At 39.8% G+C, this 72,089-nt stretch overlaps 2 protein-coding genes, 2 non-coding genes and 1 pseudogene across 5 annotated transcripts; 1 reads left to right on the forward strand and 4 right to left on the reverse strand.

Moving 5' to 3' along the window:
- The first annotated feature begins 6,635 nt into the window (after positions 1-6,635).
- On the forward strand, positions 6,636-6,742 carry LOC120268098. Its single transcript, XR_005538767.1, has one exon. It is a non-coding gene; the product is annotated as a small nucleolar RNA R71 (small nucleolar RNA).
- A 9,688-nt stretch (positions 6,743-16,430) lies between these two features.
- LOC120268104 lies at positions 16,431-16,537 on the reverse strand. Its single transcript, XR_005538774.1, has one exon. It is a non-coding gene; the product is annotated as a small nucleolar RNA R71 (small nucleolar RNA).
- Positions 16,538-35,781: 19,244 nt separating this feature from the next.
- On the reverse strand, positions 35,782-38,819 carry LOC120267758 (protein STICHEL-like 3). Of its 2 annotated transcripts, none has more exons than XM_039275433.1 (6): positions 37,755-38,819; positions 37,467-37,668; positions 37,210-37,395; positions 36,868-37,035; positions 36,094-36,769; positions 35,782-36,015 (listed from the first exon to the last, which is right to left on the reverse strand). In XM_039275433.1, exons 1-6 carry the CDS (start codon positions 38,733-38,735, stop codon positions 35,931-35,933), a joined length of 2,298 nt encoding a protein of 765 aa, XP_039131367.1. In that variant the 5' UTR covers positions 38,736-38,819; the 3' UTR covers positions 35,782-35,930. The 2 variants fall into 2 exon arrangements, with proteins under 2 accessions (XP_039131367.1, XP_039131366.1); XM_039275432.1 differs by having other exon boundaries at positions 36,868-37,119.
- Positions 38,820-63,554: 24,735 nt separating this feature from the next.
- On the reverse strand, positions 63,555-66,885 carry LOC120267326. The gene is given in 3 exon segments (XM_039274982.1): positions 63,555-63,676; positions 63,820-65,212; positions 65,215-66,885. Coding segments are annotated over 3 exon segments (3,186 nt in total).
- Positions 66,886-70,221: 3,336 nt separating this feature from the next.
- LOC120267327 overlaps positions 70,222-72,089 on the reverse strand; it is a 3,379-nt pseudogene continuing 1,511 nt past the window's right edge.

The raw sequence follows: 72,089 nt of genomic DNA on the forward strand, positions 1-72,089 counted from the left end.
TATCACACACGGTCTCAAAACTTAAGGTCAACCGTGACTAACCCTACACTATACCTCAATGGAAAAATCTCTCAGTCTCGACACCTCATACTGTAGTAGGTTGCTTTAGGCTCTAGGAATTCCAAGTGATAAACCCTATTCCCTAAAATAGATCTAACCCTTTCGTGCATGCGAAAGACACCTAGTTATAATTAAGCCTAGATACTAAGGATTACATCAACACTTCACTCCGTTGCTTGCGCAACTAAGGCCCAGCGGAGTTGTCTCTTAGCACTTCACTCTATCATGACCGCAAAAAACTCTTGGAATGTGGAGGTAGGATAAGTCACACCAGACGGGAAAGGGAATGCTCTGCTACCTCTTGACTCACCATCTCAACCCTCTCTAATCTAGCATTATCTAACCCTCATGGTGTGTCACTCATCCACAAGGATTACAAAAATGGATTCTCAACCCTAGTATCACTCTAAGGGAAAATTAACTCAATAAGCATTCAATATTGGAACTCAATTAAAACATCAATTAAATGAAATATAATAAAAGGTCCACGAAACAACATCATCCTAGGGTTTACAAGTCCAAGTATCCACTAGGGGTTTAGCTCTCGATGGAGCAAAATACAATCAAAAATAAATTCAAAAGAAAAAATATGCAATCCTTGAATAAAATTCCCTTGATATTCATGTCGATGGTCTTGCGGAGGGGTCACGTCTTCTCCAAAGGTCCCCTCGTCAGGCCTAGGGCACACCTCTCTAAATCGGTGCTGATGAAAGCTCCCTCAATAACTCTCTTCCGAAGGAAATGCGATGTTGAAGGCCGTAAATCCAAACAAAAACCTAGACAAAGCCTCTCCAAACCCTAGCCGCGGGATCCTCAAAAGGTGGAGAAAAGATAGCTAAAAGATGGAAAAAAAGATCCCCCCAATTGGGCTGAAATCGCGACTTAAATAAGGCTGAAATCGGGCATCCACAGGGGTGTGTGGAATTTCCACACGCCCGTGTGAATCTCAAGGAAATCGATTTTCTGCGGCCTGTGACAATAACTGCTACAGTAAATTACTACGATGATTTGCTGCATTACCTGCTATAGTACTCAGCCAAAATACTCCCGAATCCACACTCTTCATCTAGGCAACATAAATGGGCACACATTTGCGCTATAGATTGCATTGCATCTTCAAATAAAAACACATTTAACGATAATCTTCTTAGCTTTGCACAAGTTGGAACACATGAATGTGACTACCTTTGTGCCCCTCCAATTTGCATATTTCCTTGAACATAACGGAGGTTGGCACACACTCAGATGTCTTTGAGCATAACTTGTGTTTTCACGTTTGTTCACTCCAAGATTTCATCAACTAAGTGCACTCGCAATCTACTTTGGCTTCTTTCTTCTATATTTGTCTCAACAACCCTACATGCACAAAAGAACACAAATACACATATATTAGTGATAAAATCTAAGAAAAGTAATGCTCAGGGTAAGAATAGAATACTTTGTATCACTAATACACAAGCACTTATCAAACTCCCCCACAGTTAAGCTTTTGCTTGTCTTCAAGCAAAAATAAAACATTGAAGTATAGAATAAGGAAATATTGAAAGTGCTTGGCCTTATATTCACCAAAGAATGCAAGGGAAGCATTCTACATGTAAGGGGAATTTCAACACTAAATATGAAAACTCAATGCTCTAGGTAAAACCTCGAATAAAAAAGGACAACAAACCCGAAATCGTGTGAGTGTGTGTAGACTCACTCAAGTCGACCAAACATATACTCCTCAAAGTTCTAAGCATAGGGGACTTATTTATGTACAAGACAAAAGCAAATAGACGGTGGTAGCTTCACACATCTTCTAAGGTAGCCCTTTCCGAAGCGGCCGCTAAGGTGGCTTGAACACTTTCGAGGTGGTAGTTTTTTCTACCGGGGTAGTAACTTTCACTCATCCCATGAGATAGCTCTTTCTCTCATTAGGGCATAACTAGTATCCGACTTGTGAGAGTAGCTTCATACTTCATAGGTGGTAGCTTTTTTCACCCCAAATGCACAACTAAAACAAACTTTTTTTCCCAGAAATTAACATAAGAAACAAAACTAACTAAGGGGATTCAGTAAAGCTCAACAAAAAACAAATAAAACTCGAGTATATCAAGATAAAGCAATGAAATATAACTCGAGACAATAAAAAGAAGAGATAAACTCAATAGGAAGATCCTTTTTCAGCAGTACAAGTCCAAAATACAATATGGAAAATGAAATATGAAAAATAAGAAGAAAGAAAAATAAAGACGCATTAAGCATCGGTACCGTGCTCGGGCTCCACTGCTGCTGGTGTTGAAGTAGTCAGTGCTGGTGGATCAAATGGTGCTGACTATGCCTTAGGAGTCCTCGGTCGTATAACGAATAGGGATGTCGTATCTCGCTCGAGAATCTGCTGTAAAATGTCGAGACACACCATGACTATCGTGTGGTTTACAGCCTGTGTAACGTGAACCTCAGCAATCTTAGTCTGGAGCACCCCTACAGTACTGTTGAGGCTCTCAAAATGATCATAAGCTCGAGAAGGAGAAAAAATGCGCACTGGAGGTGGCTCTTGTGCTCTAGGAGGCTCCTCTGTCTCATCTGCTCAGGTTGGGGCTCATGTGCTGGCTGGGAGCCCTCTGCAATGTTACCTCCTCCCTTGGCTATCTCGGGGGTAGGTGTACTCAGTACATGCATTGCCGGGCAATACCTGCATAACATCCCCATCTGTCTCATCGACTTTATACCCAGGGGCAGGTACGATTGTTTTCTCAGCCCCTCTAATAGCGTCCCATAGACCCATCCCCATGATGAGTTTGGTAATATAGGGACTAAAGAAAATCACTCCCACTCTCTCGTACTGCCCCTGGTGGAGCAAGTACTCCGCTAGGATATGCCCCAGATGAATCAGCTCACTCTGCACCATGGAGAACAGATATAATAGCTCATGTCTGCTCAGTACCCTTGTGTTGTCACCATGCCCGTTCACCGATCGGCTGAGAACGGCGTGGATATATCTGTATGCTGGCCGAGAAAAGCAGGTAGCCTTGGACACTCTCGGCTCATACTGGCCCTGACCATAGAGTGTCCTATATGCTCTATGAGGTGTCAAGCTACCCAGATAATCGGTCGGTAGCTGATCGTACTCTTCAATGTCTGTAAACATTTCATCATACAACCCAAGTATGACCGAAAATTGCGTGACGCTCATACTATAGTGATGTCCAAACGCTCTGAACTGAATCACATCCACACTATCAAAACTGGAATATGATCTGTCAAACTCAAATGACGCAAGTACTTCCAGTGTCATCATACGAATAGCTGGCTCATGAATAGTCAACAACCTCCTCCAGCTATCCACCGAGACGATCTCCTCCACCTCATCTGCCATGTCATCGGTAAGCTGAACCTCTCTCAAAGCACCTATGTCTGGAAAACGTGTTTATCCAAATTTTAGCTTTGCCAACATCTCAAAATGAGCCTGATGAGGGCTCGCGTGGACACTTGCCGGCTTGCTTCTTTGTCCTAGGGGACATACCTACAAGCATTGAAAAGAAATCGATCAAATTCATTCAAAATAACAATACTGTAGAAAATCCACAGGGTCATGTGGAAATTCCACACGCCCGTGTGGATTCACGGGGCTTGAAACCCGTATGGTTACTATGCAGTACGCTCCAAAATACATCATAAATTCATTTGAAAATGTTTCTAAAACATACATTCATCATTTAAACATAAAAACGAAGCAAATTCAATATATTTAATTGAATAAAATCAAGTATGGTGAAGAAAAGAGAGAATGAGGGTTTTCAGACAAGATAAAGACGAAAACCTTGAAATCGGCCAGAAAACTCGAGTGAAATCTCTCTACAATGACGGTGCGAAGTTGGGAGAATACGAGAGAGTGTTCTTTTGGTGTGGAGAAGTGTAAAAATGAAAAGGCCCATAAGATTTATAAAGAGAAATCGTGGCCTTTTGAATTCTGTATATCCACAAGGGCATGTGGAAAGTACCCACGCCCTTGTGACTCCACAAAGGAGCTTCATAGGGGCAGACACATGCCCTTGTGTGCTTTCGGGATGGCATTCTTTGCCTCTGAACGCATACACATGGGTGTGTGAAAATTCCCCATGCCTGTCTGCCCGACCCACAATGGCATCCACAGGCCCCTGTGTTTTCTCTGACCACACGAGAATTTCTTCTAAGTGTTCCACACAGGCGTGTGGAAATTCCACATGGCTGTGGGTCTTCACAAGGCCCTTCAGAGAGGCCTTCACATGCCCCTATGTCTTCTTGGGATAGAGCTCTGAACTTATGCAGAGAAATACATGCCCGTGTGGAAATTCCACACTGGCGTATGACCGTCATAAGGCCGTTCATAGGGGCAACCACACGCCCCTGTGTCCTCTCAGAATGAGCTCTGAACGAAAACACACACCCATGTGGAAATTCCACATGGCTATGTGTCTTCTCTGGATGACTTAGAAAAATTTACAGACTTTGCAGAAAATTTCTGAACATTTACATCTATTCAAAGCTTGCCCATATTATGCAAATATAACCAAAGAATTATGAAAAACATTCTCAAACGACTAAGAAAACTTCACAACAGACAATTAAGAACATGATAACACTAACAATCCACAAGAAAATCACATCAATAGCATGTAAAAGATCAAGACACCAACACGCATACTCTTATTCATGCAAACACTAACTAATACCTAGAAAACAGTAAAGACTTGGGTTGCCTCCCAAGAAGCACTTGTTTAACGTCACTTAGCTTGACGTACCTGACCTTACCTTAGGGGGGCTCATAGATGAAGGTTTCCTCTTACCCATAATTTGAAAGCATGATGAATATAGTCTTTTGAAGGTAGAGGGGGAGTTATCAAGTTTGTTACTACAAAAGGGTTCGTCACCATTACTCCGTTCTTGTTCATTCCCATTAGCCTTGCGGCGTTTCTTGTGACGTCTCCTTGCACGCTTCATCTTTCGGAGCATCTTCTTCATGATCCCCAGGGTAGGTTGCACCTTGTCCTCTAGACCAAGCATCAAGACTTCTTCATTCTCCACTTCTTGGTCTAGTACCCCTTCATATGGGTCTAAACGCATCATATCCTGCACATATTCATCTGTTAGTTCATCGATAGTGTCAAGAAAGTAAAGAGTACCATCAAAGTCTAGAGAATGTCTTATGGCCTCCCAAGTATCAGCGGGACATCGACATCCTCATTAACATCCAACACTACAAAGTCCACAGGAAATATGTACTTGTCAACTTTTACAAGTACATCTTTGATGATGCCTCTCAGATGTCTCACCATTCAGTTCGCCAGTTGTAATGTCATCCGAGTGAGCCTAGGCTCTCCCAAGCCTAGCTTTTGGAAGAATGTATAAGGCATGATGTTGATGCTAGCCCCTGAGTCCGCCAATGCCTTCTCTTCACATATATTATCAATGTTGTACGTAATGATGAAGCTTCTAGGGTCCTTTTTCTTGTTCGGCATATTTTTTTGTAACACCGCCAAACATGAAGCATCTAGAATCACAGATGCACACTCCTCCAACTTCCTCTTGTTGGTTAAGAGGTCCTTAAGAAACTTTCAATAGCGAGGCATTTGAGACAATACCTCCACAAATGGGATATTGATGTGCAACTGCTTGAATAGACACAAGAACTTCTTGTATTGCTCATCATTTTGGTTGTTCTTCAACCTTAAAGGATAAGAAATTCTTGGCTTGTAGGGTGGTGATGCCACCTCTTTTCCTTTTGTTCTCTCCTTAACCTCCATGACCTTGGTTGCTTCAACATTGGTCTTCTCACTTGAAAGCCTATCCTCAACCTCACGACCACTTCTCAACCTGATCGCCTTCATATGTTCACATGGACTAGTTTCAGTGTTACTAGGCAAGCTTCCTTGAGATCTCTCTGATAATGACTTCACAATTTACCCCACCTAATTCTCCAAATTGTGTAATGATGTGGTGTGGTTGCAAAATGTGGCTTCAACCGATTTAAATCTTGTATCCAACGATTGAATAAACTTGGTTAAAGCCTTCTCTAGATCTGTCATCCGGTTTTCCAACCCTAAAACTCGGTTCTCCATATTCGGGGCTTGTTGATGTTGGAAAATGCTTGGTGCCATTGTCTTCTATTGCCCTTGATTACTCCATGAAAGATTCGGGTGGCTCCTCTAACCCGGATTGTAGGTGTTGCTATATAGATTGCCTTGGTTTCTCATTGCATTACCCACAAAGTCCACTTGTTCTACCGAGGATGTACCACCAATAGAAATTTGGCAATCAGATGGAGCATGTCCTCCCCCACACCCTACGCAATTAGTCACGGCGACCACTCTATTAGAAGTTAGAGTGTCTAACTTCTTGCCAATAAAGTAACTGCGTCAATCTCATGAAGTCCGGCTACTTTCTTTCTGTCTCTTGTATTTGATAGATAACTATTCATAGTCATTTCTTCAATGATAAGCCAGGCTTCTTCCAGGGTATTGTTCCCTAAGGTACCTCCTGCTGCAGCATTAAGTAACTATCTTATGCTCGGGTTCAACACTTTATAGAAAGTCTGAATGATCATACACTCGGGGAACCCATGTTGAGGACATTTCCACAGAAGCTCGTTGAACCTATCAAATGTCTCAAATAGAGACTCCAATTCCATTTGCACAAAAGAGGATATTTTATTCCTAAGCTTTGCAAATATTTCGGGAGGAAAATATCGGGCAAGAAAAGCTTCTACCATCTCCTCCCATGTAGTGATCGATGCTTTAGGTAATGAATGTAGCCATTGCTTCACTCTCCCTTTCAAGGAAAATGGGATGGCCCTCAACTTGATAGCATCATCCGTAACACTATTAATCTTGAGCATGTCGCACACTTCCAAGAAGTTCTCTATGTGTTTGTTTAAATCATCATCGGGCAAACTATTAAACTGTGCCAACTGCTGTAATATCTGGATGAATGCTGCCTTGAGCTCAATATTCTGAGCTGTGATCGGTGGCTACACAATGCTAGATTATGTGCTAGGAACTGCGGGTTTGGCATAATCGGACAGTGTCCTCTGCTGCTCATTCTGTTTTGCCATATCTGACCCTTCACCTTCTACCTCAGCTTGATTTGTTTGTTCTTGCACAGGTTCTTTACCCCTTCTACGAAGTGTTCGTTCAAGTTCAGGATCACCTTCAGCCAATATCGAAGGGTTCCCTCGGGTCATAACCTGGAGCTGCAACCAAAGAAAGAAAAAACAAATTAGAAAGATGGAAAAATAAGAAAGTGTGAAATAGAATAAATGGTAAATAGCTAAAATAGGAAAGTGAAAAGTGCTTCTGAAACACCTATTCCATAGCAACATTGCCAAAAACTTGACAACGCCCTTTTGTGTGTGTACCACAAGTGCACGGGGTTATCGAAGTAATAATACCCTGGTGAGTTGGTAGTCGAATCCATAGGGAATAGTGATTAGAAACACAAAGATTGCTATTTAATTAGAACGAGGATGAATTAATAGTGATGTGAACAAGAATAAATGCAAATGGAAATAAGAAAAGAAGGAGGCGCAAATAAAAGCTAGGAGACACAATCGACGATAAATGGGGCACACGGACATTGCTCACCCTAAGACTGTTATTTCAAGTGCAAGGCCAATCATTATGTTTCCTAACTAATGTCTAATGAGTCGTGGAGATCCTTAAACACACGGTCACAAAACTTAATGTCAACCGTGACTAATACCACACTATGCCCCGGTGGAGAAATCTCTCATTCTCAACACCTCACACCGTGCTAGGTTGCTTTATGCTATAGGGATTCCAAGCGATAAACCCTATTCCCTAAAATAATTCTAACCCTTTGGTCCAGGCGAAAGACCCCTAGTCATAATTAAACCTAGATACTAAGGATTACTTCAACGCTTCACTCCGTTGCTTGTGCAACTAAGCCCCAGTGGAGTTTGTCTTTTAGCACTTCACTCTATTGTGACCGCAAAGATCTCTTGGAACATGGAGGTAGGATAAATTACACCGGAAGGAAAAAGGGACGCTCCACTTCCTCTCGACTCACCCTCTCAACCCTCTCCAATCTAGCATTGTTTAAACCTCATGGTGTGTCACTCATCCACAATTATTACTAAAATGGATTCTCAATCCTAGTGTCACTCTAAGGGAAAATCAACTCAACAAGCATTAAAGATTTTAACTCAATTAAAGTATCAATTAAAGGAAGCATAATAAAAGGTCAGAGAAACAACATCATCCTAGGGTTTACAAGTCCAAGTACCCACTAAGAGTTTCGCTCTCCATGGAGCAAAATACAATCAATAATGAAATCAAAAGTAAAAATATGCAATCCATGAATAATACCCCCTTGGTGTTCATGTCGATAGTCTTGTGGAGTGGACGCGTCTTCTCCAAAGGTCCTCTCGTCAAGCCTAGGGCACACCTCACCGGATCGGTGCTGACGAAAGCTCCCCCAATAACTCTCTTCAGAAGGAAACGCGATATCGAAGGCCGTAGACCCCTCCAAAAACCTAGCCAAACCCTCTCCAAACCCCAGTTGCGGGTGCCTCGAAAGGTGGAGAAAAGATAGCCAAAAGATGCAAAAAGAGATCCCCCAATCAGGTTGAAATCACGACCTAAATAGGGCTAGAATCGGGCATCAACACGGCATGTGGAATTTTCACACGCCCGTGTGAATCTCCAAGAAATCAATTTTCTATGGCTTGTGAACAATAATTGCTATAGTAAATTGCTACAGTGATTTGTTATACTACATACTACAATCTCCACCCAAAATACTCCCGAATCCACACTCTTCATCGAGGCAACTTAAACGGGCACACGTCTACACTGTAGATTACATTGCATCTTTAAATAAAAGCACATTTGACGATAATCTTGCTAACTTTGCACAAGTCGGAACACATGAGTGTGAGTGCCTTTGTGCCCCTCCAATTTGCATATTTCATTGAACATAACGGAGGTTGGAACACACTCACATGTGTTTGAGCACAACTTGTGTCTTCACGTTTGTTCACTCTAAGATTTCATCAACTAAGTGCACTCGCAATCTACTTTGGCTTCTTTCTTCTATATTTGTCTTCACAACCCTACATGCACAAAAGAACACAAATACAAATGTATTAGTGATAAAATCTGAGAAAAGTAATGCTCACCGTAAGAAAAGAATACTTTGTATTACTAATACACAAGCACTTATCAACTATCGATACAGACTACGAGGGGGTTTTACTTATGGATTGCATGCTTTTATATTCGATTTCATTATTGATTGTATGTTGCTCCATGGAGAGCTAAACCACTAGTGGGTGCTTGGACTTGTAAACCTTATGATGATTTTTGTTTCATTGATCTTTTACTATGTTTCTTTAATTGATGTTTTAATTGAGTTCCAACCTTGAATGTTTGTTGAATCGATTTTCCATTAGAGTGACACTAGGGTTGAGAATCTATCTTGGTAATCTTTGTGGGTGAGTGACACACCATGAGGGTTAGTAAAAGCAAGGTTGGAGAGGGTAGAGATGGTGAGTCGAAAGGTAGCGGAACATCCCATTTTCCTTTTGATGTGATTTATCCTACCTCCATGTTCGAAGAGTTATTTGTGGTCATGATAGAGTGAAGTGCTAAGAGATAAACTCCGTTGGTGCTTAGTTGTGCAAGCAACAGAGTGAAGCATTGAAGTAATCCTTAGTGCTAGGGCTTAATTGTGACTAGGGGTATTTCGCCTAGACTAAAGGATTAGATATATATTAGGGAATAGGGTTTATCACTTGGAATCCCTAGAGCTTCTTGCAACCCCACACAGTGTGAGGCGTCAAGAGTATTCCTTTCCACCCGGGCATGGAATAGGGTTCGTCACAGTTGACGTTAGGTTTGGGACTGTGTGTTTAAGGATTTTCAAGACTAATTAAACATCAGTTAGGAGACATAGTGAGTGGTCTTGCACTTGAAACAATAGTCCTAGGGAGAGCAATGTCTGGGTGCCCCATCTTCTATCGATTGGCTCTCCTATCATTTCATTACGTCTCTTTCTTATTTCCTTTATTCTTATTTGCATTGATATTGTTCACATCACTCTTGAACCATCTTCACTATAGTTAAATAGAAATTCTTGTGTTTCTGAGCACTATTCCCTGTTGATATGACTTCCCACTCACTAGGGTACTTTATTACTTTGACAACCCGTGCACTTACGGTATACACACGCAAGGTGTGTGTCAAGTTTTTGGCGCCGTTGCAGGGGAATAGGCATTTCGGAAGCATTTTGTACCTTGCTATTTTAGCTATTCATTATTTTTCTATTTCACACTTTCTTATTTTTCCATCGTTTTGATTTGTTTTTCTTTCTTTCGTTGTAGCTCCAGGTTATGACCCAAGGAAACCTTTCGACATTGGTTGAAGGTGATTTGGACATTGGAAGAAGAATTCATAGAAGGGGAAAAGAACTTGTGCAAGAATAGTCTAATCAAGCTGAAATAGAAGTTGAAGGGTCTGATAATATTGCAAAACAGAATGAGCAGCAGAGGACACTCTCATATTATGCTAGATCCCCAGTTCTTAATGCGCAACCCATCATTGTGCAGTCACTGATTACAGCTCAGAATTTTTTGCTTAAGCTAGGCTTCATCCAGATGTTACAGTAGTCAGCACAATTCAAAGGTTTGGTCGATGAGGATCCAAACGATCATATTAAGAACTTCTTGGAATTGTGTGATATGCTCAAGATTAATGGTGTTACAGATAATACCATCAAGTTGAGGACCTTCCCTTTTTCCTTGAAAGGAAGAGCAAAGAAATGGCTACACTCATTACCTAGAGCATCGATCACCACATGGGAAGAGATGGTAGACGCTTTTCTTGCCCGATATTTCCCTCCCGGAAAATCTACAAAGCTTAGGAATGAGATACATTTTTTGTGGAAGCGGAATTGGAGTCTCTTTTTGAGACAAGTGATAGGTTCAAGGAGCTCCTGCAGAAATGTTCTCAACATGGGTTCCCCGAGCGGATGATCATTCAGACTTTCTATAATGGGTTGAACCTAAGCATAAAGCATTTACTTGATGCTACAGCAGGAGGTACCTTAGGAAGCAATAACCTTGAAGAAGCCTGACATCTCATTGATGAAATGGCTATGAATAGTTATCGGTAGAACACACGGGATAGAAAGAAGGTAGCCCGCTTTATGAGATCGATGCAGTCACATCATTGGCGGCCCAAGTTAAATCATTGAGTAAGAAGTTTACACTCTAACTTCTCCTAGAGTGGTCGCCGTGATGAGTTGTACCTGGTGTGGGGGTGGACATACACCGTCTGATTACCCTATTTCGATTGGTGGTATCACTTCCATGGAACAGGTTGATTTTGTAGGTAATGCAATGAGAGGACAAGGAAATCCATATAGCAAGACCTACAATCCGGGGTGGAGGAACCACCCAAACCTTTCTTGGAGTAATCAAGGGCAATAGAAGACTATGGCACCACCGGGTTTCCAACAACAAAAACAAGCCCCAAAACTGGAGAATAGAGTTTTAGGGTTGGAAAACCAGATACCTGACTTAGAGAAGGCTTTAACCATGTTCATTTCATTATCGGATACAAGATTTCAATCAGTTGAACCCACACTTCGCAACCACACCACTTCATTGCATAACTTGGAGAACCAAGTGGGCTAAATTGCAAAGTCACTTTTGAAAGACATCAAGGGAGTTTGCCTAGCAACACAAAGACATACCTAAGAGAACATGTGAAGGCGATCACTTTGAGAAGTGGTTGTGAAGTTGAGAGTAGACTCCTAGTGAGAAGACCAATGTTGAGTCACTAGGGGTCGTGGAGGTTTGATAAATGCTTGAGTAGACATATTTTTATATATGTTTTACATGCATTGAGCATCATTTTTATGATAGTTTATGTCTCATATTATGTATTTGGTGTTCTTTTATGCATATAGGTTGTGAATGCCTCGAAGAGTAAATAGGAGGCAAAGGTAGGCTATAAAGACACATTGTTGGGAGTTCTTGTTCAATTCAAGAACCAAGACACAAGAGGAGTCCATCAACATAGAGATGTGTGCCAACTTCCAAGAGGATTCAAGTCAATTCACTAGTTAGAAGGGCACAAAAGCAGCCACATCTTCATGTTCCTTCTCTTTGTGAAGATTGCAAGACCTCTCAAACCTACGTCGATGAAGAAAAGTCTTATAGCCTACCACATGGACGTGTGCCTGGACATGTAGCTTCAAAAGAAGAGCGTTTGGACTGCGTTTTATGAAAAGTACTGTCGAGTATACGTGTAAAGTTTTTGGTGCTGTTGCTGGGTGTCGAATATGCGTGTAAACTGCAAGTGCACGAGTGTCAAAGTAATAAAATACCGGGTGAGTTGGGTAGTCAAATCCACAGGGAACAGGCTACTACTACTACCTTCTTCTCTGCTTTCTAGCGTAATGATAAATAGGATAATGTGGTGATCTAATGTGCGAAGAAAAGAATACCGGAGATGCATATGCAAGGATAAAATAGAGGAAGATCTTAATCAATAAAGATGAGGTAATCGGGCAATGATCCCCTTAGGATGTAACATGAAGTTCAAGACTTGCTAAATGCTTCCAAGCTGAGTTTAATGAGTCGAGGTAATCCAAGAACAACCGGTCCTTGCATCCAAGCCACCGGTACTAGACCCCTATAATGTCCCGGTGGAGAAATCGCTCAATCTCAACACCTCACACCTCATATGACCGCAATACGCTATAGGGACACCTGAGAGTGAAACTGATTCCTAAAGATAGATCCAACCCTAATTCCTGATGAAGGATCCCTAACCCCCTACAAGGTCCCGGTGGAGAAATCTCTCAATCTCACGCCTCACACCAAATATAGTTGCATAGAGTCTAGGGAATACAGAGATAGGAAACACTCATTCAGAAGGGAAGGGGACACTCCATTATCTCATGACTCACCCTCTCAACCCTCTTTAACCTTGAAGTTCTAACTCTAATATAGACCTCTCTCATCAAAGTAACAAATCATGCATACACAATCAACCACAAGATCAAATAAGACATGCAAGCAATGGGAACACAAGATTAAAACTCAAATCAACTCGGATTAACTAGAAACATAAAGCAAATCAATATAAAAGAATAGATCCTAGGGTTTACATGCCCAAATACCTACTAGGGTTTAACCCTCCATGGGGCAAGTTACAAAACAATGATTAATACAATGAAAAGCAACAAAAACCATAGAGAAAACCCCCTTGAATTCATGATGATTGGCCTTGATGGGTAGTTTAACAACATGTTGAAGGATTCCTCTCTGAAGCTAGGTCGCCGGTGACTTCCCAAGTGCTATGACGGCGAAGGAAACTATCAAAGTTGGTGAAGAACATCCTCCCAATCGGCAAAGACCTCCTCTCCAAATCATAGCCGTCTTACCTCTCAAGAGCAGCACAAAAGATGAGAAAGAATTTGGCAAAACGGCTATTTATGGGCCTTAGACCACGTCTGTCACGTGCTCCTATGCGCCCATGTGGATTTTCCACATGCCCACATGGGCTGCAGGAATTTCCACGCGGGCGTGTGGAATTTCCACGCGGGCGCATGAACAATATTTTTGCTACAATACTGCTACAGTATAATTGCTGAAGTACTTTGCTACATTACTTTTCATAAAACATGATGCAAACACTCTTCTCTTGAGGCCACATGTCCGGGCACACGTCCATGTGGTAAGCTATAAGACTTTTCTTCATCGACGTATCTTTAAGAGGTCTTGCAATCTTCACAAAGAGAAGTGAAAAGTGCTTGTGTGATAAGAATGCAAAGTGTTCTTTCCTTATGATGAGCATTACTTTTATCGGGTTTAACACTAATATGTGTGTATCTATATTACTTTCATGCATATATGGTTGTGAAACCGAATCTTAGAGAAAGAAGCCAATGTAGATCGTTAGTGCACCATTTAGAGGAAATCTTGAGAAGGTTCAAATGCGAAAACATAAGTCGGGTTCAAGATGCTAGAATGTGTGCCAACCTCCTTGTATTCAAGCTAGCATAATGATTTGGAGGGGAACAAAGGCAGTCACATTCTAAGTATTGTGGCTTGTGCATGTGTAACAAGATCTCCACCAACGCAGCCGTTCATTGAAAAGCAAAGCGATCTACGACGTAAACGTGTGCCCATTTATGTTACCTCGATGAAAGTATGGTTTCGGGAGTGTTTCGGAACGGTACTGTAGCAGGGCACTGTAACAACTATGTAGCAAAATATTGTAGCAGGTACTGTTCACAGCCGGCTGAAGAAGGAGTTGTCCAGAGAAGCCACACGGGCATATGGAAATTCCACACGCCTGTGTGTTAATTCCACATGCCTGTGTGTTAATTCCACACGGGCCGTGTGAAATATTCACAAGGGCGTGTTGATTCCTGATTCAAGCCCTTTAAAAGCCGATTCAGGCCCGATTTCAGCATTCTTTTCTCCATCTTTTCCCCAACTTGAGAGAGGGCTACGGCTAAGGTTTTGAGAGGTATTGGCTAGGGATTGGGAGAGGTTCTACGGCTCTGACATCGCGTTTCATTTGGAAGATAGTTAGTGGGAGAGCTTTCGTCAGCACTGATCCGGTGAGCTGTATCCTAGGCCTGACAAAGGGACCTTTGGACGAGTAGAGGACTCTCCACAAGACCATCGTCACGACTATCGAGGGGGTTTTCTATGGATTCATTACTTTTACATTCAATTTCATTGATTGTAATTAGCTCCATGGAGAGCTAAACCCTCTAGTGGGTACTTGGATTGTGAACCCTAGGTTGTATTCGTTTCATTGAATCTTGTTATTATGCTTTCATTAATTGATGTTTTTATTGAGTTCCAATCTTGAATGCATTGATTGTATGAATACTCCCTTAGAGTGACACTAGGGTTGAGAGTTCTTGTTGGTAACCCTTATGAGTGAGTGACACACCACGAGAGTTAGACAAAGCTAGATTAGAGAGGGTTGAGAGGGTGAGCGGAGAGGCAATGGAGCGTCCCCTTTCCCCTCCAGTGTGATTTATTCTACCTCCAATTCCTCGAGTTCTTTGCAGTTATAGTAGAGTGAATGGGCTAAGGGATGACCTTCCGCTGGGGCTTAGTTGCCAGTGCAATGGAGTGAAACGTTGAAGTGATTTTAGCATATAGGGCTTAATTGTGGCTAGGGACCTTCCGCCTGGTCCAAAGGGTTAGGTCTACATATAGGAAGAGGATTTATCACTTGGAATCCCTAGAACTCATTGCAATTCTATATGAGTGTGAGGTTGAGAGATTGTTCAATTTCTCCTCCGGGACATGTATAGGGTTAGGCATGGTTGACCTTAGATTTGGGACCATGTGTTAAAGAATCTCCACGACTCATTAATACATTATTTAGGAAGCATAATAGAGTGTTTTTGCACTTGAAACGATTGTCCTAAGCGGATCAATATCCGAGTACCCCATTTATATCGATTGCCTTACCTCTCCTTTAGTTGTGCTATCTCTCTTGTCTCTTTTACTTTTGTTTACATTACATCTTACCACACAAATCACTATTTATATTTCGGTTAGTTAAGAAAAAACTTAAGTATTTTTACTCCCTATTCCCTGTGGATACGATACCCACTCACCTGGGATTTTATTACTTCGACAAACCCGTGCACTTGCGGGACATATGCAAGGGGTGTTGTTAAGTTTTTGGCACCATTGTTGGGGAATAGGCGTTTAGAGATACTTTGCACTTTGTTTTCTTAGCTATTCATTTATTCATTCTATTTCACATCTTTTTTTTTTATCATCGTTCTAATTTGTTTTCTTTCTTTTTGTACAACTCTAGGTTCATGACCCGAGGGAAACCCTCAATATTGATTGAAGGAGATCTTGAGCTCGAACGTACACTTTAAAAAAAAAAGGGAAAGAACCTATGCAAGAACAACCTAATCTAGCTGATTTCGAAGTTGAAGGATCAGATAATATGGCGGAACAAAATGAGCAACAAAGGGCATTATCTGATTATGTCAGACCTTCAGTATTGGGGACATAATCGAGTATTGTGCATCCCCCGATTATAGCTCAGAACTTAGAGTTAAAGCCGGCATTCATCCACATGTTGCAGGAATCCGCACAGTTCAATGGTTTGGCCGATGAGGATCCAAACAGTCATATAGAGAAATTTCTTGAGGTGTGTGATATACTCAAGATAAACTGGGTGACGGATGATGCCATCAAGTTGAGAGACTTTCCATTTTCCTTAAAGGGGAGAGCGAAGCAGTGGCTACACTCATTACCTAGAGCATCAATTACCACATGGGAGAAGATGGTAGAAACTTTTCTTGCCCGTTATTTCCCTCTCGGAAAATCTGCAAAGCTTAGGAATGAGATCTTGTACTTTGTACAGTCAGAATTGGAGTCTCTATTTGAGACATGGGGAAAATTCAAGGAGCTCCTGAGAAAGTGCCCGTAACACGGATTCCCGGAGTGGATGATTGTTCAGACCTCTTACAACGGATAGAATCCGAGCACAAGGCAACTCTTGGATGCGGCAGTAGGAGGTACCTTAGGTAGCAAGGCCGCTGGTGAGGCCCATCAACTAATTGAAGAAATGGGGTTAAATAGCAACTAATGGAATGCTAGTTAGAGGAAGAAGGTGGCTGTGCTTCATGAGATAGATGCAGTAACTTCATTGCCGTCTCAAGTGGAATCATTGAGTAAGAAGTTAGATGTTCTAATTTCGAATAGAGTGGCAGCCGTGACTACTTGCACCAGGTGTGGTGGAGGTCATGTTCCCTCCGATTGCCCGATCTCCATTGGTGATGCATCTTTAGTTGAGAATGTTGATTTTGTGGGTAATGCGATGAGGAATCAAGGGAATCCATATAGCAACACCTACAATCCGGGTTGGAAGAATCATCCCAATTTCTCGTGGACTAACCAAGTTCCACAAAAGGCCAGGGGGCCACCGGTTTCCAACAACAACAAGCCCCAAATATGGAGATCCGAGTTTCCGGTTTGGAGACCCGAATGACCAATTTGAAGAAGGCCTTGACTAGATTTGTGCAATCATCGGATACAAGGTTTCAATCAGTTGAGGCTACACTTCGCAACCACACCGCTTCTTTGCACAACCTTGAGAATCAAGTGGGGCAAATTGCGAAGTCTCTATCGGAGAGATCACAAGGAAGCTTGCCAAGCAATACCGAGACCAATCCTACAGAGCATGTAAAGGCGATCATTTTGAGAAGTGGTCGTGAGGTTGAAGGTAGGTTTCTGAGTGAGAAGCCCAATGAACACGCACCGGAGGTCATAGAGGTTGAAGAGGGAGCAAGCAAGGAGAAGGAGGTGGCACCCCTACCTTTCATGCCAAGAATCCCTTATCCCTCTAGATTGAAGAATGACCAAGGGGATGAACAATATAAGCAGTTCCTGAGTTTGTTCAAGCAACTCCACATCAACATTCTGTTTGTTGAGGCATTGTCTCAAATACCTAAGTATGAAAAATTCTTAAAGGACTTGTTAACTAATAAGAGGAAGTTAGAAGAGTGTGCTTCAGTGATCTTAGATGCTTCTTGCTCGGCGGTTTTGCAAAAGAACATGCCAAACAAGAGGAAAGACCTAGGAAACTTCATTATTCCGTGCAACATTGGCAATTTAGTTGAAGAAATGGTATTGGTAGACTCAGGGGCCAGTATTAACAGCATGTCATACACCTTATTTCAGAAGCTAGGCTTGGGCAAGCATAGGCCCACTCGGATGACTTTGCAATTGGCGGACCGAACGGTGAGACATCCTAGGGGTATCATCAAAGATGTGCTCATCAACGTGGACAAGTACATATTTCCTATAGATTTTGTGGTGCTAGACGTCGATGATGATGCGGATGTACCCTTAATACTTGGGAGACCATTCTTGCAGACTTCCAAGGCATTGATTGCCATGGATGGCAAGGAGCTAACTTTGAGAGTTGGAGACGACAAGCTCACATACCACCTTGCTTAAGCCATGTGGCATTCTCTTGATTTCGATGATACTTTGTATTTTATAGACACTACTGATGAGATTGTTGATGAATATATACAAGAAATGTTCAGTCCGGACCCGTACGAGGGTTTATTCGACCAAGAGGAAACAAATGAAGAAATAATGATGCTTGGCTCGAAGGAAGAAGTATCGTCTACTCCGGGGATCCTGAAGAAGGTGTTTCGGAAGATGAAGAGGGCGATGAGATGCCACAGGAAACACTCCAAGGCTGTTGGAGATGTGCGTGAACTGAACAAGTTGGATGAACCATTTCTAGGTGGTCCCAAGCCCGATAACTCTCCCTCTACCTTCAAGAGACTTTGCTCGTCATGCTTTCAAGCCATGGGTAAGAGGGCAACCTTCATCTATGAACCCCCGTGAGGTAAGACAAGGTACATCAAGCTTAGTGACGTAAAACAAGCACTTCTTGGCAGGCAACCCAAGTGTTTATTGTTTTTCTTAGTTGTTAGTTTAGTTTTTGTATGAATAAATTGTTGAGTGTTGGTGTCTTGATTTTTAGATGCTTCTGCTGTGCATTATATTGTGGATTTTAATGTCATCGTGTGTTTCCATGAGGATTTGGCGAAGTTTAAGTCACTTGAGCTTGTTTTTAATGTTTTATGCTGGTGTATTTGCATAAAAAGGTAAGGCTCTGAATGTGTAAACATGTTCAGGAAATTTTTGCAGAGCCTGCAGAGTTTTCTAAGTTATCCAGAGGAAACGCACGGGCATGTGGAATTTCCACACGCCCGTGGAGTTGTATTACGAGCTCATCCAAAGAAGGCACAAGGGCGTAGACACGCCCCTGTGAGCGACCTTGTGATGGTGCACGCCCGTGTGTAGTTTCTGCACGGCCGTGCGTCTTCCTGCAGAGACTTGGCAAATTATCCCGAGAGCACACAGGGCCGTGGACTCGCCCCTGTGAGCGATCCTGTGAAAAACTCACGAGCGTTGGAATTTTCTGCACACCCGTGCGAATCTCTTCAGATAAGCTTTCTCCATCCATAGAAGACACAGGGGCGTGGGGTTGCCCCAGTGAATTTCCACACGGGCGTGAGAAACACTTAGCAATTCTTCTCGGTTGGACAGAGAAGCCACAGAGGCGTGCCGCTGCCCTTGTGGGTCGGGCGCACGGGCGTGGATAATTTCTGCACGCCCGTGCAGATGTACAGAGCACCAAGAGGCACGAGTCCTTTTAAAAGGATCATCGTTTCTTCTCATCATCTGTAAGCACACTCACACTTTCTCCTGATTTCGTATTTGCCAATTTGGAGGGATTTTTACTTGGTGTTCCGGCCAATTAAAAGTTTTTTCATCTCACCTCGTCGGTAAGCCCTTATCTTTGTTTTTCTTCTTCAAATCCTGAGTTTAATCGATGAAACCGGTCAATCATGATTCGTTTCTACAATTAGAATGATTATACATGTTTAGAATGAAGTTAGAAAGAATTTAAAAGTGTATTGTTGGATTTTTGTGGCGCGGCGGTGCGTTTGTTCACGCCATGTGGATCCACACGAGCGTGCGGAAATTCCACATGATCGTGCGAATTTCTGCAGCATTACTTAATTAACTTGTTTGATCGAGTTTCTTTCAAATTTTGCAGGTAATGGCACCTCGGCCAAAAAAGCAAGCTGATAAACGGCCACGTGAGCCATCTCCTGAGCCCGAGAGCATGAGTTTTACCATTCCCGAGCATCAGGTGAGGTTTGAGCAGCTGACTAGTCTCAGACTTGGTCAGACCACAGATTTCCCGATATGAGCACACTCAGGGAGATTCAGTCAGTAGAGGATATGGCAGACGAGATTCCCTTGTGTCCTTCCAACTAGTAAATTGACTTGAATCCTCTTGGAAGTTGACACACATCTCCACGTTCATGGACTCCTCTTGTGTCTTGGTCCTTGAATTGAACAAGAACTCCCAACAATGTGTCTTTATAGCCTATCTTTGCTTCCTTTCTACTCTTCAAGGCATTCACAACCTATATGCATAAAAGAGCACCAAATACATAATATGAGACATAAACCATGGTAAAAATGATGCTCAATGCATGTAAAACATATATAAAAATATGTATACTCAAGCACTTATCAAGGTTAAACAAAGATCCAAAGAGAAGGAGGTGGCACCCTCACCTTACAAGCCAAGAATCGTTTACGCTTCAAGATTGAATAACGATCAAAATGATGTGCAATACAAAAAGTTTTTGGGTCTATTCAAGCAACTGCATATCAACATCCTATTTGTGGAGGTGTTGTCTCAAATGCTCGCTATGCAAAGTTTCTGAAGGACCTCTTGACCAATAAGAGGAAGTTGGAGGAGAGTGCATCTGTGATTCTAGATGCTTTGTGTTCGGCGGTGTTGCAAAAGAATATGTCAAACAAGAGAAAAGACCCTAGAAGCTTCATTATTCCATGCAACATTGGCAATTTTGGTGAAGAAAAGGCATTGGCAGATCCAGGGGCTAGCATCAACATCATGCCTTATACTTTAATTCAGAAGCTAGGCTTGGGAGAGCCTAGGAACACTCGGATCACACTCCAATTGGCTAACCAAACAGTTAGACATCCGAGGGGCATCATTGAAGACTTACTTGTGAGGATGCCGGGGTCCCATTGATACTTGTGGGGCCGTTCTTGCACACTTCCAAGGCTCTTATTGACATGGACGGTAGGGAGTTAACACTTAGAGTTGGTGATGAGTTAATTGATGAATATGTGCCGAAAATGATGTGTCCTCAGGACCCATATGAGGGGTTGCTAAATGACAGGACTCCCCGCAAGTCCACGGAGTTGTCGAAGTAATAAATCCCAGGTGAGTGGGGTATTGTATCCACAGGGAAAAGGGAATAAAAATACTTAATTTGCTTCTTAACTATATGAAAGATAAATAGTGATATGTGTGACAAGATTCAATTCTCAAAAGTAAAACAACCCGAAAGAGAGCAAAAGTAAAGGAGAAGGTAAGACAATCGATAAAGATGGGGTACCCAGGTATTGATCTGCCTAGGAAAATCGTTTTAAGTGTAAGAACTCTCTATTATGCCTCCTAACTAATGCAATGGTGAGTCAGGGACATCCTTTAATGCATGGCCCCGAATCTAGGGTTAACCAAGCCTAATCCTCTATATGTCCCGGAGGAGAGGTTGAACAACCTCTCAACCTCGCACTCGTAAGAAGAATTGCATTAAGCTCTGGGGATTCCAAATGATAAATCTTTTCCTAATTGTAGACCTAACCTTTGGTCCAAAAGAAAGGTCCCTAACCATAATTAAGCCCTAGATGCTAAAATCACCTCAACGCTTCACTCCGTCACATTCACAACTAAGCCCCAGCGGAGGATCATCCCTTAGCTCATTCACTCTATCATGCCCACAAAGAACTCGAGGAATGGAGGTAGAACTTATCACACCAGAGGGGAAAGGGGACGCTCCTGTACCTCTCGACTCACCCTCTCAACCCTCTCCAATCAAGCTTTGTCTAACTCTCTTGGTGTGTCACTCACTCACAAGGGTTACCACATGAACTCTAAACCCTAGTGTCACTCTAAGGGAGTATTCTAACAATCAAACATTCAAGATTGGAACTCACAATAACATCAATTAATTGAAAGCATAATAAAAAGATTCAATGAAACTAATACATCCTATGGTTCACAAATACCCAAGTATCCACTAGGGGTTTAGCTCTCCATGGAGCACAATACAAACAATAATGTAATCAAATGTAAAAGAAAACAATCCATAGGAAAACCCCCTCGATAGTCATGGCGATGGTCTTGTGGAAAGTCCTCTACTCGTCGCAAGATCCCCTTGTCCGGTATAAGATATGCCTCGCCGAATCAATCCGACGGAGGCTCCCTTACCAACCTTCTTCCAAAGAGATGATGATGTTAGAGCCATAGAACCTATCCAAATCCCTTGCCAATACCTCTCAAAACCCTAGCCGCAACCCTCTCTCAAGTTGGGGAAAAGATGGAGAAAAGAATGTTGAAATCGACCTTAAATAGGGATGGAATCGGGATTCCACACGCCCCTGTGGATATTCCACACGGGCCTGTGGAATTAACGCACGGGCTTATGGAATTTCCACACGCCTGTGTGGCTTCTCTGTTTTGCTCCTTCTTCGGCTGGCTGTGAACAATACTCTGCTACAGTGAATTGCTACAGTACCTACTAAAGTAACGGCCCGAAATACTCTTGAATCCATGCTTCCATCGAGGTAACATAAACGGCCACACGTTCACATCGTAGATCATCTTGGTTCTTCAATAAACGGTCACGTTGGTGGAGATCTTGCTAAATATGCACAAGCCGGAATACTAGGATGTAACTGCCTTCGTGCCCCTCCGAATCATTGCCTTAGCTCGAATACAAGGAGGTTGGCACACATCCTAGCATTCTAAACCTGACTTATGTCTCCGCGTTTGGGCCTTCTCATGATCTCCTCCAAATAATGCGTAAAACAATCTACAATGGCTTCTTTCACAAATAATCGACCTCACAACCCAACCTGCATAAAAGTACATAAATACATACATATTAGCGCTAAAACCTGACAAAAGTAATGCTCATCATAAGGAAAGAACGCTTTACATTCTTATCGCACAAGCACTTATCACTAAATCAAGAGATGGAGAATGATGAAGTTTTGACACTTGGTCTATAGGACAAGGTGCAACCTACCCTGGGGATCATGAAGAGGATGATCCAAAAGATGAAGCTAGCAAGACAACGTCGCAAGAAGCGCACCAAGGCTAAGGGTGATCTACAAGCACAGAGTAAGGGTGACAAACCCTTGTGTGGTAACAAGCTTGACAACTCTCCTTCTATCTTGAAAAGATTATGTTCATCATGCTTTCAGGTTGTAGGTAAGAGGGAAACCTTCATTCATGAGCCCCCATGAGCTAAGAAGAGGTACGCCAAGCTTAATGACGTTAAACAAGCGCTTCTTGGGAGGTGACACGCCCGAATATGCGTGTGTGTACCGCAAGTGCACGGGTGTCGAAGTAATAAATACCCGGTGAGTCGGGTAGTCGAATCCACAGGGAACAGGGCTACTAGTACTAACTTCTTCTCTGCTATCTAGCCTAATGATAATGGGATAGTGTGGTGATCTAATGTGCAAAGAGATGAACACCGGAGACGAATATGCAAGGGTAAAATGGAAGGAGAATCTCAATCAGTAAAAGTGGAGTATTCGGGCAATGCTCCCCCTAGGATTCAGGTATTAGGTATCGAATAAGTAAAGTGTTTCTGTGATGAGTAAGTTAAGTCGTGGAAATCCAAACATAATCGGGTCTATCTCTAGATCACCGATACTAGTCCCCTACGAGGTCCCGGTGGAGAAATCGCTCAATCTCAACACCTCACACCACATATGACCGCAAAGCACTCTAGGGATTCCAAACTGTGTATCCAATTCCTAAAGATTGATCCAACCCTAATTCCCGGCGAAGGATCCTAACCCCCTACAAGGTCCCGGCGGAGAAATCGAGCAATCTCACGCCTCCCACCAAATATGGTTGCATAGAGCTTAGGGAATGGAGATAGAATACACCAATCGGAGGGGAAAGGGGACACTTCACTATCTCATGACTCACCCTCTCAACCCTCTTCAATCTTCAGGTTCTAACCCTAATGGAGATCTCTCTCTCACCAAGGCAACAAATCATGCAAACCAAATAACCATAAGATCAATAAGGCAAGCAAGCATTAAACAATCAAGAATGAAACTTAATCAAACTCAGATTAAATAGAAACACAAAGCAAATTCACAAAAGATGAGAATCCTAGGGTTCACAAGCCCAAATACCCTCTAGGGTTTTAGCCCTCCATGGAGCAACATACAAAACACACCATCAATGAATGAAAGTACATTAAAACCATAGAAATAAACCCCCTTATGTATGAACTGATGGCCTTGATGGAGAGCTTCGACGTCTTGAAGGACCCACTCCGAAGGTAGGTTCACCGGTGGCTTCCTTGATGCTATGACGGAGGAGGAATCGATCAAAGTTGGTGACGAAGCGCCTCCAAAGCCGCAAAGACCTCCTCTCCAAACCCTAGCCGTCTCACCCCTCAAGAGCCGCACAAAAGATGAGAAAGAATAGGGCAAAACGGCTATTTATAGGCCTTAGATCGCGTCTGTCACGAGCCCTCACGCGCCCGTGTGGATTTTCCACGCGCCCGCGTGGGCTGCAAGAATTTCCACGCGGGCGTGCGGAATTTCCACGCGGGCGCGCGAACAGTAATTCTGCTACAGTACTGCTACAACGAAATGACTACAGTACTTTTCACAAAAACGCTATCCGAACACTCTTCTCTTAAGGCCACATGTCCGGGCACACGTCCATGTGGTAGGCTATAAAACTTTTCTTCATCGACGTATCTTTGAGAGGTCTTGCAATCTTCACAAAGAGAAGGAATATGAAGATGTGGCTGTCTTTGTGCCCTTCCAAATGGTGAATTGACTTGAATCTTCTTGGAAGTTGGCACACATCTCCACGTTTATGAACTGCTCTCGTGTCTTGGTCCTTGAATTGAACAAGAACTCCCAACATTGTGTCTTTATAGCCTATCTTTGCTTCCTTTTTACTCTTCAAGGCATTCACAACCTATATGCATAAAAGAACACCAAATACACAATATGAGACATAAACCACAGTAAAAATGATGCTCAATGCATGTAAAACATATATAAAAATATGTCTACTCAAGCACTTATCAGGAGGCAACCCAAGTCTTCACTGTTTTTCTAGCTCTTACTTTTAGTATTGCATGAATAAGAGCTTAAGTGTTGGTGTCTTAATTTTTACATGCTTTTTGATGTGCTTTACTTGTGTATTATTGGTGTTTTAGTGTGCTTAATTGTGATTGGTGAAGTTTATAGGTCGTTTGAGCATGTTTTCCATGATTCACTGGTCAGTTCTTCATGGTTTATGCAGTCTCTGATTTGTATGATTGCACAAAAATTGGTCTGTAGAGTCTGTAATTTTTTCTAAGTCATCTAAAGAAGACACACGCCCATGTGTAATTTTTATAGCGGCATGTGGATCTCTACAAAGTTCTCAGACTCCATCCTAAGATGACACAAGAGTGTGGATATGCTAATCTGGATGGCACACAGACGTGGGTAATTTCCACATACCTGTGTGAAACTCTACAGAGACTTCTCCTCCATCCTGAGAAGACACAGGGATGTACGAGTGCCCTTGTGAGTACCCCTGTGAACATCAACACGCATGTATGGAATTTCGAAAGGGGTGTATGAAACACTTAGTTGATATTTCGAGAGGACAGAGAAGCCACAGAGGCGTGTGGCTGCCCCTGTGAGTCTTGCACACAGGCATGGGTAAATTCCACGTGCCCGTGTGGATGCATTCAGAAACAACTTTAGCTCTCCCGAGAGCATACAAGGGCATGTGTCTACCCCTGTGGAGACACACGAGCGTGCGTAATTTCCACATGCCTGTGTGGATGTACAGAACTCAAAATGCTGCGATTTTTCCTTATAAATCTCTTGTGCCTTTTCATTTTCACACATCTCCACACTCAAGGAATGCCATCTCTTGCTTTCCCGACTTTCTTACCATCAACTTATAGAGTTCTAGGGTTGTTTCTGGCAGTATTCAAGGTTTTCTAGTTTCATTTCGTGGGTAAGCCCTTTTTCTCTTTTCTTCCACCAGTCTTGATTTATCTTGTTTAAATTGGTGAATGTTCTTCGCTTTCATGATTAGATGGTTGGTGTATGCTTTAAGAGTAATTTTCAATCGAATTTGTGATGTATTTTTGGAATTTTGCAACTTTGCCCTGCGGCTTTCTTGCCCCGAAGATCAACACGGACTTGTGGAATTTCCACACGACCGTGTTGATTTCTGAAGTATTTATTTGTAAGTTTGTTTTAATTGATTTCCTTTTCAATTCTTGCAAATATGGCACCCAAGACCAAGAAAGTGGCTGGAAAGCATCCATGTGAATCTTCTCATGAACCAGAGCAGCTAGAGTTTGCAATACCAGAACACCAGGTTCGATTCAAGCGTCTATTGAAGCTCAAGTTTGGGCAGTCACATTTCCTGGATTTGAGTGCACTCAGAGAGATTCAGTAAGGAGATGAGGTGGCTAAGGAGGTTGAGGAGATCCTCTCAGTCAGTAGCTGGCGCAGATTATTGTCGATCCGAGATCCAGCTATTTGTATGCTCACTTTGGAGGTGCTCTTTTCATTCGAGTTCGATCGCTCATACAGTTGTTTCTTGAGCATCGATAATATATAGTTCAGAGCATTTCGACAGCATTATAGCATGAGCATCTCCCAGTTTTTAGTTCTTTTGAGCTTATATGATGAGGCATTCACCGACAATGAGGAGTATGCACAACTGCCGACAGATTACGCTGGTAGCTTGACACCTAAGTGTGTACAGAGAATTTTATGGTCAGGGACAGTACGAACTGGGAGTTTCTAAGGCGACATGCCTCTCCCGGCTTACTTACCGCTACATCCACGCCATTCTTAGCCGATTAGTGAATGGCCGTGGTAAAAGTAGAGGGGTACTGAGCTGGCAGGAGTTATTGTATTTGTATTCCATGGTATAGAGTGAGCCAATCCACTTGGAACATATTTTAGTAGAGTACCTACGACATCAGGGTCAGTATACTAAGATCAGAGTCATCTTCTCAAGCCCGTACATCATAAGACTCATTGTGTGGATGGGTCTCTTGGACGCCATTCGAGGGGCCAAGAAGATCATAGTGCTGTTTTCTCTCGGTTTGTAGGCTATGAGGCTTATGGGGATAAACCAGAGGTACGGGCCTGGAGTTTATGTGATGATCATGCCCCCACGTGAGAAAGCCGAGGGGGAGGGTGATGCAACTAAGGGGTCTCAGCCTGCGCAGGAGCCACATCCTGAGCAGATGCATACCAAGATACCCACTGTATCATAGGAGCCATCACCAGTTTAGAAGTTTTCTCTATCTCGTGCCTATGATCATTTGAGAGGCTCGAGAGTGCGATTGGAGTGCTGCAGATAGAGATAGCTGAGGTTCACTCGACACAAGGTGCGAACCACATAGAGATGATGCAGCGTCTTGATATCTTACAATAGATTCTTGAGCGAGATGCGACTTCTCCCTTTGTGATGAGACCCCGTACTCCTCAGGCGTCCCCAGCACTACCATCACTACCAGAGGCACCATCATCATCAATAGCAGCAGCAGCAGCAGAAATACTAGCGCCAGACATCACACTTGAGGCGTCTTTTACTACTTTACTAGTTTTCGTATTTTATTTTTGCATTTCATTTTGGACTTGTATTACTCAGAAAGGATCTTCCTTCTGAATTTATCTTTTATTTTCAATTGTTTCCAATTATATTTCATTTCCATATCTTTATATACTCGAGTTATTTTGTTTTTGTTGAGCTTTACTAAACCCCTTTTGTATTCCTCCAGATGGTCTTGTGAGTATGGAAACTGAGGAATAGTCATGGGCACGATCAATGTGATATTCATATGGCTGTGTGTGCTCCATAACTCATTGGAACTTAACTCTCAATAAATATAGCTCCATCAAACGTACGACTAGGAGTTCAGAGGAGTATTGTTTTAATTGCCCACCTTTACATATATTTTGATTGCTTTAATCTTTATTGTGCTTGTAAGTGTACATTGAGGGCAATGCTCATCTTAAGTGTGTGTGTGTGTGTGGGAGGGGAGGGAGGGAGGTGGAGGGGAGTTCACATTACACATGTTCTATACTTATGCTTTCATTGTTCATGCTTATGTAGCCAATGGCGGGTTCACATTAGTTGCAATGGTTGTATTCTTAGGTGTAGGAGAATTTTTAACATTGAATGCTTTCATGCTCTAGTTTTACTTGAATTTTTATGAAATTTTGCCCGATTGACACTTGTTGCACTACTCGCTCATTAAATCTTGTGGAAACCAAAGTTCCATGTTTAAGGGATTGTTTTTAGGTTGTTTCTTACTCTTGTTATAATGGTTGAAAAAAAAGTTATGTTTACTTTGTTTGTGAATTGGGGGTGGAAAGAGCTACCACCTATGAAGTATGAAGCTACTCTCATAAGTCGGACACTAGTTATGCCCTAATGAAATAAAGAACTATCTCATGGGATGAGTGAAAGCTACCACCTTGATAGAAAGAGTTACCACACCAAAAGTGGGAAAGCCACCTTAGCGGCAGCTTAGGAGAGGGCTACCTTAGAGGATGTGTGAAGCTACTACCTTCTTTTTCTTTTCTTTTTGTAGATAAATAAGTCCCTTTCACTTAGAGCTTTGAGGAGTAAACATTGGGTTGACTTTAGTGAGTTTACATACACTTACACGATTTCGGGTTGTTGCCCTTTTTGATTCAAGTTTTTAGCTAGAGCATTGATTCTTCATATTCGGTGTTGAAATTTTTCCTTATTTATGGAATGCTTTCCTTGCATGCTTTTGGTGAACCTAAGGCCAAACACTTTCAATTTTCCTTCTTATATGCTTCAATGTTTTACTTTTGCTTGATGGCAAGCAAAAGCATAAGTGTTGAGGAAGGGGGGTTTGATAAGTGCTTGTGTATTAGTAATATGAAGTATTATTTTCTTACATTGAGTATTACTTTTCTCAAATTTTATCGTTATGCATGTGTATTTATGTTCTTTTGTGCATTTACGACTGTTGAGACAATTGTGGAAGAAATGAACCAAAAATAGATCGTGGATGCATTTGTTGATGAAGTCTTGGAGTGAACAAATGTGAAGACGCAAGTTGTGCTCAAAGACATGTGAGTGTGTGCCAACCTCCATTGTGCTCGCTGCAAACACACAAATCGGAGGGGCACAAAGGTAGTCACACTCATGTGTTCCGACTTGTGCAATGCTAGCAAGATCTTTGTCAATGTGATTCCATTGAAGATGCAACGCGATCTACCGTATGGATGTGTGCCCATTCATGTGGCCTTGATGAAAAGAGTGGAATTGGGAGCATTTTAAAGAAGAAAAGAATGTATGAAAATCCACACGGCCATGTGAAAAATTCACACGTCGTGTGGATGCCCGATTCCAACCCTATAAAAGCCGAGATTTCAGGATTCTCTTGAGATTTTTTTCCCATCATTTTCCTATCTTGGGAGGCGCTCGCGGCTAGGTCCTGGAGAGGCTTTGTCTAGGTTTTTTGAGTGGTTCTACGGTCTTCAACACCGCCTTCTTTTGGAGGATAGTTATTGGGGGGTGGGCTTTCGTTGGCATCGATTCAGCGAGGTGTGCCCAAGGTTTGACGAGTGAACCTTTATAGAAGACGAGATTACTCTACAAGACCATCGATATGAACTACGAGGGGTTTTACTTGTGGATTGCATGTGTTTACATTCGATTTCATTGTTGACTGTATCTTGCTCCACGAAGAGCTAAACCCCTAGTGGGTGCTTGGACTTGTAAACCCTAGGATGATTTTGTTTCATTGATCTTTTACTATGTCTCTTTAATTAATGTTTTAATTGAGTTCCAACTTTAAATTCTTCCTGAATCTATTTTTCCTTAGAGTGACACTAGGGTTGAGAATCTATCTTGGTAATCTTTGTGGATGAGTGACACACCATGAGCATTAGACAAAGCAAGGTTGAAGAGGGTAGAGAGGGTGAGTCGAGAGGTAGTGGAACATCCCCTTTCCCTTCCGATGTGATTTATCCTACCTCCATGTTCCAAGAGTTCTTTGCGGTCATGATAGAATAAAGTTCTAAGAGACAATTTCCGCTGGAACTTAGTTGTGACTAGGGGTCTTTCGCCTGTACCAAAATAATAGATCTATATTAGGAAATAGGATTTATCACTTGGAGTCCCTAGAGCTTCTTGCAACCCCACACAATGTGAGGCGTCGAGAATATTCCTTTCCGCCGAGGCATAGTGTAGGGTTAGTCATGGTTGACCTTAGGTTTGGGACCATGTGTTTAAGGATTTTCACGACTCATTAAACATCAGTTAGGAAACATAGTGAGTGGTCTTGCACTTAAAACAGTAGTCCTATGAAGAGCAATGTTCGGGTTCCCCACCTTCTATAAATTGCCTTTCCTATCATTTCATTGCGTCTCTTTTTTATTTACTTTATTCTTATTTGCATTGATATTGTTCACACCACTCTTGAACCACCTTCACTATAGTTAAATAGCAATTCTTGTGTTTCAGAGCACTATTTCCTATGGATACGACTACCCACTCACCAAGGTACTTTATTACTTCGACAACCCATGCACTTGCGGTACACACACGCAAGGGGTGTGTCAGATGGCTAAACCACAAGGTCACCCGATGCCAGTGAACCTTGGGGTAAGCTTGCTTGTTTGGATGCTTTGATTACTTTAATGCATTTGATTAGTTTTTGGTTTAAGCCTTGTGTTATTTAATGTATCGAATTACATGAGAACTTTGTGTTCGATTTCTAGGTTATACTTGGTTGTGTGACCATCGCCCTTGTACTAGACTCAATTGGCTTAATAGAAATTCATGTATGAAAACGCCATGACCATCGGGTATTTATGCCCCTCCAACGATTAGGGCTGAACCTAGGTATTGTGATTGACCCTATTTAGAGATTTCTCTAAGCGTAATGCAACAGTAGGAGAAGTTGGTCGGAAAAAATTCTAAGCTAATACTTATACGTGATTAGGGGTTAATCACTGCGACCATCAAGGTTAACCTACTTTAGGTTGTCTCTTGGCACAAAACCGTCATTGCTTTGTAATCCAAACATCCTTCTAGTTTTATTAGCCCCAAGGGGATCCACATCCATGGCCATCTCCTCACATGAAAATCCTCTCTTTCACCCTGTCATGTAAACACCTTCTTTTAGTTCTTTTTTATATTATTACTTCGACAAACCCGTGCACTTGCGGGATATATGCAAGGGGACCTTGTCAGGATCTCTGAGTAACAAATATCTTGAAAAAGCAAAACAATTATTCGAAGACATGGCAAACAATGAATCACACTGAAGTTCAAGAGTGAGACCATCAAGGGTGGCTGGGCTACATGAGATAGACTCAGACACCGGATTAGCAGCGAAAATAGATGTGCTTATATGGAAGTTAGATCTACACGTGAGGAATGGTCAGGATGCCAGCTTGAATTCCAGGGCCGTTTTGTTTTACGAAACTTCTGGAGGTAGGCATGGAGCATCCCAGTGCCCAATTGTAAGCTCAAAAGTAGCTTCTATGGAACATGTTGACTATATCGGAGGAGGTTAGAGGAATCAAAACAACCCGTATAGCAGCACTTACAACCAGGGGTGGAGGAACCATCCTAACTTCCCTTGGAGTCTGGGTCAGTAATAGACACCTCCCCTACAATAGAACTGCCAATAACAGTCTTAACAGCTATAACCTAATAGGAAGATCTCCATAGAAGATGTTTTGGCCAAGTATATGACTAGTAACAATGTGCGAATGGATGAGTTGGTGTGACCCTATGAAATATTCAAGTATCAATCAAGAACTTGGAAAATCAAGTTAGACAGTTCGCAAGAGCTAGTACTGAAAGACCTCAAGAAAGCCTCTCTAGCAATATTGAAGCAAACCCAAGGGAGCAACTGACACACTCCTTGCATGTGTATACCGCAAGTGCACTGGTTGTCGAAGTAATAAAGTACCTTGGTCAGTGGGTAGTCGTATCCACAAGGAATTGACACACCCTTGTGTATGTACCGTAAGTGCACGGGTTGTGAAAGTAATAATTACCCTGGTGAGTGGGTAGTCGTGTCCACAGGAAATTGACACACCCTTGCGTGTGTACGGCAAGTACACGAGTTGTCGAAGTAATAATTACCCTGGTGAGTAGGTAGTCGTATCCACAGGGAATAGTGATCAGAAACACTAGAATTACTATTTAACTGTGATGATGATGATTCGAAGGTGATGTAAGCAATACCAATGTGAAAAGAATAAAAAAGAATAAGAAAGAAAGACACAATAAAATGAGAGGAAAGCACTCGATAGAAAGTGGGGCACCCGGACATTGCTCACCCTAGGACTATTGCTTCAAGTGAAAAGCTAATCATTATGTCTCCCAACTGATGTCTAACGAGTCTTGGAAATCATTAAACACACGGTCCCAAACCTAAGGTCAACAATCACTAACCCTACATTATGCCCCGGCGGAGAAATCGCTCAGTCTCAACACCTCACACTGTGCAAGGTTGCTTAAAACTCTACGGATTCCAAGTGATAAACCCTATTCCCTAATCTAGATCTAACCCTTTGGTCCATGTGAAAGAACCCTAGTCAGAATTAAGCCCCAGCACTAAGGATTACTTCAACGCTTCACTTTGTTTCTTGCGCAACTAAGCCCCAGCGGAGTTCCTTTCTTAGCACTTCACTCTATTGTGACCGCAAAGAACTCTTGAAACACGGAGGTAGGATAAATCACACCGGAAGGAAAAGGGGACATTCAGCTACCTCTCGACTCACCCTCTCGACCTTCTCCAACCTAGCTTTGTCTAATCCTAATGGAGTGTCACTCGCTCACAAGGATTACCAATGTAGACTTTCAACCCTAGTGTCACTCTAGGGGAAAGTCTATTCAACAAGCATTCAAGATTTGAACTCAATTAAAACAACAATTAAGTAAACATAATAAAAGGTCAATGAAACAAAGACATCCTAGGGTTTACAACTCCAAGAACCCACTAGGGGTTTAGCTTTCCAAAGAGCACAATACAATTAATAATGAAATCAAATGTAAAAACATGCAATCCATAAGTAAAACCCCCTCGTATTCTGTATCGACAGTCTTGTGGAGTAGTCTCATTTTCTTCAAGGGTTCCCTCGTCAAGCTTGGGGCACACCTCACCGAATCGATGCCGATGAAAGCTCCCCTAATAACTATCTTCCGAAGGAACGCGGTGTTAAAAGCCGTAGAACAGGCTACATTGATTTGCTACAGTAGACTGCTATAGTACTCCGCCAAAATTTTTCAAAATCCACATTTTTCATGAAGGCCACATGAACGGGCACTCATCCATGCGGTGGATTGCATTGCGTCTTCAATAAACATCACATTGATGAAGGTCTCGCTAGTGTTGCACAAGTCCGAACACATAAGCGTGACTGCCTTTGTGCCCCTCTAATTTGCATGTTCACTCAAGCATAACCGAGGTTGGCACACACTCACATATCTTTGAGCACAACCTAGGGGGAGCATTGTCCGGGTACCTCATCTTTATTGATTGAGATATCCTTTACTTGTTTTCTTTCCCGTTTGCTTGCTTATTAATTCTCTTGCAATTAGTTCATTTTATCACATCCATTGATTTCGACTAGATAACTAAGAATTGGTTAATACTAATACTTCTGTTCCCTGTGGATTCGACTACCTATTCACCGGGGTAATTATTACTTTGACACCCGTGCACTTGCGGTTTACACGCATATTCGGACATGTGTCACCTGAGATCAAGCATTTATCATGTATTATATTTTTATTAGCATTAGTTGCATGAGGACATGCAAATGCTTAAGTGTGGGGATATTTGATAAGTGCTAAACTGGTCATATTTTCTATATCATTTACACTCCATCTAGCATGAGATTTGTACTTGTTTAGCATCTCATTAGGACAAAATTTCATTCTTTTGTTCATAATAACTTTTATTTCTGTTTTAGGAAGAAAAAAACGAATTTGATGATGTTTTGAAGCAAACTGAAGCAAGTTGCTGAATCAAGGTTGCACCACGGTTCACAATGGGTGTTATGTTAACACACAACGGCCGTTGTCTACACTCACCACTACCGTGATCAAGCCATGGCAGCATGAGCTAACTGGAAGCAACATAGAAGCCATCATCGAAGAAGATCGCACATGATAGGCATCTTCAAAGATCATCATCAGAGAAGTTTGAGTGACACACATCATCGGACAACCTTGGAATCCTCAAATCCCTATCTTCCGAGAACAATTGGAGGGAGTTAGTCCAGGAATACATTAAAAGCTTATCTATTCTTTATTTGGTCTTGTGGTATTCTTGTGCTTTGATGCTTTACTTGTTATAATCCATAATAACCTAATTCGAGGGGAATTGTATGTCTAGGTCCCTCGGTTATTATTTTATGAATCTTGATTGATTAATGTAAATTATTCTAGTTTTCGTAATCATTGCATGTTCTTAATTGATTATTACATGTTGATGTGGATGAGGAGGATATGCCCCCATATTGATGACACCCATGCTATGATAGATCTATGCATGTTCTAAGAGGTTAGGTATAGCTAGGTTTCCAAATTAGGGATTGATCATTCCTTAGGCTTAGGGTCTGATTGGTCTCTTCTTGTGGAATTCCCGTACTTAAGGCAATTATAGGAGGCTGAGGTGGAAGAGATTCCATCTTAAGTTCCTAGTTATTTAGACCTAGTCGCCATGAATTATTGAGGCTTGTAGGCCTTTGAATTCCCCCGGTTCAAACCTAAAATACGATTCACATTTAACACCTATCATAATTAATAATCAAGATGATTATAGTATATACTCCCCACTCCTTCTAAGTGTGCTTAACGTAGTATCCAATTGTATTATTTAATAGTGTTGTAAAAGTAAACCTAGGAAAGAGTGTAAATGATTAGACTATTGATTAAGTGAATAGGAGCCTCTCACCGTTCTTAAGGAAATACGACCCTTATGCTCATCCACGAGGTATTACTTGACGACCCGTATGCTTGCGGTATAACGGACCCGTCGCTTTACCACACAGGTTTGTATCTTCCTGCAAATAGACAATGGTGAGCCTACCAATCTTTGCTTTTTTAAATCAAGGCAATGTTATGATACAAATTTGTTGGAAGTATTGGTGGTCACAACTACCTCAAGGAGAAAATAGGAAGCGGAAGAAACTCAATATATATAAGTACTTTTTAATAATTCTTCACCTCTTACAAAATATAGCCAACTTGACCCTTAATATATGCTTCTAAAAAACTCTTACCTATTCTTAACTCTTTAATCCTAAAACCCTTCACATTCAATAACCCCAAAACCTCTTCATTTTTGTAACCCCAAAACCTCTTCATATTATTTCTAACATTTAGGTTATAAAAATGAAGAGTTTGGTGTTATTTAATATGAAGGGTTTTAGGAGTAAAGAGTTAAAGGATGTTAAGAGTTTTGTTAGAGCTTATATAAACGGCTAATTTTGTTGTGTTTTGTAGGAGATGAAAAATAAACAAAAAATATTTCAATATATTTTACTTGAGATCGTTGTGCCCACCATAACTTCCAACAGGAAAAACATCTATATATTTCATAGGGATTGGGATTGGTTTTGTATCCATGTTGTTATTGGCGAAAGAGACCACATAAAACTAATATGAAAACTTCGCATGGTCATGGATATTGATTTCCTTGAGTTTGAATTTGCTATCTTTATGTTCAGAAGTAAAAGTTCGGTTTTAAATGTTCTAGTATTACTGTTAACATTTATGAGATCATGTGTCTCCTTGTTAAATGAAATTTCGTGCATGCATCTTCGTAGAACCAAGTTTATCTCTAATGCAAATTTATTTTTGATTGGAACCGGCAATGACAATCCTTCAATTAAAAAATGGTATGGAGGGAATAAGTTTCATTGTTATTCTTCTGACTACTTGGCCACAGTACCTGTTTCCCACATTAGTGTTACCTGCATGCAGTAAACAATTTTACATTCTGAGTACCAAACGCTGAGAAGGTTGTAATTACATTGCCATATCATGTTCACAAATACTATTACTGAAAATTTAATTACAAAAGAAAAAAATGTATGACCACATTATTTTTAAATGTATCCTTCACCACACAACTAGGAAACATCTTACTACTAGCAATTTCGAAAGCCATTCCATTTATTTCTTGGTAATTGGTTTCTTTTTCCCTGTTTTTTCATTAGGACAAAATATGTCAGTGCAACTCCAAGAACCATACAGTCCCCTGTGCAAAAGAGAAGCATTGCATTAGTCCATGGTGTGTCTTTTGAATCTACAAATATATGCTATGATTATCACTCACCCGTATGTTTTATTGTTGCTATTCTGTCTTGAATTTGAAAAATAATTTCTTCCCTGCTGTTGTCTATCTATTTGTGCTTCTTCAAACAACAAATCCTGACTGTAAGGTTCAATGCTTGCATCTGCATGAGGAATTGATGTTATTGAAAGGAACGTGTGCTTGTTCTCAATTGCATCTCCTATGGGACAGTTATCACGAGTTTGATTTCTTCCATTGCGGTTATCATCATCCATGAAGCTACTGCTTGTGTCAGGAAATGGTTGTATGCGGCTTCTGTGAATCATGTGACCAATTTCTCTTCTTTGATAATGATCAGAAGCAAACATTTGCAAATTAGTCTGCTTTCTTGTTGGAGCAAATTTACCGCTCGGCATAGGATTGGCATTGTGGCTCACACTTCTCTTCAGTATGAGACCTTTATGGTCCACGCTTCTTCTAGATGTATTGGATATAGAAAGCACCGATGCATTATTTTGTAAGGAATGGCTGGATTGTAAGACTTGCTTTCCTTCATTTGTGGCTGAGTTTCTAGCCACAAATTCAAGCTGCGAAGGTTCATGTGTTATATTCACTGAAGTTGGACATCCAAGAGCATCTTTCAGAGCATTTGAGATGAGTTCTTCAGACATATCAGTGGCAACTGGTTTCATAATAACCAGATGTACAATGGCGTTGACTGTCAGGTTCATAAGCAAAGAACTTCCAGTTAAAAAAAGAAAATTTGCATAAAGAAATTATATCAGCTATAAAATATGAAGAGAAATGTATAATAACCTCTTGAAAGAGTCAAAGATATAAGCTTTGCTTGACTGTGCAAGAATTCTCCCAAGTCTTTGTTGTCGATCCTTTCCAGTATATCATGCCATACTTCCTCCATATTAATATGTTTTATTTTTGTATGCAGGTCTAGCGCATGTGAGCTACGTTTCTCTGAGGTTGGGTCTGTGGAACCATCAACATGATTGAAATAAGGAGTCGTACTGACAGATGTTGGCTCAAATCTGCTTCTCGGTGCAGAATTCGTATCTGCACCGGTGAATAAAATTTGTCTAAAAGAGGAAATTTTAATGGAATGCGTAAATTTGTTTTGCAGAATTCTATTTAGGTGAGATGTACCTGCTGGATTTGTGAATTCAGTTAACACAGTATCAGGAGCAATGCCGTTTGACCTACCCTCTGATGCAATCTGCAACAAAGCAGCACTAACCCATGTAGTGTGGTCATGTGAATTGGAAAAGAGTTGCTTCTCTGTTTCAACGAGTGTTCTCAAAGTGTTGCACAGTTTCTTCAGTTGTCTATTCCCTGGAATGCATTCCTTTTAAAGTAAAATCTTAACAGAAGTATATTGATGCATGGCTAAATTTACAACTTACTGATCTGAGAATGGTCTTGCATAGAAGAGGAAGAATTTCCAGCAAGAGTTTCTGTGACAAGAGATGCTAATTGCGATACAACAGTCCTTGGTTCGATTCCGCATGCAATCAACTCTCCTGTGCGTCTCATCGCTTCAATTATATCTCCGGACAAAGTCGCCTCAAGTAATTGTGTTAGTTTGTCATGTGGTGCCAGACCCAGCTACAGCAGAAAGATTTGAATAAATGCTGTAAACTTAAAAAAACATATGCAAACGCAAACATAATGTGTGAGCAAAGTTTACCCACAATCTGCTGGACCATGGAAGCAGTGATTCTTTGGCCTAAGAGTGCCAACTGATCAAGTAAGTTTTCGGCTTCTCTTAGATTGCCATTGGCCTTTCTGGCGATAAGTGTCAGAGCATCATTCTTGATCTCAATGCCCTCCTGTGCAACGATCTTTGCAAGTTTCAGTGAGATATCCGAGTCTGTGAGCTTTTGGAAGTTGAATTTCTGACAACGAGATGAAATACCTCTGGGAACAAGACTGGCATCCTCAGTGATCATAATGAAAACCATCATCCCATGTCCCTTCTCTTCAATATCCTGAAGCTCAACCCATGAATCTTCGGACAGAGAATGACACTCATCTATGACAAACACTTTGTAGCCGGAGATTGTTTCCGTAAAAGAGGTGCTTTGGAGCAGTGTCCTTATCTTCTCAAAACCAGAATTTCTCTTCCCAGAGCATAGTTCTGCAGTGTACAAACTCCGATAGCACCCATCACAGACAGAGCAGGGTTTTGAATATGATGTGGAATTACAATTCAGAGCCATGCTGAAAATCTTGGCAGTTGACGTCTTGCCCGAGCCTCCTGGGCCATAAAAGAGATACATAGTTGAAATTCTCTTCATTTGTGCGGCATTTGCCAATGCCTTAATGATCATGCCATGCCCAATGATATCTGCAAACACTTTGGGCTGATATGCATGGCTCAATCCTCCTCCATTACCTCCTACTTGCTGCTGCTGCTGCTGCTGCTCCAGTGACTTTTCTTTAAGCTGTGACCTTGTGATTTCGTGCGCTTGAATGCCAGCATCATTCTGTATTTGAACTGCATTTGTATCATCCACATGGCAACTGCAGTTTGGATATTGAAGATCTGTTTGAGAACAAAAGGTGTAATTGTGAGATCTTTGGTCTTTATTGAATGTGGTGGGGCATTTTCTTGTTGAGACACTGCTGGATCTTCGAAATTGCATGTCTGTGCTCTGCTCCTCGTGTTGCATAGTTTTTCAGGGAAGATGGTCAGAGTGGTCGTGGTGGTTTTGGTGGTTGTTTGTTGCTCAATGCTCTCAGGAGAGCTGCGGTAGATGAGGTACATCACTAATCAATGACTAATTGCATGTTCAATATAATTGTTTATTTGATAACGCATCCACGAGTGGGTAAGAGAAAAAAATATGTAATAAAACCAATATTCGATAATAAATGTCGTAATCATACGATGCTCATCTTCACTAAAATGAAAAATAGATATATTAAAATAACTTGACAGGCAAAATGAACGAGTTCTGTAATTTTTCTATCTTCCATTCATTTTCAGTTCCAGTCACCTCCTCATCTCCTAATTCCTTTCATTCTACCAATGAATTATTTAGAATAATTTGCAAATCTGAATCGGCTAATTATTCTCTAATAGCATCTGATCCTGTCGAGATTTCTCGATTTCGTAATGTCTCGAAGCTTTGAGTAATAAAAAAAAGTGGGATGCTAAGTGATTTTGCAAAATCAAGGACAAATATTAAACTTTAGCTGGAAAATTATCAATTTAACATTCCCTTCCAAAGTTGATTTTATGATAGTCATAAAATTAAATGGAAAGACGAACTTATGAGTATGTATGTACTTCAATGATCAAAAAACAGTTCTTTGGCAAGGACCATAATGCATTTTCATATTAAGTTTACATATCATTGTTACACTTCCACCTATATTTAACTATAACAACATAAGGTTTTAATAAATAATTATAGAATTAAATGTGAAAGCCTCATTGTATCATGGTGCGAGAGAGTCAAGCTGAAATACATGCTGACGGGGTCTTTTGCAGGCCGGTCTTTATATAAACATCATCCAGAAAGCTTATTTTTTTATCTTTTTCTTCAATATATCTTGGCCGGCCTTGTTCACTATTTTTCAATTGAAGGAATCATCACTGCCATTTGTTACCATTTTATAGCATAATAAACAATTATTGAGTCGGTGACATCAAGTTGATAGATCAGTATATATTAATCTTAGTATATAATATTGATATAGATGTTGATAAGTGCTAACCGGGTGATGGTCAAGTTGATAATGATTGAAAATAATTTTAGTTATTAGTGTACCTCACTATCATGGATCCGCTGTGAGCAATTATGCAAGGGCGAACTTACCATTGCATCATGTCCAAATAGTGTTAGTTTATAAGGCAAGAATATTAGTTATGACTCAGAAGTGTCCATGCTTACACTGCGAGTTTGTTCTTTATATTTTTTTTCTTTGAAAATATATTGAAAATGTTTTCTATTTGTTAATAGATTAAATATTTTTTTCATAAATAAATTGTTTGATTTTAGTTTTTTTTTAAACATTCAATTTGTTAATAATTTCTATTATATAGAGTACATAATAATAAGTTGGAATAAAAATATCAAAGTTGGAATAAGAATATAGAGTACATAAATTAGGAATTTTTTTATATGAATAAATTACAACAGAATTTGTTTTCTATTATGATTGCATATTGCTCTAAGGAGGGAATATTTGTAGTTAACTTGGTATCTTGAGTTTCAGTTACTGCAATAGTTGAGTTGTGAGATCTTCTGAAGCTATTTATGCATATCTTTTTTCCCTAATTCTGTAATCTTGGATTCTCTCATTTAGTTTATACTTTTCTTTAAGTTAGACAGAACTACATTCGAATCTACAAGCTATTTTTTTGCAATCTCAGAATTTGTAGTGTTTATATCAACGTTGAGAGTTTCTTGAGCATCTTGGAGAATTGTATGTAGGTATATTCCTTGTGTTTCAATTCTTATTTGCTATATCTTTTCAGCCTGTAGTAGAATAATTTATTAATCTTAGTTGGTTTATGATAAGAATTTCAAGCGAAGATGTTATTTGATAATCAATACGAATCATTATGTTATAATAACTTATCCATAGAGTAATTTATTGTTAGATTCTCTTGTAAATAATAATAACATTGAAAATTTTGTTTTGCATTTTATTTTATATTTATTCATAAATCTGCAAGTATTATAGGTGTATTAAACATTTGGGAATTTAAATACATATCATAGTTAATATTATTTTTTATTCATACAAAATCACAACACTTACCTCTAGTTACTCATCAGTTTTCTTTTGTACTTCAATTTCATAGCTCAAAGATTTAGTGAATGTAATTTCATTTGCTTTCTTTTGTATTTCAATTTGATAGCTCAATGATTTAGTGATTGGGGTTTCATTATATCTGAATAAAAAACATGTCAAAATTCATGCATTATCCATCATTTTTATTTGAGAATTTAACATGTGAATTATAATGCAATGAATGTTATTAGGAAGGAGATAGCTAAAGCGAAACGTTTTGACATATAAGTTGCAAACAAAAGTTGATGAGGATTAAAGTGGATGTTCGATTAACTTCCCGCAATAGATGTTATTAGGAAGGAGATAGCTGAAGCGAAACGTTTTGACATATAAGTTGCAAACAAAAGTTGATGAGGATTAATGTGGATGTTAGATTGACTTCCTGCAAGTGCATGGGGTCATCAAATAGTACCTTGTGTGTCACACAGGGGTTGTATTCCATGGGACTAAGAAGCTACCCTTACTTCCTTTTTACTTTTTGTTTAACATACAACTTCTAGTGCAAGTGTTCTAAGCTATGAAAAAGATTAAAAAGAATTAAAGTGGAGTGTCTACACGCCGGGGTGAATGAGTGAAAACCCTAGGGAAGAAGATGGTCACAGAAGCGGATCCCCTTGGGGCTACTAAAGCTAGAAGGATGCTAGAGTTACAAGACAATGGTGGTTTGGTACAAGAGACTCCTAAAATAGGGTAATCCCGAATCCCTCAGTGATTAACCCCTAATCCCATACGAGTATTAGTTCGGAATCTCTTCCGACCAAATTATCCTATGATTGCATTAAGGCTAGGGAAATCTCTAATTAGGGTCAAACACAATATCTAGGTTCATCCCTAATTGTTGGAGGGGTACAAATTACCCGAATCCCTCGGCGTATTCATACAAGGATCCCTTTCAAGCTAAGTGAATATAATACAAGGGCACATGCCGCTCATCCATGACCAACCTAAAAATTGAACCATAGAGTTCTCACGCAATCTAATACATCAATGAACCCAAAGCTTGAACCACAAACTAAACCAAATGCATTCAAAGTACTCAAAGCATCCAAACAAGCAAGTTCACCCAAAGGTTCACCGGCATCCGGTGACCTTGGGGTTTAGCCGTCAATACAACCAAATATTACAATCAAAGTCATAGAAACAACTAAAATAAGCATAACGAACACTCCCTCGAACACTAGAAACAAATGGGGAGTCGGAAAGCATGGAAAGCTTCCATGGACAAAATAATGGGAGATACTTCCCTCATTATCTTCAAGCTTCCTCAAGTAAGATTGAAGAAGGATATTGCCAAAATGTGCATCTCCACTCGATTTCCACCTCAAAAAGTTTTCAATTATGATCCTCCACCTTGGACTTAGCCTTGGATGGTTGGAGAGACAAGTTGACGGATGGTTATGTGATGTATAAATTATGCAAATATATAATAAGCATGCAAGTATGTACTTAATACTACAATTGGTCCATGATACCGCAAGTGTACGAGTTGTCAAGTAATACCTCGTGGGTGAGCACGAGAGTCGTATTTTTCAAGGAACGGCGAGAGGATCCTATTATTTCCTTTTCACATAATCAATAGCCTAATGGTTTACGCTCTTTCTTTAGTTTACTTGTACAACACTATTAAACAATACAATTGGAGACGTCGTTAGGCTCACTTAGAAAGAGTTGGGAGTATTTACTATACTCATATTGATTATTAATTATGATAGGCGTTAAGTGTCAATTGTGTTCTAAGGTCTAACTGTGGAAACTCAAAGACCTACTAGTCCCAATAAGCCATGGTGACTAAGTCTTAATCACTAGGAACTTAAGATTGAATCTCTTTGACCCCAGCATCCTATGTTTGCCTTAAGTGTGGGATCCCTAAATTTAGAGAAAACTAAGGTATTTATAATGATCGGTTCCGCTACGGTCTCACCATAGGCGTTGTGATACCCGTGGTGAGTAAGTTGTTGCTTGGCCTCCAAGTCGTGTCCTGGCATGGTTTTTGGGCATTATGTGTCTTGACAATGGTCGTGATGGTCTTCACAATCGCTGTTGTGAACCCATTGTGGCTTTTGTGTTGCTTCTGGTGGTTCCATGCTGCCACAGCTTGATCACAGCAATGTTAAGTATAGACAAATGGTGTGGTATGTTTCTATAATGGGTGTTGTGAGTCGTGGTGCAGCCTTGATTCAGCAACTTGCTTCATTTTAGCTTAAAACACCCCCAAATTAGCTTCTTTTTCCCTAAAAAAAGAAATAAGAGTCATTGTGAACAAAAGAATGAAATTTCATCCTAATAAGGTGATAAACAAGTAAAATTTCATGCTAAATGCATTGTAAATTATATAGAAAATATGGTCATTTTATCACTTATCACAAGTGTAGAAGAAACCTCCCCCATAAAATGCCTTAAAAACCCTTTTAAAATTTTCTCAGGTTTTCTTCATGGCCTACCTTGCCAGCACAAGGATGCCCACAAGGCCTTCAAGAATTTTGCGGGCATTCTACCACAGGATTTTTGCTAGCACAAGGATGCCCACTACAGTATTTCTGCGGTAGTACTGGTACGAAAACCTCCAACTATCTTGCGGGCATTCTCATGGCCGCATGGTTGCTCGCAAGGAGAACCTGAGGCTTTACCATTTCTTCATTCCTCTATGCCACAGTACTTGCTACAATGTTGCTATAGTGCCCAGAGCTCTACATTGCCCAGGCTTTATCATTTCTTCCTAAATTGCATTATCAAGCTCATCTTGGTTTCTTGGAGGCATGTAACATGAATGGAACCAATTAAACCACACATAGGGCATTGATTCATCAATATATACATGAATAGTGCTAAACTTATACGTATAAAATATCTACATTTAGGTGCTTATCAAACATCCGCACACCTAAGCGTTTTCTTGTCCTCAAGCAAACAAACATGAAGGATAGGGACAAGATGATAAACAGCTAAATGTATGCCCTAAAGCTAAAAAGTGAAGAACTCCACAAGAACAAGCGAAATGAAATCAAGATAGTGAGTTGTAATGCAAGAAACCAAGTAAAGATGGTCCCTTTTGTCACGCCCCATCCCGTGGGTCCCACACATGACAACTCAGGGAAGGTCAAACACCTACCTCGATCCCAGATCGTTGTAAGGCTAACCTGTTCCCTGTACAAAACTACTATAATAACAAGAAACGTTTTAACAATACAACATACACAAATATTCCTCCACATGCACATCCATTTAATACAAGATATGATACATAGATAATCATAACATGAAGTTCATAATGACAATGATAACAAAAACTCCAAATAGATAGTGTACCTCTCATACACAACATGGATCCGATTGACATATAAAAATATTCAAAGAAGGAAGATACACATTAGGGTTTGATAACATCCTAGTGGATCCCTGATATTATATGTCAAGGAAACAAGGTAACATACACGACTCAAAATGAAAATGCAAGCACAACTCTTCCCAAGCACTTCACACTCTACCCTAATGTTGTGCTATCACCTGGGAGGGAAAAGAAAGGGGGTGAGTAACTAGGTTACTCAGTGAGGGGCTAAACATGGAACTATATCTCATACATCATGAAATAAAAATACAATGTCAAAAATGTGTTTCGATCCTCAAAATATCTAATATATTTTAAATAGCAAGTATGATATGAGAAGTTATGTTTGCATGGATGAAATACTTGATAAAGCCCTTTAAATCATCATGATATCCATACAAGTATGAAATCCAAATTCATACATTTGTTTAATAACTCATAGTTCAAAATGTTTAAAAATAAATAAATCAACAATTAAAACAATCGATAGTATTACAAATAGCCTCGAAAACTCTCCCTCGATAACCGTGGCCTCAGTTAGATCAGGAGCCACCAAGATATGCGTATCTTGGCATTGGCCGTTGGAGAGCTCATATCTATCGTAGGTGAATCAAGCTTGCAATTAAAAAGAATACCCCATCCCCACACCTAGAGACATACATTGCCCTCAATGTACATTAAGCAGTAGTACATGGTGAAAAATAACAAATTAATACAAGGAGATGGTGTAAGGAAACTTCCCCATTTTCGGTAAAAATTGTGCAGTACATGGATGAACATGGGGTAAGTTTCATTCTTAAGGGTTAGTGAGAGTGAAGCTCCTTTCATAATAATGCTGCAAAGATCAAGAAGCCAATCACAACTCAAAACTCATAAATGGGGAGAAGCACAAGAAAGAGTACTACAATAACAAAGTTTGTCAAGAACTAAACCCTTTCTAACTACAAAGTACAGAATAACAAGTATGACCACAAAATACAACAAAACAACTGGAATACTAACAAAAACAAGAAACTCATGCATGTTAGAGAATCAAAAGAAGTGCTATGTGTTGGGAGGAAAAGGCGGTGCCATGGATGTGGTGGCTGCAGAAGTGGTGCTACCGGATGAAGAAGACCCTCGTATGAACGATAGGACCTAGGCCATGTCCCTAGACATCTACTGTAGTATCGGGAAGAACTCCTGCTATCCTTTGTAGAGGGACTTTATATCTCGCTTCATCTCCTGAAAACGCTACTCAACTACCTTGGGAGTGTCATCTAACTCAGACTGTCTCCTCTGAGGGATTAGTATCATGTTCTCCCAAAGCCTATGGTCGGGCAAGAACATATGTACCATCTCATTTCTCCACTATCCCGTTGGAAACCAAAGTCAACATCCCAAGTGGGGAAGTGTCACCAACAACACATGCATGCTTGGAGTGTGATCAATCAATCTCATACATCGAACCAGACGTGTAATGTAAGGTCCGATAAAAATAGCCCTAAGGAGTATTAATTGTCCCTAATGTCAGAACAAGCTAGCAAAAGGATGTCCTAAGTGAATTGGGTAGCACTCAAAGATGGTGTATAACATCAAGAGATCAGAGCGCGACACAACTCCTGTTGAATCAAGTCTACCCCCAATGCTCCTAGTCAGGAGGGCATGAATGTAATGATGAGCGGGGTTGGACATTTGGGATGTCTTCTTTTTCCTTAACCCTATGATGGTATCCTAATATGTAGCAAGTGATATGTGTGATGGGAAATCCACTAACAGATAGTGAAATTTGGGTATTTGTGTGTGTCGAATAAACAGCCAATTGTGTATGAGTTATGTTGTGCTTCTTCCCAAATGCTTGAAATGATAGTGTTCCTCTTTGCTGAACAAAGTTGGAGTGCTTGACTACCTTTATTGTTCTTAGGACTTCGAGAGTGAGCTCACGATAAGTAGGTTCATCAATGGAGAAGATCTTGTCCCATCCATCATGTGAGATGTACTCTAAAATGACACTGGCCAAACCCAATGCTTCTAAGTTATTCCGATCAATTTTCCAGGTGATGCCAAAGGGTTTATGCACCAACAAATCATATCTTGTCTTGTGTGATTTTTGCTTGAAGCATGGTTCACCAATGGTAGGTGTATCATCCTTCCTTGCTATCTTTGAAACAGTGCATTTGGTCGGTATTCCTATAAGACAAGATACACAAAATTAAACCATAACTAAAAATAACAAGGGTTTAGTATTCTAAGGATGTCAAGCAACTCAAAAGAAGTTAGAGACTCCCAAAAACAATTTTGCAAGAGTTCCCTTGTAAATGGAACTTTAAAATTTTTACAAAGTTTGATAAAACCTAAAAATACAACACCAAACTAAAACCATTCAATTATCCACAAGATTTGCACTGCAAAGGCATGAAAAAGAAAGAAATGAAGAAGAAAAGTGCAAACCTAGAGTTAGGGCTTTGTGAGAGTGCCCTTGTGAAAACTTGGTGAAAATGATGGTGAAACTTCAAATAAACCACAAGAATGGGTTGCTTGAAGTAGGAGAGGAGTTTAGAGCAAGAAAAATGAAAGAAAATGGTGAGAAAATAAAGAGAAAAGGTGTAGAAATGAGAGAGATCAAGGGAGAAGAAGGTGAATAGTGTAGAGAGAAAAGGTTGCAACCCCAAATATGGGGCTACCCACGGCTTATGAGCAAGCTTGCTAGTGCATGCTTACCCGCTAGCTCTCTCAGACAAGGCTTCCCAGCAAGCTTGTGGGTGCAATCTTGCTTGCAAGCTCTCTAGGGAAGGGCTTCCAGGAGCCCTTGCAGGCGCAACCTAGCCCGAAAGGGCTCTTAGGAAAGGCTCATGGCCATCTTTGCGAGCGCAAGGATATCCGCAAGGCCTGGAAAACCTTGATTTTGCACGTACTTCTTCCTGCAACCTCAATGAAAATCAACGTACAACATCCTCAACACCAAATTATGCATAGATTTACATTTGAGTTGCACCAAATCAATGAATAAACACCAAGAACTCAAGTCACACATGAATTAAACAATAAGCATGATCACAACCAAACTATACCACATAACAACAAACACAAAGAATACAAAGACTAAAATATGACGAATTGAAAAACTTGGGTTGCCTCCCAAGAAGAGCTTGTTTAACATCATTAGCTTGACATACCTTCACTTACCGTCATGCTGGGTCAAATGGAAGAGAGTTACCTCTAATATTCTTGGACATGTTGTAGCATGGAAAATTCATTGAGAGGTATGGGAAAACACAAAATTCACCACGATAATCAAAGTATAATCAATATACCGTTTTTGGTCATGATAGTGTAATGTTAATGTCTTTCTTATGTTTTTTATTCACTTTGCACCACATTTTCTTCAAGCCCTTCTTCTTCTTGGCACCACGTAACTCACTTGTTGCACCGGCGGAGGAGTAGATACTTTTTCTTTGTCTTCTTTGCTATCCAACTCCTCTAGGTAGTTGTTTAATGGGTTTATGGCCAATACTTCCTGCACACAATCAGAGATAACCATGTCAGTCTCATAAGTGAAGTAAAAGGGGTCATCATGATCCAAAGTATGCTTCATGGTGTGAGGAAGTGTAAAGACCACTTACTCCTCTCCCAATCTCAATGTCATTTTGCCCCAAGAAGGGGGAAAATGACATTGAAAGTTTTCCCCAAGAAGCAGGAAGACAAGCATTCTCAAAAAAGTGTTTAACAGCTTCAAATAGCTGATAGCCAAGCATGTTATAGTAAAAAAAAAAAAAGGTGAAACTCAACATTTAGCCCATCAGGTCCAGGGCTTTTGCCCTTAGGCATTCCATTAAAGGTTTGATAGACCTCCTGAATAGTCACTAGTCTAACTAGAAAAAAACCCTATCCTAGAGAAAGTTTCCATTTAGCCCATCAGATCACCATTATTCAGCCATAACATTTTAGCTCGCTGAGCCCACTGAATAAAATTTTGTCTGAGCAAGGCAGCATACTTGTTATATAAGGCTCTAAGATTCATCTAAATAAAAGGGAAGTGTTTAGAATAATCTAGGATTTCCAACTCCCTAATATCATGCTCTGTAGTAACATTATCTACATCAAGAGAAGCCATACATTTTGTTCTCCAATTTATAATATGATGTTTAGTGCTGGAGACACATTTAGTAAAATGTTGCATAGGTTGAGCATTCAGTGGGAATGACTTCCAAGCCTTCGCAACCGCGTTGTAGCAACCAGGGTAGTCAAACAAGTATTTATCAAATCTTAAATTTTACTTTTATGGAAAACTAGAAATGAGCATTAAGATAAACCATGGCATGGTCTGAATGGGTGCAAGATAAATGCCTATTGACAACATAATTGAACAAAGAAATCCAATTGGGATTAGCAAGGAACCTATATAACCTAGCCCAATGCCTAACCAAGCCTTTTGACCATTGCACCAAGTATAATCTGGTCCCAAATAGCCAAGTCAGTAAGATGATTATGCAAAATAAATTTGTTAAAATGCATTGACTTATGAGCATAATGAGTAAAACTTCATCCCCTATGCTAAGAATCAATGGTTATAGCATTAAAGTCTCCTGCTAGGATCCAGAGGAGATTTAAGTCAGTAAAACGAGAGAGATTAAGCCAAACAACTTTTTGAACATGCAAGGATTGAGAATTATAGACAATAGAAATAATCCAATGCTTAGGCTTGATACAAGAAATAACTAAGTGGAAAGAGAACTTGCACGTTGACACTAGAGTGACTAAGCCAATTGTTTTGGCCCAAAGAATGATTATACCACCCAATCACCCATGTGTTGGGGCAGTGGCCCACTCAAAAAGTTTAGCAAACTTATGACAGGATTTTCACACCCGATCAAGGTCAGCTCTGGTTTCAACTAAGCATAAAATATGCGGCTTTAGATCCATCAAATGTTTCTTAATTCGATCGACCTTACCGGGGTTCAGAAGGCCCCTACAATTCCAACGGAGTATTTCTAAAGAATTTGAAGAAATATTCATAACTAATAGATTAAAAAAAGAAAGGAATTACCAGAGGTCCAATTTAGGTCGCACATGCGCTGCACCTTACCTTCTTAGAGGAAGTAACATCCCCTAGTTGCTCTCTCCTCGCCAAAGCCTCCAATTTAATTTTATTTTGGTATTGTTCAAGAGTCATGTCTTCATTATGTTAGTGTAAGCCCTAGCCCCAATACATTGTATGAAGTTTTATTATTTGGATAATTATTATGAGCCATCATTTTATCTATTATTATTTCTGTGCATAGTTAATAAGATAAAACATCCCTGAATATTGGTTCTGCTCAAATTATCACATTCATGATTTGGATAGTAAAACCTTCGATCCTAAACTAGAACAATATTCTAAATGTCCCTAGTCAATTATTTCCATGAGAACGAAAATAAATTAAGACTAGTATGTCTTTTGTGAGATGGCCTTGTTTTACGGATCATAGGATATAAGATATCAATCAAAGAACATAGATACATGTTAGGGAACAGTGTACCTGGATCGATCCGCTATTGAGAACACTACATGGTTGTAAAGTCATAAGTGTTTTTCTCAAGCAATGCTTGTACTCAAATCCTTCGACCTGAAATTACTATAGATCTCAGATGAATCCTTACATGCTTTGACTTATGTCTAATGTCATTCGTAACTCAGTGGCAAGTACGTGTATGTTTGGGCATGTCACAGTTCATGCTGAGAGACATGAGTGAAGTGAAGGGATTGCCCCTCTCTGTAGAGAGAGTGAATATCAATGGCCACTTGATTAGTGAGACTAAGTAGTGCATGGCCACGCCCACGGGAAATGATAAGAGTTATCATTTGTGAGACCTAGTCAGTTCACTAAGAGATCAAGAAATTAATTAGCATTAAAATGAGGATGACTCGCTCCATGCTTTATGCTAATTAAGATATTCAGTTGTAAAGGATCGTATAAGGTTGTGATAGGTTCCGTTAATTCTCAAAATTGACCTTCATTTGATATTGGGCAATTTTATTGTCTTGCTAGGGAATAATTATGATTTATGAGTGTGAAAGTTGTTTAAGCTCATTGCCAATGTTAAATGCACTCACAGGATCGTAGACTAAGAATGCCCGGATCAAGGTTCAATATTTGTTACTTATTGGACCACTTGATTAGGGTTTTGGTGAAAACCCTAATTAGGTGGACCGAATAGGTTATTCAGGGTGGATCTTATTAAGTGTTGATTCAATCTAATAGATTTGGTTGATTAAAATGGTTTAATTATCAAGTAAAGAAGAGATTCCTAATTTGATTAGGAGTGAAGAGTTTTATCATAAATTAGGGTTTTGGGGTTCCAATATAAATAGATGGTCTAACCCTAATGTGAGGAAGAGGAAAAAATAGAGTGATTGAGAGATAGCCTCTTAAGAAACCGTAGCCATCATCCACCCCTCTTCTTCTTTGGCTGCCACCGCTAGTCCCCCCGCCGCCAAGCCTATAGCCTCTTTTTCTCTTCTCTATAGATCGGATCTCAAGACAAAGAGAAAATTGTTTTTCTTTTGAATCTTGTTGATCGATCTCGGGTGCTTACTATTTGAACCAAGAAACAAGTGTTGTTTCTCGAGGTACTAGCATACCTACTTGATTCCTAGAGGCATTTATGTGTAAGTGATTATAGAGCGGAGTCATGATTCACAGTCCCTTTTCTCGATTTTGGGAAAACAAGGGTATGTTCAGAATCATCATCAAAAGAAAGGTAAGAAAACTTTTAATCTTAGTTCTAGCATGCAATAGGGTTTTATTATATTTACTTGCCATTAAATTTTGCTATCCGCTGCGTATCAACATGTATATTTTTGCATGATAATTCCCTTATTTGTTGATAAGATCCTAACATGTTATCATCTAGCTGGTCATCTAGTTCATCTTCTTGGTCTGATTCTTCTACCATTGGATCCTCATCTGGTGGATCAGATGAATGCTGACGGGGTTCAAGTGCTTTGACAACATGGTTCACCACTTCTTCATGAGATTGTAGGTCCATCAGGTTTGCTCTATGATTGTCCAAACACCTGATATTGTTAGGATACAATGAGGACATGAGAGCAAGTGGTGCAATCTCTCCAATGGGTGCCTCAACTATAGCCTTATCTCTACCAATGATTTTCCCTTTGCCTTGCCGGCCTTCTACAATTGTCCCATCAAAAGGACAAGGGGAAATCACAAAGATCATGGCTTTGGGATACAAAGAGGTTGAGTTTTCCCAAGTGATGATGGTGTAATAGTCGAACGCAAAGATCTAGAAGAATATCCTAAGATAAGTTCCCTTATCTCATTTACCTCGGGATGATCAACATCTTGTTCAAACTTAATATCAACCGCTCGATGTCCTACATGCACAAATCCTCCACGTAGAGAACGAGAAACTCCTTCTCTTGCCACGTGCAGGATCCTTTCCATGGCTAAAAGACGTGTGTCAATTCCTAGGACTGCAGCCAACTTTTGGTGAGGGTTTGCAGGATTCTGACCTTCCCTTCCCCATCGACCCCTTCCATAATTGCAACCACAATTTGGTTTATCTAGAAAGCTAAGTGAGATTTAAATTTTAGAGGAGTTCATCCAGATCTTCAGTTGATCATCTCAAAAGCCTTTAATCATGTATTCGAGTATAACAAGATTTTCATTTACCCAAAAAGGAGATTCTTGCTTAATTTTACTAGCCTCAATTATCTTGGACTGTGTTTATTCTCTAATGGTGCATGGCTGGAGGATTCCTCTCAGGGGAGAGCTTGGTTTATAGTCTCTGATTCTAAATTTAAAATCCTCTGTCTAGGTTGTTAATAAGTGCTTGAGTAGCCATATTTTTATATATGTTTTACATGCATTGAGCATCATTTTTATCATGGTTTATGTCTTATATTGTGTATTTGGTGTTCTTTTATGCATATAGGTTGTGAATGCCTTAAAGAGTAAAAATGAAGCAAAGATAGGCTATAAAGACACAATGTTGGGAGTTTTTATTCAATTCAAGGACCAAGACACGAGAGGAGTTCATTAACGTGGAGATGTGTGCCAACTTCAAAGAGGATTCAAGTCAATTCACTAGTTAGAAGGGCACAAAGGCAGCCACATCTTCATGTTCCTTCTTTTTGTGAAGATTGCAAGACCTTTCAAAGATGCGTCGATGAAGAAAAGTCTTATAGCCTACCACATGGACGTGTGCCCGGACATATGGCCTTAAGAGAAGAGTGTTTGGACCGCGTTTTGTGAAAAACATTGTAGCAAAGTACTGTAGTAATTGTAGCAAAATTACTGTTTACGCGCCCGCGTTGAAATTCCACACACCCACTTGGAAATTCCTGCAGCCCACATGGGCACGTGGGGGCATATGATAGGCGCGGTTTTGGGTTTTAAATAGGCCATTTTCCCTATTCTTTGGGGACCTTTTGCGAGGCTTTTGGCGAGCACTTTAATGGCATGGCGGCTAGAGTTTTGGAGGAGGTCTTTGGCGATATTGGGGGCATCCATCACCAACTTTGATCGATCTTCTCTCTGTCATAGCATAGAGGGAGCCTTCGGTGACCTAGCTTCGAAGAAGGATTCTTCAAGACGTTGGGCAACCCATCAAGGCCATCATCACGAATTTAAGGGGGTTTTTCTTCATGGTTTTCATTGCTTTTCATTGTATTCACCATTGTTTTGTAACTTGCTCCATGGAGGGCTAAACCCTAGTAGGTATTTGGGCATGTGAACCCTAGGATCTATGTTTTTGTAATGATTTGCTTTATATTTCTATTAAATCTGAGTTGATTTGAGTTTTAATCTTGTATTCCCATTGCTTGCGTGTTTTATTAATCCTTGTGGTTGATTGGATTTGCATAATTTGTTACTTTGATGAGAGAGAGGTCTCCATTACAGTTAGAACTTCAAGGTTAAAGAGGGTTGAGAGGGTGAGTCATGAGATAGTAGAGTGCCCTTTTCCCTTCTGATTGAGTGTTTCCTATCTTCGTATTCCCTATCCCTATGCAATCATATTTGGTGTGAGGCATGAGATTGAGAGATTTCTCCGCCGGGACCTTGTAGGGGGTTAGGGATCCTTCGCCGGGAATTAGAGTTGGATCTATCTTTAAGAATCGATTTCACTCTTAGGTGTCCCTAGAGCGTATTGTGGTCATATGGGGTGTGAGGTGTTGAGATTGAGCGATTTCTCTGCCGGGACCTTGTAGGGGACTAGTATCTGTGGCTTGGAGGCAAGGGCCGGTTGTTCTTGGATTACCTCGACTCATTAGACTCGGTTTAGAAGCATTTAGTGAATCTTGAGCTTCATGTTAGATCCTAGGGGGAGTATTGTCAGGGTACCTCATCTTTATTGATTGAGATCTCCTTTACTTGTTTTCTTGCCCGTTTGCTTGCTTATTAATTCTCTTGCAATTAGTTCATTTCATCACATCCATTGATTTCAACTAGATAACAAAGAATTGGTTAATACTAATACTTCCGTTCCCTGTGGATTCGGCTACCCACTCACCAGGGTAATTATTACTTTGACACCCGTGCACTTGCGGTTTACACGCATATTTGGACACGTCAGCTGTTGATGCAATTCTCAATCACATCCTCTACACCAACAACACACAATACCACTCAAAGAGAAATTTCATTAAAACTCACACACCAAGTACAATTAGAAGGAGATTTGAGGCGCAGCTTGGAAATCTCTCAAAGAAAGTACAACGAGGAGATCAAAGGTAAACCTGAAAATCTATCAAAATGGAACATAACCTTCAAAATATATAACAAGACATAGGGAAAATTAAGAACACAATCATACTAAAGATTAAAAGAAAAAAATCAAATATCAGAGGTTGTTCACCAAGAGATCCTTGGATCTAGAGCTGGGAATAAAGTAAAGTAGTGAAAAGACAAGGAGAAGAGTAGAAATTTTCTTTTCTCAGTTCCTGTGCTTCTTTCTTGTCTTCTGTAAATATAAACCATCAAGCCAATTTTTTAATAGAATCCCACAGACGAAACTACCCTTGGACCTTCCTTCTAACAACAGTAACTACTAGGGTAACTTACATAATTCGTCTTCCTTTTCCAGCATTCATTTAGATATTCAAATTGAAATCTCCTTCTAACTTCTCTTCAACTCTTCAGCACTTCTCTTAATTTCTACTGATAATATATGTAAGATTGCAATATTATTTCCCTCTTCGAATAATCCTTACCCTCAAGGATTTGTTGAACAAAATTCTTGGAATTTCTTCTGAAGAACATCATAGAATTCCCAAGAGCCTTCTTCGGGAGAAGAATCAGACCAATGTACTAAGACCTTGGCCTTTGCACTCCTTCAGCTTCATTAAAAAAATTCTGGCCAATTTGGGGTTACTTCTCGATCACCAAGTTTTTTCTTCAATTGTGATATATGAAAGACATCATGGATTTTTTTTCCTGTCGGTAGTTCCAGACGATAAACAACATGGCCTATCCTTTCCACAACTGTATAAGGGCCAAAAAAACCTCACAAATAATTTCTGATTAGTTTTTTGAGCTATTGTCATCTGTCTATAAGGTTTCAGCTTGATATAAACTGAATCTCCCACATTGAATTCCCTGTCCATCTTTCTCTTATCTGCCAATTGCTTCATCCAGTTTCTTGCCTTATGTAAATTCTTCTTGAGTGACTTTAATATATTTTCCCTTGATAACAGGCTCCTATCTAGGAGCTCAATTTGAGTGTTGGCAGATCTGTATGGTAAATGCATTGGAGGACCATTGCCATACACTATCTCATATGGAGAAGCCTTGATCGTTGAGTGATAACTACTATTATAAGACCATTCTGCAAATAGCAACCACTTAATCCACTCCTTGGGTCTTTCTCCTATCATACATCTTAAATATTGCTCTAAACAAAGGTTAACAACCTCAATTTGTCCATTAGATTGAGGGTGATAGGATCCAGAGTAGTTAAGTTTAACCCCGTAAAGCTTGAATATCTCCTTCCAAAAATTACTCAAGAATATGGAGTCTCTATCACTAACAATAGATTTGGGCAACCCATGCAGTCTATAGGTCTGATCAAGGAAGACTTGGGCAACTAAAAGGGCTGTATAAGGGTGTGATAAAGCTATGAAGTGTGCATGCTTACTCATTCAATTAACCACCACAAGTATTGCATCTTTTCCTTGAGATTTGTGTAGCCCTGTGATAAAATCTACACTGATCTATTCCCAAATTCCCTCTAGCATTGGTAATGGTTGAAGAAGACCAGCTAGTGCTACATTCTCTGATTTATTTTTCTGACACACTTCACATTGCTGCACATCATTGCTTTAGTCCCTTCCAGAAAATATGATTGCCAATCCTTTTTTGTGTAACTTCAACTCCTGAGTGGACCCCATCGAAACTCTCATGAAACTCTTGTAAAATTAATTGTTTGACAATTTCATCTTTACCAACCACTAAGTTACCTTTCTTTGTGAGTTGATTCTGAGCCCACATGTAATGCTGCTTAAACTGTAAATTCTGCTGTAGTTGTAATATAAATTGTGACAATTCTTGTTCCTCCTGCCAGCTTCTTCGGATTATTTCCAAAATTTCTAATCTAGTGGTTGATATAGCTATCAACATGGGCCTCCTTGAGAGAGCATCAGTTGCACAAATTTTTACTCCCTTTCTATACATTACCTCAAAATCATAACCAATAAGCCTGTTTAGCCACTTCTGTTGTGTGGGTGTAGAAATCCTTTGGTGGAGAATATACTTAAGGCTCTAGTGATTTTTTTTAATCTTAAATTGGCTGCCAAGTAAGTAGGCTCTCCATTTTTATAATGCCAAGACAATAGTTAACATTTCCTTTTCATAAACAGATAGCAATATGTGTTTTTCAGACAAGGCTTTGCTTAAGTATGACATTGGATTGCCATTCTGCATCAACGTAACCGCAATGTTCTCTTCACAAGCATTTATTTCAACAACAAATTTAATTCCAAAATTAGGAATAACTGTTATTGGTCCTATGCTCATTATTGCTATGAGTTTATCAAAAGCTAGTGCACTGCTTGGATTACATCTGAAATATTTTTTTTTGAGCAATTCAGTTAAGGATTTGGATATGATTACATAATCCTTAATGTATCTTCTCTAGTAGCCTATCAACCCCGGGAAGCACCTTAGTTCTTTGATAGTTTTTGGAACATGCCAATTAACAATAGCTTCTATCTTGGATTCATCCATCTCCACCCCAAATTTGCTGATAACATGACCCAGGTAATCAATTTTTTTTGTTGCTTCCCTTTGCACACAATTGGTTGGTTTTAAGGACAGCAAGCACTACTTCCAAATGTTCCATATGTGTCTTCCAACATGGGCTATACACCAAAATGTCATCAAAGACCACCAACACAAATCTTCTAAGGAATGGCTTAAAAATACCATTCATAAGCCATTAGAAGATATAAGGAGCATTAGTAAGGCCAATGGCATTACTAAAAATTCATAATGCCCTTCATGAGTATGAAAAGCTGTCTTGCTAATATCATCTTCATTCATTCTGATCTGATGGTAACTAGATCTTAAGTCAAGCTTAGAAAAATATTCAGCCTCATGAAGCTTATCCAACAATTCTTCAATTAGTGGAATAGGAAACTTGTCCTTAACTGTTTTTTCATTGATTGCTCTATAATTAATGCACAACCTCCAGCTGTTATCTTTTTTTTTTCCACTAACAAAATGGTTGCAGAGAAAGGATTGGAACTAGGCCTCATAATTCCCTTTTCCAATGACAACACCCTTTTGCGTGTGTACCGCAAGTGCATGGGTTTGTCGAACTAATAATACCCTGGTGAGTGGGTAGTCATATCCACAGGGAACGGTGATCAGAAACACAAGGATTGCTATTTAACTATAGTAAAGATGGATCGATAGTGGTGAGAACAATATCAATGAAAATAGAAATAAGAAAAGAAGAATGAGGCGTAAATAAAAGATTGAGAGGAAATCGACAGTAAGTGGGGCACCCGGACATTTCTCCCCCTAGGACTATTGCTTCAAGTGCAAAACCAACTATTATATCTCCTAAAACTAAATACTTAGTGAGTCGTGGAAATCCTAAAACACATGGTCCCAAACCTAAGGTCAACCGTGACTAACCCTACACTATGCCCACACGAAGAAATTGCTCAGTCTCAACGCCTCACACTGTGTAAGGTTGCTTAAAGCTCTAGGGACTCCAAGTGATAAACCCTATTTCCTAATATAGATCTAACCATTTGGTCCAGGCGAAAGACCCCTAGTCGCAACTAAGCCCCAGCGGAGTTCCTCTCTTAGCACTTTACTCTATTGTGGCTTCAAAGAACTCTTGGAACACATTGGTAGGATAAATCACATCGGAGGGGAAATGGGACGTTCCACTACCTCTTGACTCACCCTCTCGACCCTCTCCAATCTTGCTTTGTCTAACCCTCATGGTGTGTCACTCACTCATAAGGATTACCAATATAGGCTCTCAACCCTAGCGTTACTCTAAGGGAAAACCATTCAACAAGCATTCAAGATTGGAACTCAATTAAAGACATCAATTAAAGAAACATAATAGAGAGATCAAAGAAACAATAACGTCCTAGGGTTTACAAGTCCAAGTACCTACTAGGGGTTTAGCTCTCCATGGAGCAAGATACAATCAATAATAAAATCAAAAGTAAAAGCATGCAAGTCATAAGTAAAACCGCCTTGGTATTTGTGTTGATGGTCTTGTGGAGTAGCCTCGTCTTCTTCAAAGGTTCCCTCGTCAAGCCAAGGGCACACCTTACCGAATCTATGCCGATGAAAACTTCCGAAGGAACGTGGTGTTGAAGGACATAGAACCACTCCAAAAGCCTTGCCAAAGTCTCTCTAAACCCTAGCTGCTAGCACCTTTAAAGATGAGAAGAAGATGGTAAGAAGGACTCCCAAATTGGCTGAAAACGCGGCTTTAAATAGGCTGGAATCGGGCATCCACACAGGCTTATGGAATTTCCACATGCCCATGTGGATATCCAGGAAATCAATTTTCTGCGGCATGTAAACAGTAATTTACTACAGTAATTTGCTACAGTACTCCGCGAAAATACTCCCGAATCAACTCTTTATCTAGGCCACATGAACAAGCACACATCCATGTGGTAGATCACCTTGCTTCTTCAACAAAATCATATTTGACGATAATATCGTTAGCTTTGCACAAGTCAGAACATATGAGTGTGACTGTCTTTGTACCCCTCCAATTTGCATGTTCACTTGAGCACAACGGAGGTTGGCACACACTCACATGTCTTTGAGCACAACTTGTGTCCTCACGTTTGTTCACTCTAAGATTTCATCAACAAAGTGCATCCATGATCTACTTTGGTTACTTTCTTTCATTAATGTCTCCACAACCCTATATGCACAAAAGTAACACAAATACACATATATGAGCGATAAAATCTGAGAAAAGTAATGCTCAATGTAAGAAAAGAATACTTCATATTACTATTACACAAGCGCTTATCATCCAACATCTCCTAAACCATTTTTTCTTCAATTATGTTTTTCTGAAAGGTAAGGTATCTGTAAGGTTTAACACTCACTGGATCAGTGTCTTCCTTCAAGATAATCTAATGGTAATGGGATCTAACAGGTGGTAGAGCATCAATCTCTTTGAAGACATCCTTGTAATTGTGCAATAGATTGTCTAGATGTAACTAATTATCTAGAGGTATCTTCTCTTATTTACTGCTACTGTCCACATTATCTCTCAATTTCCCATCCATCACTACCAATGAGCATAACTGAATCTTCAGAATTCTATAGAAGGTTGTAGTGATTTTACTAGGGCCTTGACAACGCCCCTTGCGTATGTCCCGCAAGTGCACGGGTTTGTCGAGTAATAAAATCCAAGGTGAGTTGGTATCGTATCCACAAGAAGTAGGTAATAAAAATACTTAAATTGTTTCTTAACCAAGTGAAAGATGAATAATGGTTTTGTTAACAAGATGTAATGTAACAAGAATAAAATTGACAAGAAAGAGAAGCACAAGTAAAGGGGAGGTAAGGCAATCGATATAAATGGGGTACTCGGATATTGTTCCGCCTAGGACGATCGGTTCAAGTGCAAAGCCCTCTATTATGCTACTTTCAATACATGGTCCCAAATCTAGGGTCAACCATGCCTGACTCTATACATGTCCCGGAGGAGAAATCGAACAATCTCAACACCTCGCACTCGTACAGAATCACAATGAGTTCTAGGGATTCCAAATGATAAATCCTTTTCCTAGATGTAGACCTAACCCTTTGGTCCAGGTGGAAGGTCCCTAGTCAAAATTAAGCCCTAGGTGCTAAAATCACTTCAACGCTTCACTCTATTGCCTCTGCAACTAAACCCCAGTGAAAGGTTATCCCTTAGACCATTCACTCTACTATGACCGCAAAGAACTCGAGGAAATGGAGGTAGGATAAATCACACTGGAGGGGAAAGGGGACGCTCCGCTACCTCTCGACTCATCTTCTCAACCCTCCCCAATCTAACTTTGTCTAACTCTCGTGGTGTGTCACTCACTCATAAGGGTTTCTAATAAGAACTCTCAACCTTAGTGTCACTCTGAGGGAGTATTCATTCAATCAGACATTTAAGATTGGAACTCAATTAAAGCATCAATTAATGAAAGCATAATAAAAGGTTTAATGAAACAAATATATCCTAGGATTCATAAATCCAAGTACCCATTAGGGGGTTTAGCTCTCCATGGAGCTAGTTACAATCAACAATGAAATCAAATGTAAAAGCAAGTAATCCATAGAAAACCCCCTCGATAGTCGTGACGATAGTCTTGTGGAGAAGCCTCGACTCTTCCAAAGGTCTCTTTGTTCGGCCTAGGATACACCTCGCAGGATCCATGCCGACGAAAGCTCTCCCACTAACCTTCTTTCAAATAGAGTGCAATGTCAAAGCCGTAGAACCTCTCCAAATCCCTTGCCAATACCTTTGAAAACCCTATCCGCCACCCTCTCTCAAGTTGGGGAAAAGATGGTGAAAAGAATCCTGAAATCGGTTCTGAAATCGGCCTTAAATAGGGCTGGAATCGGGCATCCACAGGCCCATGTGGATTCTCCATATAGGCCTGTGGAAATTCCATACGGGCGTGGATAATGTCCACACGCCCGTGTGGATTCTCTGAACTTCACTTTTTCAGGCGACTGTGAACAGAACCTGCTACAGCAACGTCCTGAAAAGCTCTTGAATCTATGTTTTCATCGAGGTAATGTAAACGGGCACACATTTACGTCATATATCACCTTGCTTCTTCAATAAATGACTTCATTGGTGAAGATCTTGCTATCTTTTTTTTAAAATTTTTTTTTATTATTATCATCATTATTATTGTTATTTTATATATTGTCTTTATCTAGTTTGATATATATATAATAAAATATATTATCTGATTTGATTATTATATATATTTTTATTATTATTATTTTATCTTATTATTATTTATATATCTTTTATCTGACTTAATCTATTAATTAATTAATTATTTATTTATTTTATTATTATTATTATTATTATTATTATTATTATTATTATTATTTATCTGATATATATATTTTTTTTATCTGATTTGAATTGAATTGTTTTATTGTTATTATTTTTTTTATTAATTTAATTTAATATATTATTATGTTTTATCTAATTGTATTATTATTATTATTATTATTATTATTATTTGATATGATTTTATTATATTTACTTAATATAGATTTTTATCTGATTTAATTTATTTTATTTTATTTTAATTTGATTTTATTTGACTTATTATTATTATTATATTATTTTATTATTATTTTTAATCATTTTTATTTATTTATTTTATTTTATTTTACTTCGTGATTTGTATTCATGGCTGATTTTGGGATTGAGGTCGCCTCCAGTGCTCTTGAGATTTTGGTATTTTTTTTAGATCGCCTCGAGATATGTATTCTCAGCGGATCCAAAAATTTGTTTATTTTAGATCGATTCGAGATCTGTGCACTTGGCTGATTTCGAGATTTATGTATTTTGAATATTGTGGACCGCCTCAAGATCGGTGCTCTCAGCTGATCCTGAGATTTGAGTATTTTAGACCGTCTTGAGATCGGTGCTCTCGACTAGTCCTGAGATTTGTGTATTTTGGATATTTTGGATCACCTCGAGATCAGTGCTCTCGGCTGATCGTGATTTTTGTGTATTTTGAGTATTTTAGACCGCCTTCAGATCGGTGCTCTTAGCTGATCTTAAGATTTGTGTATTTTAGACTGCCTTGAGATCTATGCTCTCAGCTAGTTTTGAGATTTGTGTATTTTGGATATTTTGGATCACCTCGAGATCAGTGCTCTCGGCTGATCGTGAGATTTGTGTATTTTGAGTATTTTTAGACCGCCTTGAGATCGAGTGCTCTTAGCTGATCTTAAGATTTGCGTATTTTAGACAGCCTTGAGATCTATGCTCTCGGCTAGTTTTGAGATTTGTGTATTTTGGACCGCCTCGAGATCTGTGCTCTCGGCTGGTCTTGAGATTTGGATATTTTGAATATTTTGGATCACCTCGAGATCGGTGCTCTCTGCTGATCTTGAGATTTCAGTATTTTAGACCGCCTCGAGATCTGTGCCCTCGGCTGATCTTGAGATTTGGATATTTTGAATATTTTGTTTAAATTAGGAGATACATTTAATTTATTTATTATCATTTTCATTTTTTTTTATATAAACAAATGCCCCCTTCATACTTCTCTCACGATGAAATTTTAGTGAGATTGAGTGAGAGAAGTAGGAACTTCAAAACTTTTTATATGTCATAGCCGAACATATTTTTTATTCATGAACATGAAACTTTAAGATAACATGGCGTGTATTTCATTATAGACAAATGTACATAAATGTTAATGTTTGCCTCAGGAAGTACGCATAATCGTACATGACCAGTCTACCTTTTTTTTTATTTTAAGGGACCAGACATTCCGTCATAGACAAACATTTTACATTATACATAGTACTTCTTTAGAAAACGACCATTAATAGGTGGCATGGGTCTTTCTCCTTCGTCGTCAATAAGTTGGTATGCACCTCCTTCATAGATGATCTCCACGACATACGGACCTTCCCAATTTGCTTTGAATTTGCCCCCAGCCCGCTTGTTGGTGATGATAGGTCTTCTGAGGACAAGAACCATTTCTCCTTTTGTAAATGTACGAAATCTGGCCAGCTTATTATATGCTTGAGACATTTTTGCTTTACAAACTTCAAGATTCTGCTGTACTTCTATCCTTTTTTTCATCAAGAGAGTCTAGTTCATCTAGGCGAAGTCGAATATTATCTTCATTTGATATTTCATTCTGCAACGCCATCCTTAATGAAGGTATTTGAATTTCAAGTGGCAGGACTACTTCAGTTCCAAATACTAGAGAGTATGGTGTGCACTGTGTTGGAGTCCTATATGTGGTACGATATGCCCATAGCATTTCGGGGAGTCTATCATGGCAATCTTTTTTATTTTTAGACACAGCCTTCTTTAGTAATTTTGTGAGAGTTTTGTTAAATGCTTCCGCCAACCCATTTGCTCTTGCATTATAGATGGAGGTATACCTCCAGTCTATTTTATGATGTTGTGCAAATCTCCCAATTTTAAAGCTTCTAAAAGCGGGGCCATTATCTGAAATAATTCTTCTTGGAGTTCCAAATCTGGATAGGATATTTTTCTCGAAGAATTTTTATGATGTTCTCATTCTTTACTTCTTTTTAAAGGAATAGCCTCCGCCCATCCGGAGAAATAGTCTGCATAGTGACCAATATGAATCGATGCCCGCACGATGATGGAGGCTCAATAAGACCAATCACATCTGTTCCCCATATCTTGAAAGGCCATGAAGAAACTGTGGGATGTAAGGGATTCGGATGTTGATGAATAAAATCCCAATGAATTTGACAAATATGGCATTTTTTGGCATATTCAATGCAATCTCTGACCATGGTTGGCCAATAATATCCCATGCGCTTAATCTTAAGTCGCATCTTAGGTCCGGATTGATGTGCACCACATATCCCAGAGTGTACATCATGCATGACTTCTTTTGCTTCTTCATATGAAAGACATCGCAGGAGTAGCTGATCATATGATCTGCGGTACAACGTTTCATTAATGAGGGTAAATCTTAGGGCTATTCGCTTTATTTGAAGGCTTTCTGATTTGTCCCCTGGCAATTTATCATTCTTCAAATATTCCATGAATGGTTGTCTCCAATCTTCCTCTGGTATCTCGAGGGTGAAGGCTTCCATCTTTTCTTCAATATTTTCTTCTTCGACATCACTGAGAATTGTACTTATGGGTCTTCTATTTCTTATAGTGATTTGAACTTCATCATGATCCGGATTTGCAAGCTCTTTTCGCTATTCTTGCCAAAGAATCGCTTCTCCATTTTTCCGATCTTGAAACCCCGCTCAACTGCACTTGGGGGATTTTCTTCATTAAAATTTTGACCTTATAGTATTTAAGAAGTTCAGCTTTATATACTTTGTACTCTCCTTCGACTTGTTTGATGATGAGTTGTGAGTCTCCAAATATATGGATACATTGAATTTCCATTTTGATTGCCAATTCCAAACCAGCTATGAGAGCTTCATATTCCGCTTCATTGTTTGTGCATGACTCTGTAAGGGAAAGTGCATATCTGAGGATTACTCCTTCAGGTGTGACAAACACAAGTCCTATCCCGGTTTTAATTTGTGGAAGCTCATACCTCAGTGCTGGCTTTATGGACGACGCTCCATCAAAGTACAGTTGCCATTCTGCTTCTTCTACTGTAAGCGTCTCTTCATCAGGGAGATCATAATTAAGGGGTGAATCATCAAGGAGAGGATGCGCCGCCAAAAAATCTGCTAGTGCTTGCCCTTTAATAGCTTTTTGCGGAGTGTATGTTATATCAAACTCCATTAAGATCAGTACCCATTTTGCAAGTCTTCCTGTGAGTAATGGCCTTGTCATAAGATATTTGAGAGGATCAATTTTGGATATGAGGATAATTTTGTGTGCCAGCAAGTAGTGCCTCAATTTCTTCACTGCAAACACCAAGGCTAAACAATGCTTCTCAATGGGTGTATATTTACTCTCAGCTCCTATCAACATTCTGCTGAGGTAATATAATGCATTTTCCTTGCCATCTTCATTGTTTTGAGCTAGCATGGCTCCCAATGATCCTTCTAAGGCAGCAGTATATAGGATTAGTGGTTTCCCCGAAATTGGGGCCGCTAATACTGGTGGATTCAGCAAATACTGCTTTATATCTTCAAAAGCTTTCTGACATTCGGCATCCCACTTAAAAGGTGTATTTTTCTTGACCAGCTTAGAAAAAGGCTTGCATCTTCCTGATAAGTTGGAAATGAATCTTCTGATATATGCCAAACGCCCTTGAAAAGAACGCAATTGCTTCAATGTTTGTGGAGGCGGCATTTCCATGATTGCCTTGATCTTAGAAGGATCTATCTCTATCCCTCGATGTCTCACAATAAAACCCAGAAACTTTACTGATAGGACTCCAAAAGCGCATTTCATTGGGTTCATTTTCAATTTATGTTCTCTGAGGCGTATGAAAACGGTCCTCAGATCATCAAGATGTTTGTCTTTTGAATTTGTTTTCACAACCAGATCATCTACATAGCATTCAATGACCTTATGAATCAAATCATCGAATATTCTGGTCATAGCTCTTTGATATGTTGCCCCCGCATTTTTCAAGCCAAATGGCATTACCCTGTAACAATATATGCCCATAGGTGTTCGAAAGGCAGTATGTTTCTCATCATCTGGGTGCATCTTGATTTGATTATACCCTGAGTATCCATCCATAAAGGAGAACATCTCATACCCAGAGGTGTTATCGATCATGATCTCCATGACTGGTAAAGGAAAATCATCTTTGGGACATGCTTTGTTCAAATCTCTGAAATCAACGCATATCCTTATCTCGCCATTCTTTTTTTCTTCACGTGGGACTATGCTCGGCAAACCCAATCTGGGTATTTTTTTCTTCCCCGATAAAAATTTGCTTCTATCAACTTTTTTGTTTCTTCTATCACTTTTTCTTCTAAAACAAATTTCATCTTTCTTGGGGCCTGCTTGACTGGAGTAACATTGGGATCAATAGCTAATCTGTGAACAGCTACTTCATTCTCCAACCCTGGCATCTCATTATAATTCCAAGCAAAACAGTCAATATATTCTTTCAAAAGAGCCTTGAAGGATTCTTTTTGTTCTTCTGTCAGTTGTGCACTTAAGAAAGTTGGTCTTCGGTCTTCATCACTTCCCAAGTTGATTTCAATTAACTCATCAATTGTTGCTTGACCACCATCCTCTAATTCAGGTGGTGCACTTTTCATCTTAACAACTTCTTCTTCTGTAGACTCCATCATGTAACACGAATATCTGGAAGGTTCAGAATAACCTACCCCTCTCTTGTCAGGATGGGAATGGTTCCATAATTGATGAAAATTTTGATATGATTTCTTTGACCAGTTTATTTTGCACCCAAACTCTTCAACTATCCTCTTGAGTTGTTTAGGATACTGGCTTGGAAAGTTTATAGGTTGGATTTCACTATCCTCTTCTTGTTCAATGTGTATAATGTCATCATTTGAAATTTTGTTATTTTTAACTCTGTAGAAGAGAATGCCTCTTCCATCCATATTTCGAGCTAGCACATAGAATGTCTTCAATTGCTCAACTGTGTCAACCTTCAAATCATCTAGGGATTTACAGAGGCCATCTGGAACCCTTGTGATATGCAATGTGCTTTCTTGGGCAGACCTTCTAGTTTGACTTGTGTCATTTTCATCTCCTGAAGATTCAGTATCACTGCCATAGTGAGGCAATGCTGATTCTTTCTTTTTAGATATTGACATAGCATTAGATTGTTTTGCCAAAGTCTTTTCCATCAAGTTCGATATTTTGCCCCCTTTGGAGATACCAAGGTAGTATTTGGTATCCTCATAATGTATTTCATGGACACCAAAAGGTTGAATTTCACCATCAATTCTGTGTTCTTCTCCATCCACCATATATTTCATGCATTGATGAAGGGTTGAAGGGACCATCCGGTTTTCATGGATCCATGGCCTACCCAACAAAGCTTTATATGAGGCATCCGCATCAATTACATGGAACTTCACATCAGATATGATCTTTCCAAACTTGAGTGGGAGAGTTATAGATCCCAATGCTTTCTGACTATGTTGATTAAAGCCTTGAATAATGATCCTTTCTGGAGATAAATGACATATTTCCAGAGCTAATGCTCGAAGAGTATGGAGGGTCATTAGGTTTAAGGAAGACCCTGGATCAATAAGAATTCGATTGATCTTTATGCCGTCACAAGACCCTGTCACATACAATGGTCTATTATGCTCTACAGTTCCAAGTAGTAAGTCTTCATCGGTGAATGATATTGAAACTGTATGTGTTGCATACATAGCCTCTGTCATATTAATTTCAGCAAAATAAGCCTGATACTCCTCAGGGTTTTGTAGGGCATGTATTAAAGATTCCCTGACTTCTGTTGACATCATCAGTGCATCATTCATGCTAAGTAAAGCCGGGACTTTCTTCAGGTGTGCCAAGATATTATAATCTGGTTTCTTCAGTGGTTTCTTTGGTAAGACATTCTCCTCTTCTATCATCTTCTCTTTATTTTTATCATTGGAGCTAGAAGCTTGTCTTGATTGGAGTAACTTGCCAGTTCTAAGTTACATTTGATGTACATGGCAGGATACTTCATCCTCTTAATCTGGAAAGTTCAGCTCATCATCAGTACCTTCCAAACATGTTATGGCACAACAAACACCTCTCACTTCGAAATAATCATCAGTTAACTTCAAATTTCCCAAGGAAACTTGCTTTTGTAGCCATTCTTGAAAATTTCGACAATCTTCAATAGTGTGTCCCATAACTCTATGATATGGACAATAATTTGGGTAGCTGTCCAAATACATCAAGCATGACCTTTTGGGCTTAGGTAAATCTAGCCCTTCTTCCATGGCTCGATTAAAAATCTCTCTTCTTTTGTTTTTTCTGATTTCAATGATTGAAGGAATGGATTTACCCTTAGCATTTTCTATTGAGAACGTCGGCTTCATAATTTTTGAATCAACATTATCGCTTGTCGACTCTGGAGGATATATCCCAGATTCATCCCATTTATTATCAGCAATACGCAGTTGCATTAGCCTATCAGCTGATTCCTCTGTCACTCTTCGTATGAAAGAAGGAATTTCTTTAGCAGGCATCACTTTTCTCAAGATTTTATATTTTGGTGTCTTTGGAGTATAGTATTGATTCTTTGACTTTTCTGAATGGTGTGGCTCTAAGAGTTTGGCATTTGCCTTCTTTACTCTTTCTCTGAATGCCATCTTCTTTTTCTGCTTCTTGTTAATATAAGGCCGACCATGGCAATCATACAGTTCTTCTGACTCAGAAAAACTATCACCATCATCATTTTGGTTATATATGGGGTATTCACCTGCAGAAATAGCCCTACAAGTTTCCACTTGCATCGTTTCATCATTTTCTTCATCTAATTCCTCAAGTAGCTCTTTCACTTCCTCAGCGAAATACTCTTTAAGAGTGATCAACACCCTTTCCTTCTGTTCATATTCTTCAAGTGATTCAATATATTGTTCTATGATGGATTTCTTGTGTTTTGAGTGCCCGCGTTTTTGCCTTTTCTTCTTATTTTTCTTCTTGGTTTGCTTTACTGGAAGTCCCTCAGGAGGTTTCTCAACATTTCTCCACTTGATCCCTGGAAGCTCAGCCAACTTCTTCAACATTTTCTTCGACTTTTTGGATATGAATACCTCCCACAATTCTTCTGGAACAGAAGGAGGTTTACCATCAAATACAGACGGGAGTATTATTTTATTACCCACCACTGTGATTTCCCCTTGGGATAATCCCTCATAGTCTGGGGTAGTCACATAATGGACATGTTCAGCAGGCTGTTCCATGAGAACACTCTTGGAGAGTGTGATCTTCCCTTCTTGATATTGGCGTTCAAGCCAATCTTTAAAAACATAGCAGTCTTCAATTGTATGCCCCAACACTCTGTGGTATGGACAATAATTAGGATGATCTTTCTTGCTCTGTTCTTCTGGTCTTTTGCACTCAGGCAGTTGTAGACCTCCATTCATGGCATCTTTAAAAATTTTAGCACTTTATCTCTTCGAAAAGAGTACTTTTTGTTCATTCTATCTTTCAAAGAAGGAATGGGTCTTGGTTCAGTTCCAGGAGAACCTAAGCTGAGTGACTTAGCTTGTTCTGGTTTACATGATTCTATAGTGCTTTTTCCTTTATCAACATTGAAGGTTGTAGCAATGTACTTTACACCTTCTGTTTGTTTAGGTTTATCATTTCTGGAAGTTTGGAAATTAGACAACACCCTTGTGCTAGTCCTTTCTAATTTCTTGGCTTGTGAGATTAACTCTTGAAATGTTGTGATGCCAGATGTACTTAAGAAAGGTGTCATCCAGCTATCAATGTTCCCGAGTAACAATCCAACTGCTTGAGGTTGGTCCAGAGGTTGTTCACATTTAACACTCAGGTTTCTCCATCTCATAATGTAATCAACTACTTTCTCATCTTTGTTTTGGCCAGTGGCCGCAAGATCAGCTATTGTAATCTTATCAGTGACACCTCCAAACCGTACCCGAAACGCATCTTTTAGCTGTTGCCAATTTTGAATCGAATCAGGTTGCAAACTTGCATACCACTCAAATGCAACTCCTGTGAGACTGGCAGAAAATTGTCTGAGGAGAAGTGATGGTTTTGCACTTGTGTCTCCACATGGCGTCACAAAGTGGGCCAAGTGTTGATCAGGATTACCAATCCCATTGAATTGTTTGAATTTAGGCACATTGTATCCTTTGGGATAAGGTACTAAATCATGATAGCCGAGATAAGTTTGTCACTATCAACTCTTATCTCGCTATTTTTGGCATGTTTGAGTTCAGTAGCCACCATCTGTTGTATCTCCTCTTGAGTCATTACAACTGAATGTTCTTAGATTGGGGTACTTGTTGCTCCTCCTGGCCCCATTGCTTGAGCAGTCTCTTTTGGTTGAAGGATTGGATTATTTGGCCTCTGTACCTGTTCAGGCCCATTTGCCATTAAGGATACCATCTGCTTTTGCATCTGGAACACTGTATCCATTAACACCATCATATTTTCATTCATCTTCTTGTATTCTGCTTCCCTGTTTTCCATTTCTTGGAATTTCTTCATAATGTTGTCCTGGTCTAAACCAAAAACTGGTTCATCTTCATCATCTTCATTTGGAGGGTCTGCCCCCTTATAATCTTTCGGTGTATCATGTGGAACATGGCTTGAACCTTCCTCTCTAACCATACTTTGAGAATCCGGTGCCCGTCTACGTGATCTTTTGACTGGTCCGGGTTGTTGTTGTTCAGCTGTTGGATCTCCTCGAGCTTCGGTAATCAATTGGACGGTGTGTATTTCAATATCACCATCAGACATATATTCATCTTCACTCCTCTTCTTTCGGTCAAACTTTGAGTAAGAAACCGAAGCTTAACCCTGTGAAGCCTGGAGTTGTGAAACGTGATCATTTTGTAAAGCTGATTCGATCAAAAATAGCTTTTTACGTGCTTTTCAAGACTAACTCGCTTCTTCTTTTGATAAAAATTCCCTTGGCTTCAATTTGTCTCGATTGCAATTTCTTTGATTCTCGCATATATCTTATAGAGATTTTTTTGCCGAAAAGAAGTTTTTATAAGATTTTTGGGGGTCTCACCGCCTTTCCCGTCATATGGTCGGGTAACGCAGCTCATGGGTGGTTGCATTTTTTTCTTCACCATATTAAGTGTTCCAAATGAGGTTTTTGAAGGAACCCATTCGATTATCCTTCCGGTTTTTGGAATGTCACAAAATTTAATTTGTGATTTGGGGTTTTCACTCACTTGGGTGTCAGCGTTGAAAACACACTTTTCCTTGGCTTAGCTTCTTCAGATTGGAAAATCCCACTTTCCTTCCCTTTGGCGATAAGATGAAAGTGGGTTCGCCATCTTCATCATATGCGTAAAACTATCTTTTTTTGGACATGATAGCCTCCGAAAGACGGAGGTTCTTGGTTTTTCATCAGTAATATTCTTCTCAAATGCAGGAACAATGACATTTGGGCGACGACCCCTAGATGGCAAACGTGGGACCGTCAGGTTTTTCTCAGGATATGATGTTCTCTTCACGAACTGTACAGATTCGGAGATTGTGCCGAACCTCATTTCAGCTCCAGCAGCTCCAGTGTTGAAAACACAGTTTGGTAGTTGGAATTCCGATCCTTCTCCGAGGAAAATAGTGAGCTTCGGGCTTCCGGATGCAATTGAACTCTTAAGCGCCATTTCACCTGCAATAAAAATATCAATAATATTAACTTTCTTATATATGAGTTATAAAAAGTAATGCCTTCACTTGTACTTGAGCCTCAAAGATGGGAGGAGGAATTAAAACAATCCCACCGGGCGTGCCAGAATTTGTGGACTCGAAAATAGGCGCCCTGGCATCGTCTCGATGATGAGACACCAGACGATATATCTAATCACAAATGTTATTTTATTTTATTTATTTATTTATCTTTGTGGGCTCTTCCATTCCTAATAAAGGCAAGCCTCCATTATTAATTACCCCAGACTGAGATCTTAGGAACCTCCGATTAAGGGCTCAAGTACAAGTAAAAGGCGAGAAAATATGTGAATTATAAATTTTGTTATTCATTATATATATATATATATATATATATTTCTTTGCCGCTTGCCGCTGCCTGTGCCTTGTCGCCACGTTGTATGTCTTGTTGTCACCTTAAAGTATAGATATCATTGTTGTCTTTAAATTTATATTTATTTTAGAAATTGCCGCTATCTCGAGATAAGCATTTTTTTTTTGTGCCATTGCTTCGAATCATTCTTGTCGGTACTTCACAATCAAGATTCTTCAAATCATCTTTTGCTAGTTTGAAGTTTTTTAACCAAACAAGTGGTCAGACATGAATTTCCCATTAAATAAATTGCCATTTTTGATGTAGAATAGGATATTTCCATGTAATAAAAAAAAAAAAAATATGCGGGCTCCACCTGAAATCTCCACATCAGCAATTATCTTTTTTTATAATGGTTAATGGTCCACTACGTCCATCAAATACAACCTTTATCACATCAATGGAGACCCCACTTGATAAAATTTACAAGTGTTCTTTGCAAACTCTCATGCATTTGGGTAGGGCCCACTTATCCTTATATGGCATAATAGGCTAGCAGCTTCTATAAGTCATCACATTGTAACATAAATATCATTCTTTACAAATTACATAAAGCTTCCCTTGAACTTGGCCTTGTGGAAGTTCACCAATGCTTCAAACAAAAGACCAGTTGATAATGCCAGGTTTGGATTTTCAGCATGATTGTTTGCATGCTTAAAAGAAATGTTTCACTTTCAGCACACGGTTGACACCAAAACAAGTGTTCAGATCTCTCAACGTCGGTCCTTATTAAGATTACTCTACAAAGCTTACCAAAAATTCAGCTTAACATATTTGCACAGGTTTTAACTTTCCGTGACAGATAACCAAGGTGCAAAACAAGTTATCATTGATCAACCACAATGTTCATGGCCTATAAGTTACTTTGCATCAAATTAATATCCAAGCTTGGAGGCCAGAGAACCCTTTTCTTACTTGTTATTGTGTTACTGAATAAGCATCATCCATTGCTTTGTTAAGCTTTTGCAAAATGCCTATATTCCCATGTGCCTCTCTTTTGTGGTGGGCCATGACCTTTTGAATTTATATATATATATATACACAACAAATGCACAAATGAAA

This window comes from Dioscorea cayenensis, chromosome 8 (assembly GCF_009730915.1).
Source record: "Dioscorea cayenensis subsp. rotundata cultivar TDr96_F1 chromosome 8, TDr96_F1_v2_PseudoChromosome.rev07_lg8_w22 25.fasta, whole genome shotgun sequence".
In the NCBI taxonomy this organism is placed as follows: domain Eukaryota; kingdom Viridiplantae; phylum Streptophyta; class Magnoliopsida; order Dioscoreales; family Dioscoreaceae; genus Dioscorea; species Dioscorea cayenensis.

Excerpts from the sequence above, each read along its gene's own strand:
- LOC120267758 (XM_039275432.1), bottom strand. The coding sequence starts at position 38,735 with ATGCAACACGAGGAGCAGAGCACAGACATGCAATTTCGAAGATCCAGC. Across the intron at positions 37,396-37,466 it reads GCAAGACCATTCTCAGATCA|GGAATAGACAACTGAAGAAA; the intron begins GTAAGTTGTAAA and ends AATGCATTCCAG. Across the intron at positions 36,016-36,093 it reads AGCAACAATAAAACATACGG|GGGACTGTATGGTTCTTGGA; the intron begins GTGAGTGATAAT and ends TCTTTTGCACAG.